Source organism: Mesocricetus auratus, unplaced genomic scaffold (assembly GCF_017639785.1).
Source record: "Mesocricetus auratus isolate SY011 unplaced genomic scaffold, BCM_Maur_2.0 Super-Scaffold_100008, whole genome shotgun sequence".
NCBI classification, from domain to species: domain Eukaryota; kingdom Metazoa; phylum Chordata; class Mammalia; order Rodentia; family Cricetidae; genus Mesocricetus; species Mesocricetus auratus.
Window position 1 is genome coordinate 8,597,976 of NW_024429192.1, and position 72,089 is coordinate 8,670,064.

Consider the following 72,089-nt stretch of genomic DNA (forward strand, 5'->3'; position numbering starts at 1 on the left):
ATCTGTATGTTATATGAGTCTTATTTGAGTCAAATAAGCCCTTATAGTAACATAGCCATTATGAAATAGCATAATTCAGTATATAGCAATTACTTTCAGGACTCCATATTTTCTGAAAATCTATGAAATTTTGTATGAATATTTGTAGGTAAAAGTGATACTGACATTGACAGAAGATACATAAATTAATTAATTCTCAGATTTATACAGTTATTAGATGATAATACCAATTCATTTCTGTGTGATACTGAATTAGATTGTGGGAATAAAAATGTTTGGAGTCATAAGGAATTTTTGTTTACATGCTTTTCTTTGTCTGTTACTTTAATGTTTTATATTTCAGATGTAAATGCTTGAAACTGTAAAATTTTGGATTTTAAGAATATAAGGATGAATTGAGAGCCTCCATATGCCTGTCATGCTACCAAGTATGTCATTAGCTAAGTGTTGACTAATTACTCATTACTCCTAATCCCATAAAACTTATCTTTAGGAAAAAAACCACCCATGTGCATAGGATACACATGAAACCCATGCATGCAAATACACATTAGTGACACATTGATGATACAGACTGAGCTCTTGGTTATATTAGAGATAAGCACATATAAAGAGCATCTAAACATGAATCTGATAAACATTCACCTAAATATGGCTGTACTTATTACTAATGCTACTCAGCAGATGATTCTAAGATTGTAGAAGGGAACTTAGCCACTGTGTACAGAATATCCAGTGATGAGGTCCTGGAAGGGGCTCCTTAATCACATCAGGCACAAATCATCCAAGACTAATGGCCTCTGATTTATTCTGTGATAAATTTATTACATGAGTATAAAATCTCAGAGTGTATATGACTTCATCTTCACGCATTACCCTGCTGGTTAAAGAGACCTGTATTGCTGTAGAGAAGCCAATGTACTATTTCATATTTTCTACTCTCCTGGGAATAGGGAGACTTGATAAGTGTGGCCATGACCATTGAACATTAAAATAGAAGAAAGTGCTGTGATTTAAATTGAATTTTTAGCCAAAGGGAATGGAATTGAGATTCAACAGATAATTTAAATTCCCATTAAAATAGTCACTGGAGCTACTGGACATGACAGTGGGTGAAAAATGCAGAGGGATAGTGGAATCTGACCATTTTCATGCATTTAAAACAAGTTTGTAGAGACATACAAAATTTTGAATAGTCTTCAAAGTACCCAAACCTAAGGAAAGTTTGCATTTACCCTAATATTATTTATGGCCAACCAATACATTCAATACTTTATGGAAACTGAGATCAGATGTAATATTTGAAATAAAAAAACAATACTGTCATTGCCATCATAATAAGCCTTTTCTTTTTAGTCAGAAAGATATTTTTGGTGGTAGTACAAATACCACTGAAACACACACAGTCTGTTGAATTCATGATAAGTACCATTTTGTCCAACCTACTTTATGAAATTCTATGTATTTGCTTTTGCTCAAACTGGAATCCACCATTTTAACTGAACTCGGCCTCCTTACCTATATTCAAAAGTATCACAGGCAAAACATGATCTCAAATGACTGTTTATTCATTTATAGAAATTAATGAAGCAAGCACTCATTTCCTGGATGGACATGTTTTCAAGGGAAACTATTTTATGTTCAGAGGTTGAAAAAAAGGAAAAACACATGAGTCTTTCACCTTATGGCTTTTAGATTCTTTGGATCATAAAAGTTGAACAAATTTTAGTGTCTTTTGTAAACCTCTTGCTTCCTAGAATTTTTTTTGCTAATGTACAAAAAGAATGGGATTACATTTCAGTGCGTTAAGTGTAACTTGATGTTATTCAAAGTAGTTTGCTTCAACTTACAGAGGCAGTTCCAGGAGAGAATGCTAAGACAAATGTTTGTGCATTGGTGGTTACAACTAGAGCGAGTTCATAGCCTTCCAAAGTGTCTGTTTGAGTTGGTATAACTTTACCAAGGACTCTATTAAAATCCAGTCACACTGATTTATAGTTACACTCAATCGATGGCAGGTATGGCAGGGATCATCCAGTTTTATGAGAGGCAGGAGCCAGACTTCCTGGACGTAATAGAGTTCAGATGCTGCCTCAGACAACAAGGAAGATGAATCTTCATACAGAACTACCACTCTCTGAGAATATATAAAGAGGCAAGACCAATGCGTGTCAGAATCACACCGAGCTGCTCACGTCTTCTCTTAGACCTCGATCCCTCTTGAAAGCTCACCATGGCTAGCCGTAACAACTACTCTGCAAACTGCAGCTCGGGATCACGGAGAAATTCCTGCCACGTCCCAGCCCACCCTTCCATTGCCCTCTGTTCTACAAACATGGGCTGTGGAGAGGTTTTCTGCATACCCAGCAACTGTCAAGATCCTACCTGGGTCATGGACAACTGCCCGGAGACCTTTGGAGAACCTTCTGGTGGCCAGCCAGGCAGCCATGAAGCCAGCAGCTATGAGAACTCTTGCTGCTCATCTGCATACTATGTGCCCAGACCCTGCCAGGGCTCTGGGTACATTCCTGCTTCCTCCATCATCTCCGGTGTTTGCCTCCCCGCATCCTGCAGGCCTGTGAGCTGTGTGTCTAGCAGCTACCGGCCAGTGAGCCCTTTCTTCAACAACTGCCATCCTGTGGGCTGTGTGCCTGGTTGCTATCGCCCGCTTCCCTGCGTATCCAACAGCTGCAGACCCCTGGGCATTGTCCCTTATGGATGCAGGCCTTCCGGTTGTACGTCTTACGGCCCTCAAGCCATTCACATTGTGTCAAACAGCTTCAGACCTCTGCAACCGGCCTCTGGAGGTTGCCAACCAGTGACCCGTGTGTTCGGCACTTGTCGTCCATCTTGCTCTGCTCAGTGAGGGCAGTAGCCTCCTTGGGAACCACAATGGTGTGGATCCAGGATTCAAATCTGGACTCTTGTTTCTCTCTGAGTACTAATTGCTTTTTCTTGTTTGCACTGTATCTGAGTTAATGCAAACTTCCTTTGACATTGTGAATTGCTTTTATGTTTCCTTGGTGTAAAATCTCTGCCCACACCGTGGTTAATATTTCTCAAGTGGGAGCACTATGTACCTGATACGATCCATATTATAATAAATGAGACTAATTCAGAATTAAGAATCCAGTGCATTGGTTTATCTTTCATTACATCATGCTAACCCAGAAATGGGCACCCTCAAATGCTTGCCAGGTGATGTTGCTGTACCATGTGTTATTGTCTGACACAGGGCAATGGTTTAGCATTTTAGAAGTATGATGACTTCAGACAAATATGAGGAATGAAGAAACGATGGCCTTTGGGTAAGTCATGGTCTAAAAGGAAACTTAGCGGTATTCTCTTACCTCTGATTTCTAGGGCCCATGTCTCTGGCAGAATGTTCTCCAGTTGCAAACCCAGCAATAAGCTTTTGCTTAAGCCTGTGTGGCTTCCTTTGATCTGATCCCATAAGGCATGGCAAGTGCTTCCTTTGCTGCCTTTGCCTCTCCTGCTTCTCTGTGCTTATCCCCTTCTTCTCAGGACTGCATGCACCGCGCTCTTGCACTCTCATCTAGCATGCGATGACTCATGAATGTATTCTTTTAAAATTATCATCACCATTTTACATATGCCACCGTCAAGAACAGTTTGCCCTTCTCCATTTGCTGGGATTATCTCAAAACACAATCCAAACCCATTAACTAACCTTAGACTTAAGCAACAACTAAAAGCTACTGAACACTCATTGTATGGTGTGTCAGGCAAAAGAAGACAGATATGGGAAAACTAATATTGAATTATCAGAGCTTGCCAGAGTCATACATTACAGCATAAATCTTAGTTAAATACCATTAATTAAATAAAGCTAATGTATACATACGTAAATGTTGGTCTTTGTGGGCTACTGGAAATGACTGTCTTCAAATGCAGAAATAAAAGAGGAAAAGAGAAAAGATCAAAATCAGACTCAAGTGTCAACAATCAAAATGAGTTTTAAAATTACTGTCATGGGTAATTTCACAGCTATGATAAAAAAACAATAGGGCAAAACAGAGACATGGGAATCCAATGAAATGATTATTTATTCATTCATTTATCTATTTTGTACCCTGACACAGTTTCCCCTCCTCCTTTCCTCCCAGACCGCCCCCCTAGCTCCTGTTCACATCCACCACAATCCATTTTTCCTCCACTTCTGTCAGGAAATGGCAGGTCTCCCGTGGATAGCCACAAAACATGGCATATCAAGTTACAGTAAGACTGGGTTTTCAGGATACTAGGAACTACTTGAGAGAGAGCAGGCCAAGGACACCGGCTCATTAAAGGTGCCTTAATTTTGAGGTCACAGAGCACTTCTACATCCCTGTCGTATCTTCCAGAGAAACTTGACCTGATAAATATTGAGGACCAGAAGCTAACTGACTGGGTTTTTTTTTCTTCCAGAAAAGGGATGTGTCTCTGTTTTACAGTTCTTATCCCACCTATAAATTTCTCAGCACTGACACAGAAAGGAAGTACTTCCTACTATGAATTTTATTTATTATTTATTCATATGTATTTATTTTTCAGTGTTGGATGTGCACCTAAAACACCTCTGTATGTGAGGTAAAAGCTCTGCCCCCTACGTTATAGCCCAAGCTCCAGAAGGGCAGAGCAGTTCCTACCATGTTCCTATTGGTGGTGTTGTAAAGTCTGTTCTAAATCAGTAATTTCCTCCACCTGCTGGATTTTTTTGAGTTGGTGGCATCTGCACCTTCAATTTCTGAATACTCTCCAGGCAATTTACTGACACCCGACCTTCACATAGCCCAGTCTGGCTCTATGTCAGACATGCAGCTGTTGTAGATGTGGCTAAAATGCTTGCTTTGACACCATTTCAGAGTGAGATGAATTGGTCTAGAACACATAGTCTATTCTGTGCTAAAGATATTATTGTGAATACCGATCCATGTACTTATCCTACTTGGTTTTGAACTTCAAAATGAAATTGTGAAGTGTTTTCCCAAAACACGCCATGGATTTTTTTTAAACTAAGAATCCTTTGACACTCTTCCAACTTGTTATGTGAACCAACAGTCTGTTTCCTTGACTTTACTTGAGCAAAACATGCTAAACTTATAACTGGCAAGAACATAAACATTGCATTTTCAAGAAATTGCTACAGGCTGAGCATGAGAAGTATGAAGAAAGAAAGCTCATGATACACTGGACATAAGAAAAAGAAACGATAAAGACATAATTAAGAGATGTTGGCTAAGAACTTTCAAATTGAAACAAAAACCACTGAACGTTCATAAAGTGTATGCACATTGATAAATGAAAATAAAAACAAGGATAACAAAACGAACACAAGGTGAGAATACAATTACAAACAGCAGAAATCAGAGTGAAAACCTCTTCGAAGCATATTGGTATGAGCTACCATGAACTTGCTCACAGAAATCACAACTACAAGAAGCAGTCATGGTAACATGACGATTGCTGGTTGTCCCATTCTTTTTGACATAGATGCATCTCATGTTGTCTTATGTGTATTCACGACTCTCTGCATAGGATGCATGCCTGCGAGGCACAGAAGTAAGAAAAGTCCTTGGGTCCCTTGGAACTAGAGTAATGCATGGTTCTGAGCCACCACGTGCTTGTTGAGAATGACTTTCTGATCCTCTGGAAGAGCGTCTTAGCCATTGGGCTGTCGCTCCAGTCCCACAGTTGTCACAGTATTATTTATTTATATTCTTTTTTATTAGTTTTAAATTTAAATTAGAAACAAGTTTGCTTCATATGTCAATTTCAGCTCCCTCTCCATCTCCCTCCCCTCCTCCCCTGCCCACCCCCAACCTCCCCAGCCTCCCCCCAATCCTCACTCTGTTCTCCAGGGAGGGTAAGGCTCTCCATGGGGCATCTCCAGGGTCTCTCATTTCATCCAGGGCAGGCCTAGACCCTCCCATAAGTGTCCAGACTGAGAGAGCATCCCTCATTGTAAGATGGGCGCCCAAAGTCCATTTGTATGCCAGGGATAAATACTGATCTACTACCCAAGGCCCCATAGATTACCTGGGCCTCATTCAGGGGGTCTGGATCAGTTCCAATGCTGGATTCCTAGTCATCAGTCTGTGCTTCAAGAGCTCCCCCTTGTTCAGGTCAGCTGTTTCTGTGGGTTAAACCAGCCCAGTCTTGACCCCTATGCTCATCAGTCCTCCCTCTCTGTCACTGGGTTCCTTGAGTTCAGCTCAGTGTTTAGCTGTGGGAGTCTGCCTCTGCTTGCATCAGCCATTGGTTGAATGTTCTGTTTCCCAGAGTCTCTGGCAGTGGGATTGTAGGCTGGCACTCCCCTGATTCATGTCTAAAACCCATATAAGAGTGAGTACATACCGTGTTTCTCTTTACATTCTTATTTAAATCATCACATTGTTTTACTTTACTGGATTCAGCTCCCTGAATTACCCAAGGAAGTCTATTTAAAGAGATACACTCAGTGTTCAGACTGCAACCATAGGCAGTGTGTCACTGTTTCATCTCATTAATACAGTTGTGTACTTTGAAATCATTTCAACATGCTAAATTGCTACGTAAACAACAGATTCTTGCCTCATGCCAAGTTCTCTCTGGGTACTAGGGATATTCACAGTAAACAGTTCAATCACAGAGAGGGTTAGAAAATAAGTGGTAAATACTGATAAAAACATAATGATATAGGAGTGTACTAAGCAGTACAACGAGGGAATGAGTGCTACTATAACAAAGAGAGGTGATTAATTTTAGAAAAGTCAGAAGTTTTGCGTTGTTAACAACTGACAACTGTGGATTTTCACCTCCTCTAAATCCAGTCCCCTGGTCCTACCCCCAGCTCTGTAGCAGACCATCTGCTGTGGCCTCCCCTTCTTCGCTGCCCCTGGCTCCAGCAAATCAAACAAATCTTCTCCTCCAGACTTCCTATTCCCCGTCTCCAGCAGGCATTCCCTGGGAACATGCCAGTCAAGCCTGCCAGAGAAGCAATTAGGCCACCGAAGCCGCAGGTAGGCAAGCTTCAGATTTTACTCTCCCTGTTCTCCTACAAATTCTGCAGCAGACAACCTGCTGTGTCCTCTCCTCTCTTCCCCCTTTTGCTGAGAACTAAATATATCTTGGTGGAACACTGTTTCCTCCCTCCTGTGGATCCCTTAGCCCCACTAACACATCCTTATTCCTGAGCGTCAGCTCCAGTAGATACTGGTCACACCTGGGAAGACCCAAGAATTCCTTACTAGGAGAAACAGAGTCACCAAAGTCTCCTAAAATCCAGAGATCCCAACAAAGACCAAGGAACAAAACACTAACGTGACAAAAACAAGACCAGGAACCAACACCTAGAATTACAGCTTTCCCAAACCCAGGTGCCTAGATGCCAGTGTAACTGCACAATCAATAATAGCCGGGACAGTACATCTCCACTAGAGACCAGCAACCCTACCCTAAGTATTCCAAGATAGCTGAAGCATAGGAAAAAGACCTTAAAACTTCCTTTATGAATATGATAGAGGTTCTTGAGGAAGAAATGGATAAACCCTTTAAATAAATCTATGAAAACACAAACAGTGGGAGCAAATGAATAAAACCATTCAAAGACCGGGAGTGGAAATAGAAACAATAAAGAAAACCCAAACTCAGGGAAAACCGGAAATGAAAAATTTACGAACTTGGATAGGAACCTCAGAGGCAAGCACCACTGACAGAATACAAGAGATGGAAGAGATAATCTCAGGCATTAAGGACATGATAGAAGAAATGGATACCTCAATCAGAAAAAAAAGTCTAATTCAAAAACCCCAGGAACAAAATATCCAGGAAATCTACGGCAGTGTGAAAATACAAAAATCTAGAAATAATAGGGATAGAAGAATGTCAAAGGCACAGAAAATATTTTCAATAAAAATCCTAGAACATAATTCCCCTAGCCTAAATAAGGAGATGCTTATCAAGGTACAGCAAATCTACAGAACAACAAATACACGGGGTCAGAAAAGAAATTCCTCTTGAAACATAATATTTAAAACACTAATGTATAGAACAACCAAACAAAAAAAACTATTAAAAGTGGCAAGGAAAAAAGAGCACGCTACATATAAAGGCAGACCTATCAGGACTTCTCAATGGAGACCCGAAAAGTCATATGGGACTGGACAAATGGCCTGAAGAATAGAATTACTACTTCTCTCTCTCTCTCTCTCTCTCTCTCTCTCTCTCTCTCTCTCTCTCTCTCTCTCTCTCTCTCTCTCTGTGTGTGTGTGTGCGTGTTTTTCTCTCTCTCTCTGTTTCTCTCTTCCCCACACAATAAATTCTGTCATTTTATTTAGTCTAGTTATATTTAGTGTTCTTGTTAATCATAGGTTTATGATTAAATTTGAAACATATACATAATGTCATATTATGTTAACTTTATATATACATAAAAGTTAAATAACACTAAAATTAAAATGTTAAAAAAATGGTCTCGAGAAATCAGACAATAGATTTAGTCAACCGAGATCACTTTTTGGTGTTCAAATATTTTTGCTATTTAAGGTTATTTTTTTACTGAATCTTTGGGAATTTCATATCCTAATTCTGCTCACCTCCCAGTCCCTCCATAACCTCCCCTTACCCGTGCAGCACCCTAAAGAAAACTAAACAAACAAACAATAACAAAACAAACATTCCTTCGGTCATTCATCTATCCTGCCTCTCTAACACCTCTTCATTTGTCTTGGAGCTACAGTGTGTCCAATCAGATTCATTTGTAAATGTTCATCTAAATGAGTCATTGGTCTGATTCAGGGCCCCTGGTTTCTGTTACATCATCGTCACTGGATCCTCAGTGAAACTTAGAGATTCTGAGGGTATCATTCCACAGGACCAGTGCCTTCATAAGATCCAGCAGGACCTAGGTGGAGTAACTGTTGGGGTAGGCCAACCCTAGGCCTGGCTGTAGGTTCGGGTGGAAGCTGAACAGGTCAGTCAAGGTTGCTGGTGCTGCCTACTTCAGGTGATGGATGGAGTCAGCTCCCCTATGCCCATGCTTAGGTCAACTTTCCCTAAACCATGCTGAGGGGTGAGGCTATTCTTTCCAGAGTGTTAGGGAGGGTAGAGTTCTCCTGTGAGTGTTGGGGCCAGCTCTCTTGCTTCAGTGTCTAGTGGGGGGCAAGACCAGCTATCCCATGGCCAGCAAAGCTCAGATTGGCTCATTATAGCCCTCTGGTTTCATCAAGCATGATTCTTATGGCCCCCTGAGGTGATACAGGCCATTGACATCAACACTGACTACAGCTGCAGCAGGACTGTGGACCCAGACATGGTACTTGGGAAGCAGCAGGATCTGGATGTCCCCATTGCCCCAAGTATCAGTGCAGACCACCCAGACCAGCATTGTCTTGTGGGCAATGTGGTTCCAAAACACCAACATGGCATATCAGTTGAAGGATATAACTTTTGTTTTAAATGCAGTCTATTTATAGGCCACATCAACAAAAACTAAGATAAAAATGATCAGCATTTAAGTTCATAAAAGAAACACTACTACAGCATAAACCACACATTGACCCTTGCACAAAGATATTGGGAGGCATTGATACCTCACTCTCCTCACTTCCACTGATAGACAAGTCATCCAGAAAACATCTCAACAGAAAAATGCTGGAGTTAACTGATGTTATAATTGACTGTGATGGTTTGAAAAAAAATACCCCCCAAAGGGAGGGGCACTATTCAGAGACTGGCCTTATTGGAGAATGTGTGTCACTGTGGGGTAGTCTTTGAGGTCTCTTTTGTTCAAGGTTCCCGCAGTATGACAGTCAGCTGACTTTCTGTTGCCTGCAAGACTCTCAGCCTCAGCATCATAATTGCTTGCCTGCCACCATGATCCCTGCCATAAAGATAATGAACTGAACCTCTGAAACTGTAAGGGAGCCCACCCCAATTAAATACTTTCTTTATAAGAGTTGCCATGGTCATAGTGTCTCTTCACAGCAATAAAAACACAAGCTAAGACATGGACCTAACAGATACTTACAGAACATTTCACTCAAGCATATACTCAGACACAAACTAAGTCTTAACAGATATAGGAAAACGGCAACAGCATCCTGTATCCTCTCTGACCACCATGGATTAAAGCTGCATTTCAACAACAGAAAGCTCACAAACTCATGGGCACTGAACAAGTAACTACTAAAAGAAAAAAATTGGTCAAGGCAGGAATTGAGAAAGATATTAAAGACTCCCTAGAATCGAATGGAAATGAATACACAAGGTAGCCAAACTTATAGAAGATAACGAAAGTGGTTAGAAGAGGCAAGCTTATAGAAACTAGTATGTACCTATATAAAAAAAAACTGGAGAGATGTCGTACTAGCAACTTAACAGCACACCTGAATGCTCTAGAGTAAAAAGAAGAAATCATACCTAAAAAGAGTAAATGGCTAAAGGGCAAGAAATAATCAAACTTGGGGCTGAAAACAATAAAGTAAAAACAAGAACAATAAATATAAAGAATCAAAAAAACAAAAAACACAGAGTTGGTTCTTTGAGAAAATCAACTGATAAATGCTTATCCGAATTAACTAAAAGGTTGAGAGAATGTCCAAATTAACAAAATCGGAGACAGAAAGGGGGGACAGAACAACAGACGTTAAGGAAATCCAGGGAATCATGAGTAAATGCTTTTAAAATCTGTATTCCAGAAAACTGGGAAATCTGAACAAGAAGGCTAATTTCCTCAATACATGCAACTTTACCAAAGCTGAATCAAGACCAGGCAGATAAGCAATGTAAGCAGATCTATAACACTTGTGGAAATGAAGGAGAATTTAAAGGTCTCCCTCCCCATCAAACAAAAGCAAGCAAACAAAACAAAACAAACAAAGAAGAACAACAAAAAGCAGGGCCAAGTGGTTTTAGCCCAGAATTCTACCAGATTTTCAAGATGAATTAATGCCATTACTTCTCAAAGGATTCCACAAAATAGAAACAGAAAGAACACTTCCCAGTTAGTTTTTCTGCAGTAGGTGGGACCAGATATAGAGACTCTCAGATAGATATCAAAGAGAGAAAGACAGTGGCAAATGTGAAAACATGAGAGAGAGAGAGAGAGGGAGAGAGAGAGAGAGAGAGAGAGAGAGAGAGAGAGAGAGAGAGAGAGAGAGAGAGAGAGAGAGACCTTGAAACATTCAGCCCTAAACTGGATGTTTCCATCAAATATCTCCCCTAGGGCTCAGGCAACCTCAAGGGAGAGGAAGCAGAAAAAGTGTTAAGAGTCAGAGGAGAAGTACACCAAGGAAACAAGAACAGGACCAAGGCATATGTGAAGTGTCAGACTGAGATAGCATGCCCAGACCTGCAGGAGTCTGAACCACACTGTGTCCTAGAACTGAAAGGAGAAGTGGATACTTGCCCCCATCCTTAACCCAGAAATTATCTCCAATTGATAAACACTTGCAAACAAACATTTAGTTTTCTTCATCAGACTCTCAGGATTTTTTTCTGTTTAAATTTTATCTTTTTTAGTTTTTAATTTTTATTTATTTTTTAATTTTTATTTTCTGGCTTGTAAACTACAGAACTTTTGTTCACATATGTCTTCTTGCTTTGTGTTTTTGTGGGGTTGTTGACTATGTAAAGCACAATGAGTGGTTATCTGTGCCTGTATCAATTTCTCGTGCCATTTCTTGGACTCTTTTCCTTCTGCTTGTATTTGGTCTTATTCCCATGTGCTCGTTCTGTCCTGTCCTGTCCTGTCCTGTCCTGCTCTGCCCTGCTATTCTCATCATTTAGGATCCTGTTTGTTTTCTAATGAAGACAGAAAGGGTTGGACCCAGATGGGAGCTGAAGTGGAAAGAACTGGGAGGAGTAAAAGAAGGGGAAACTATAATAAGGATATGTTATATGAAAAAATATTTTCAATGAAAGAATATGTGTGTGTGTGTGTGTGCGTGTGTATGTAAACTAACAATTGAATTGGACCTATAGGATGAGAAAAGGATAGCCTGTGATTAATTGAGTGAGGTGTATTTTGGCCACAGAGACCAAGGTCAAGTGCACGCAAGAAAGTGTCACAAACACACACAAAATGCAACTTCTGTTCCTGTGTATAGTTGTATTAATGAGCCCTCCTTCTTCATTTGCAATAGAGAAATGCTTTACACCTTCCTTATGAAATTCTTACTTGTTGAAAATGCAAGGTATTATCAGTTCAGTTTGAACTATGTCTCTAGGGTGGTGATTGCCTTCAAGACGTACCTGTGACACAGACCTACAAGTTGGTTACAGAACTTCCACAACTGCTGGGTGAGCAGACTGCTGTATGTTAAAGCTCACCTGCTGTCTTGTTTCCTATAGAGAAGCCCACTCACCATCACTCTCATGATTAGAATGACACAGGGCTTTGAAGCACAGGCAGCAAGGAAAACCCTTAAAGCATCTTGCTGGAAGAAACTCAGTGTGAAGTTAACAAGGAGCGTCCCATTCTTGCTCAATTTCTTATGGGAAGAACGCAGGAAGCACAAAGCTTTCTAAACAAAACCCATGGACATTTGTATGTTGTAAAAGAAGAAAAGACTGGGAGGTTCAAACAGAAAAATAACAACTTCAAAAAAAATTCCCTCAGTGGTAGAGAGTCAAAGTACCTTGGTAAAACACATGACACTTCTGTTTAAAATTAAATCTGCAAACATATTCATTCTATGTCTTTTGTTCAGAAAGCAGTTTTGAATGTTCATTGAACATTGGATGCTATTCAACAGGCCAACAAACCACATTTACACAGACGTCTATTCTCTGGATCTTTCTGTTTCTGAACAGTTAGTTTGCAAGTACCAGCATGCTTTGGATACAGTAGCAAACACTGACCTTTGCACACCATGTGCTCCTCTGGAACCTCTTCCTGAGATGTGACAGGGAATTCGGTAGGAAGAATCTGTATTTTCTATAAAATAAAATATTTATAGAGTTTCATAAGAAGTGCCGAGGGAAAACAATTTGCATCGTAATACCTTTCTGAATGCAATGCAGTTACATATATCTTGTAATCCGAGAGTTTGGAAACATGAAATGCAAATTTTCCTATGCAGTGTGTTTTAGACTGTGCTTCATAGACACATCATCAATGTAAGTTGGTTTGTTGGCACCAATTAAAGCTGTGTGAGTGTGAGCCACTAACCGATATGCACACGGGTATGTGCCTCCCTGTTTTCCACAACATTTCAAGGCAGTTTTCAAAACACACGTGTCTTAGCAATGAAAAACCCTTCGAAACTATCCCTTGTGAAAATGTTGATTTCCTTTCATTGTTCTTGGATAGATGCCTCTTTTTTTTTTTAATAAAGGAGGTGTTTCAGAAAGGATTTAAAAATTTAAAGTCAAGACACAAAAACTAGGGCAATAGATCTAGCCCGGTGGTTGAGTCTTTACCTAACACATGTGGAGCCTAAGAAATAATCCCTAGTGTTGGAAACCAACTAGGGCAGCAACAATACAAAAACTGAAGCCCTAAACAGTCACAGAACGAAGATCAATGTGTGGGCTCAGCAGGTAAACAAGTCTGCCATGTCAGTGCAGGCACAGAGCCACCAGAGCATGCAAGCAGAGTAAGAAGAAAACTTTTGAGGGTGAGATCTTCCTGTTCATCATGGGATCTGGGGATCGAACTCAAGTTACCATGCTGTGGAGCAAGCAGCTTTGCCCACTGAACCATCAAACAGGCCCTGGGGCATTTTTTCCAGCAGTTTATTAGAGATGTGTGATGGTTTGTATCATCAACTAGACAAGGCATGGAGTCTTCTACGAAAGGAACCTCTTCGCATGCCTGTGAAGAATTATCTAGCCTCAGTTAGTAGCTGGGCATGTCTATGGGGTAGTTTCTCGACTGGGTTGATTGAGATAAGAAAAGTAGGGTATGTGGGTAACACCATTTCTTTGGCACAGCCCTGGATAGAATGGAAGGTTCAATGTTACCAAGCAGCAAGCCCCATGTCTCTCTGCTTTGTAACTGGATATATTACTAACAGCTGCCTTGTGGTCCTGCCAGCAACCCCTATTATGACAGAATGTGTCCTGGAAATGGCAAGTAAATCTCCCTTAAATTGTTTCTATAGGGTACTTTACTATAGCATCTAGAAAGAATCTAGTAAAAACCAGCTCTCACTAAGTCACCCAGGCTGGCTGTGAACTCTGTAGACTAGGCAGGCTCTGGACTTGTCATGTCCTGTCTCAGCCTCCTTCTCAGGCCTGGGATAGCAGGCTCAACTAAGGAACTCCATTTTAAACAATTATGGTCCCAGAACACTATTGTATACAATGCTTATGCTTACATGTTAGTATCTGTAATAATAAAACAGTATTTGACTATGAGGGGGTTGCAGGGTGTTCTCATTGACATCTGGATGTCTAGCAAGGGATACTTCAGGTACACCAAACACTTTAACACAGAAATGAATGTGTGTACAGAATGCCTGGAAGCAGGGAGTTAAACGTGGAAATGCACCCAGAAACCACTAACCACATTTGGTGGAACGTCGTCTAATCTTTGGAAGCTTGGGTTGTTAACCTCTGGTTTTTCAGCCACTCTTGTGGACGTGGCAGCAAGCTCTCTGGGAATTATCGCTAACTCCTTGTTTCTGTGTTGCTCTCTGTACCAAAGATGGGATCTCAGTTTATTCAGTACTTGTTTGTCTTGGTCTTGGATTGCTGCCCAGAGAACTGTGGTGAATCTGCCAGCTGCCAGCTGGGCAGCATGGGGCCAGCAGCATGGAACCTCTTGCTGACCTCTTCCAGATCGTGTCAAGAACTTACTTTGTTCCTCCTTTTCCCCATGCCCCAATTCAGGCTGCCCATCATCATACACCAGATGCCCAAGGTTTCCAATTAATAGCTTCCTTCCCTTTAGTGTCACTTCCGGGTCTTCCAGCCGGTGAATTACATGTCTAATAGTGGCTTCCCTTTGATGTATGTCTCCTAATGTAGCCATTGGCCATGTGAACAGCAGTGGCCAAAGACTAACCTAATGGCCCTGTACCTTTAAAGCTCTGGGTCACACACCTGGGGGCTTTCTAAAGCTTGTATTCTCTTTGGAGCACAAAGCATTTATGTTCTAATAATTTCTGGTTAAGCAGAATCAATAGAGGATTTGGGTTTCATACTAGAATGGCTTGCTATGCATCACATAAACTCTCAGGAACTAAGGGAATACATGGTGGGAGGAGGGGGGCACAAATTGGGAGGGTAGTGAGGTGTGGGGAAGAAATACGATCCTGGTACAGTTTATACTTGTCTTAAGATGGCCTTATGTAATCTAGTATAATAAAATACATTTAAATTTTCACAAGGAAAATATTTCCCTTTTGTGACAGTAGTTGAAAGATTTTGCAGAACAGTCTAGGGTCTACCACAAGTTTTTGTTTGCTTGCTATCCAGCATGTAAAAACCAGTTTTTTCCACCGACTCTTAGTGTGTGTGCATTCTTCAGGATTACATGTATGTCTGTTGATGATTTTCATCTGATGATTCTAGCAAATTCATGATGCTTTCAAAGAACAAGAGGACTGTGCTCACTCAGTGTCTTAGCCTGCTTTTCCGTTGTTGTATAAAAATGCCAGGACAGAAGTAACTCAAGGTAGAAAGGGTTTATGTGGCTCACAGATCCAGGTTACAGTCTGTCACAGTGGAGACATGAAGGCAGCGGGAACTTGAAGCAGCTAGTCACATGCATCCATAGTTAAGACAAAGCATGGGCTGGAGAAATGGCTCAGTGGTTAAGTGAAATTGTTGCTCTTTCAGAGGACCCAGGTTCAATTCTCAGCATTCATATTGTGGCTCATAATCATGTATAACTCCAGTTCAGGGCATTCAACCCCCTTTCTGGCACCAAAGATATGCCGATATACATGTAGACAAAACACCCATACATACTAAACAAAAGAAAATAAGTCTTAAACCTTCCTTAGGAAGACAGAGAATAAGAAATTAAAGCATTCCCACTAGTACACAGCTCACTCCCCTTGACATTCAGTGTAGGATCCAGGCCATGAAGTGTGGCTACCCATAATATGGTTTCTTTTTGTATTTGTTTGGTTTTGTTGTTTTATGTTTGTTTGTTTTTGTTTTTGTGTTTGTTTTTAGAGACAGGGTTTCTCGATAAAACAGATCAGACTGTCCTGGAACTCACTCTGTAGACCAGGCTGGCCTTGAACTCACAGAGATCCACCTGCCTCTGCCTCCTGAGTGCTGGGATTAAAGGTGTGCGCCACCACTGCTCAGATACAGTGTTTTTCCCAATCTCAGTTAACCCAAGAAAATCTCTCAGAAGCATTCCCACTAGCCAATCTAAAATGCACAATTTCTGACTAAGACAGCCTTCCCAGGTGGCTCTATGTTTTGCCGAGTTGACAATTCAAAGACACATTAGATAAGGATGGCAGTCACATTACATAAGGAATGGCAAGTAGAACTTCATTGTTTTGATTAATCGATTTATATTAACATGATTTCTCTTCTCTTTTATTATTGATTTTTATGTATGTGAACACTTTATATATATGCATGTCTATGCACTGTGTGTGCAGTGCCTGGGAAGGTCAGAAGAGGGCAGCAGATTTCCTAGAACTGGAGTTTCATGGTTGAGAGTCTCCATGTAGGTGCTGGGAACCAAACCTTACCTCTATAAGAACAGCCAGTGTTCTTCACCAGTTAGCCATCTCTCTATTGCCTAATTAATACTGATTTTTAAAGTCATGACAGATACTGTAATGTTCTGTTTGGATTCTTGTTGATGTTGGTCATTCTAAGACCACTTTGCTTTTAATAAAATATTCACATGAGATCCTGTCTCAAAACCTTTTCTGTGGCCGTGGTAGGCAGAACTAAATGCGGATTAATCTCAGCCTGTTAGTTCAGGGTCAGTGAAGAGAACGGTCTGTGATGTTACCCCCGTCCTTTCACAGTTCCCAAAGATGGAGGGCAGCTGATCATAACCCTCTAGTCCTGTAGCTGAGAATCCATTTATGCTAAAGTTATATACGAGAGTTAATTAACTGTGCCAGTTGTAAATTGCCTAAATTCTGATTGCAAATATAATCTGATGGCTGTGTTTTAATAATATTCTGCTATTACTGAAAAATCAGTCCAATTAGTGGACACAGAGCAATGCTACAATCCCATTCGGAGGCTATGGTTGTGAATTTGTGTTCTGCAACTTGGATCAATAATTATTATTTTTGTGTGGGAAAGCTGACAAAACACATGAAGACACTGAAAAACAACCATGAATGCTGTGCATTACTCCCATCCATGCCTTGCAAACACAGCTGCACAACTGTCATGTAGTTTCTATTCTTCCCCTGGGTACTTCCTGATGACATTCAGGTAGTAGTAACGAAGTTTCTCATCACAAAATAAACCGAATTCACTTCAATTCCTAGGAAATACAGTCTATGAAATGCTGAGAGAATGGAGTCGTGTGAAGGATAGCACTTAGGAAGGTATATTATCATCACTTTTCATAAACTCCAATGAGAAACAGTGTTGTGCATTTTACCCATTACCATGAGAGAAAGATATTTTAATTTTTAAAAGTATGTGTTCATTTTTGTCTGCATTGGTGTGTGTGTGTGTGTGTGTGTGTGTGTGTGTGCACGCGCGCGCGCGCGAGCACGTGCAGGTGTTTCTGCCAGGATGTACAAATGGAAGGCAGAGGATAGTTCATGGGATTCTGTTCTCTCCTTCCACCTTGTGGCCCTGAGGATGGAAATGAGACTGTCTTGCTTGACCTCAGGAAACCTAACAACTGAGCCATCTCCAGTTGTGACGTGGTTTTCCTTAAGGGAGGCACCAAGGAACACTGGATAAGACGTCAAATAGCTGGGTAGCAGACTCAGCTCTACCTCTTACTGATTCTGTGACTTGGTCTGAGTAGAGTTGAAAATGAAACAAAGGGGGAAAATAGATAAAAAATAAATGACCAAAACAAAATAGAGAAAGAAACAAACAAAACAAACTTGGATTCCTGTCTCAGAAACTTTCCGAGAATAAAATAAAGTTAAATATGGAAACGGGTTTGATGATGTTGAAACAGATTATTACTGAATTGTGGCTTAGCAGATGGGAACAAAAGTTAGTTATCAGTGGATTTTCCTAGCGTAGACATAAACTGGGCATAGCGCTACAACATATGTAATCCCAGTACCTGGGAAATGGAAGCTGGAAGTATCGGTTGATAGTGAATTTCACTCCAGCCTGGGCTATATCAGACCCTGTCTCAAAATAAAGCAAAAGCACAACCCAAAAAATATAGAAAGTTGTAACTTATTTAAGTCCTAGTTGGAGAAACTGATAAAGGATGCTAAATAAACAGATCTTTCTGATTTGTTAATAGTTAAAAAGTTAGTCCATTGTCCTCATCAAATATTTTATAATTGTTTCAGATTTATAGAAAACTTATGAAAGTAATGTGGATTTTTATTGAATCTACATCTTACACTGGCCATATTAGTGAACCAATGTATATTTCCTATGAGTTAGTATTTAAATCCTGCGCTGACTTCGTAAGTTTTTAGCTGAGCTTATTCTCAGAGTCCACTGAAAATAATTAACAATTTGTAGATGAAAAATATATATTCATATATTTGCATAAGAAAAGTTAAAATAATGAGCTTATTGGCTTTAAAGTGGTTTAACATCCTTTAAAAGTGTCCTGATAAACTGTTCTCCACACAAGTATGACTGGAAACAGAGACAAAGTAAAATGAAAATAGAAATAGTAATTATTGGGCACAAACTAGGTCTTTGTTTTAAAAAGAAGTGCTGCTATCAGTATGAGACTTATATTTAATTATCTCCAAAAATAGGAGCAATTGGTTTTCTTTCTCACACATATATTTACCCATATGAAAGTAGAGTTTCAAATTACTTGATTTGGATTTCTTCTAGACAAAATGGAATAGTAGGCAGCATTTGTGTGTTGAAATAATCATAAAACTGGACGAAGTACAGGAGGCATGGATCTTTCGAGCTACCCAGCAAAGGGAAGATGAAGGGTCACTTCCTGCAAAGTTGCAGAGGGACTTGGGGAGAGTTGCAAGGATCTGCAAAGTTCACCAAAGCCTTCCGTACAGCTTAACAATCAATCCATACAGGTGAAGGAGACTTGTGAAGTTGAAGAAAGGCCACCTGATAGAATTATCAAAGAAATTCATAGCTCAAGTGTCTGGAAATCGTTTCGTTTCCCTCCAGATACAGCGGAAAATTGGCAGAGGAATCAAAGGGATGCTTTGCTTAGGCAAAAACAATAAAAGATTAAGTACTGATTGAATTTCATTTATTGTTCCATGGGAGCAACACTCAAAAGGACCAAACTGTTTCCATGTAAATCACCTTTGCCCCAGAACAAAGCTTAGGAGTGTTTACAGGAACACAGACATGTGCACCAGGCAAAATGTTAAATAATGACATCTGGCAACTAAATGATGTTTACAGAGCATGCAAAGAAACATGGGAATAGATTCAGATTCATAGTATTAAAAAGAAAAAAGCACAAGTCAATCAAAACCAGAGCACAGGTGATGCCAATGCTAAAGTTATCTAGGAAAAGCCTTGAAACAGAAAGGTTAACTGAGCTTCTATGCTTACAGAGTTGGAAGAAATATATCCATGGCAAATAGAGATGTGAAAGATAAAAAGAGAAACCCAGGTCAAACTTTCGTAAGTAAAGCTGCAATGGCCTGGCCGAGGTGGGGAATCACAGTGAATCCCATCAGCAGATCAGAGACTGTGGAGGGAAAGTCTAATAAATTAAAGACAGAAAAATTACATCCAGACAGAAAAATAAAGTGTAAAATTCACAGTGTAAAATCCCAGTAGGGCTGCTGTGGGAGGTAGGATTCTTTATTCCTCTCACTTTTGTCTATCACTGACTGATTTCTGCCACCCCGACAGCCTGTTAAAACTATGCTATCTGATATCTTCTGATCCTCTGGGAATTATGACCCTAAGTGCCACCTATCTCTGCTGTAACTTGCTCACTAACCATATACCCAGAGGCTACGTGTAGCATGCCATTGCCCTCCCCCAAAAGAGTCAATGCTGCATGACTGTCAAGGTGGTTAAAACTGTAGCTACTCTGTGTGCCTTCTCACACCAGCCTCTGTATTCCTTCTTCACTGGGCTTCTTTCATTTAATTTGGTTCTAAGACTTTGAAAGTTCTCATTCTAGAGAAAAGTAACTCTAGTCCTTCCAGATCTTCTACACAAGCTTCAACATCGGTCCCAAATCAATGCACACAAAGCAAATTAATCACTGTCTAAGTGGACTGATCCTTAGAAGGCAATGAGAACTAAGAGGGGTTGTGTTTGTTTGTTTACTGTTCTACTTATTATACTGGTTTCAGAGGACAGAAGTAGTAACATTTCTTCTCCTTTGATACTCAGAACAGAGTTTTTCTGTACAATTATTTAAAAATGCAGTCTATCATAGGTAAATTCCAATTATTTACCTCACCAAACATACACTGTGCACTCCATGCATGACAGAAGGGATTAATTTATGGTATTAACAGTAATGTCCAGCTAATTACACCATGGGTCTTCAATGGTGGATGTGAATATGGGTATGGTAATCCAGGATATCCCCTATCTCTTATGACAGCAGAATAACTCCATATTTAATTAATTACTGATAAATTTAGCAAAAAACCCATATCACATATATAAACTCACATCAGAGAACTTAATGTGTGGCTCACATATTAGACAACTTTATTGAACCGGGAAATGTATATTGCTGTGGTGTGGTGACTGTTTTCTAGACTAATCTGATGACTATTGAGAGAAAAAATAAAGAAAATATCTTCCACTTCTAGTTGGGGAGATACTGCCGACCGATGGCTACTATTAGAATGAGAGTCAGTTGTCTTCAGTGATGCATGTCTGGGGGCCCTATCCATGCTCCAGTAGATGGTCCTATATCCACATCTGTACAGGCAGCACTAAACAGAATCAGTAGGTTTCAAAACAAAGCACCTGGAGTTGGGACAATAATGTAGGCAGGAAGATAGAGTACATATTGGAGGAGAGAGATTGTGGACTGGACTTAATTAAAATACACAATACTCATGTATGAAATTCTCAAAGAGTAAACAAGATAAAAAAAACCTCCAAGACCCAATGTAAGATCCAATGTGGAGAAGGGGAGGTGTGCTTCTACTTAGCCATCTCCAGAATTATGACCTGTCTCAATCCATTTGGGGTTTGATGAGGAGTCATAAAATGTGCGTTTATAGTGTTCCCAGTATTAAAGGGATTTAAATAAACTGGACTGTTGAAATACACAACTAGAATACATGTAAAAGCAGTGAGGATGCTTCCTGATGTCACAGATAGAAAAGATGACTCTAGAGTTACTAAATTCTAATGAATAAACCCTGAGACACATTTAGAATTTCTAACAAGAGAAGTTAGCTATGAGTGTTCTCATGGCAAAAGAACATTCTTTCTCAATAAAAGAATATAGTTTTTGCATTCATATTGATGTTTACCATAGCCATTAGTGAGAAAACATTCTGAAAACAAGGCTCAGTGCTGGCCCCGTTGGATTTCTACGCTTAAGGTCAAGCTTATAACCACCATGCTGAGGATTTCCTTGGTAGAGAAAGTCCCAAACTATTCACCCAAGTTTTTTTTTCATTAAATACTGGAAGACACTGGTGTGCTTGTTTGAAATGTGATGGTGTTTTCATATGCAAGAATTTAATAATATAATAATTGAAGAGTAGACAATGTACAAGCTCTGACTGCATTTTTCCCGGCCAAAAATGTTAGCTGTTGTTGCTTTGGGAAGGTAAAACTGAAATATGGGGCTAAGAATACTAGCTAAGGTCTAACATTTTCCCACCTCTACAGGTACCACTAAAAGCATGTTTCCAGAGGCACATGGTGTAAGCAAGCACTCTCCTGAAATGAAGCTCTCAAGAAACCCTGAGAGGCCATTTATCTAAATGGCATGGCCTAGATTGAGTAGTAGACTATGGTGATGTAAGTAAGCTACAAACACAATTTTGACTGGCAGAATAGACTAGGAATTTTCAGTTTCTTTCCAAGTGTAATTGTGACTCGAAATGTCTGACAAGCAAAAGGAACTAGATTGCCTTTCTCTTTTAAACAATATGGAAAGCATGAGTTATTTAAAAACATTTTGTGTAACAGAAGATACTTGCTGGAAAACTTTAAGAAAACTGGCTAAAAATAAAGCAGGGTTCCTATTTCCATTATCATTCTGAACTTACGTAGGTCTGCAGTGAAGGAGATATGGCTTTTAGAACACAGCATCTATAACACCTGCAGTTTCATTCTAATAAAAGAACAGTGACACATACTCTTTGGGTGTGGATCTTCATAAAATTTTGCCAGGATTTATAGCTCACTATTCCTTACTAAGAAAAATACACTGGAAAACAGTATCCAAATAAGGCTTTCCAGTGGTTGCATGGGTTATCAATTTAGTTTAGCTCTCCAAAGAAATATTATGTGTCTGAGATGAATTTTCTCGATTTTATTTATCACTTATCCAATATGTTCTTAATACTTTAAACATTAAGATCTACTCTTTATTTTATTAATAAGTGACTTTGAGCAAATTTTCACCAATTATATAGAAGCACTGGTGGGTTTTGAACAGTAACTTTGAGAAACTGTTAAGACTGTTAAAGGGAAATTGCTTCTAGTTAGAAATCAGATGAAGAGGACCACATTGGGTTTGAAATGTCAGTCATTGGGAAGATGTGACACTGAGCATGTGTCTTTTATGAGTTAGTGGGAGGACTGCTTAGTAGGCAACTGAATAACATTCTAATGAGATGCCCGGAGGATGGACTACAGACAGAACCAACACCCAGAACCCAGGGTATATAAAGATGTCTGCCATGTAGCAAACAGCAACTTGTTCTCTGCAGTTTAATCAAGACCTGGTTGTCTATCTTTCTATTGCTATCATGTCCAGTAACTGCCGCTCAGAAACCTGCAGCTCCTCTTCTCTGAGAAACTCTAGTCATGTTCCTGTAACCTCACCCACTGGCCCTTGCTCCACTGAGATGACATGTAGAGATGCTTCCTGCTCTCCTACCAGCAGCCTGGGCAGCAACACACCATGTGACAACTTCCATGAGCCCTGCAGTGAACACAGGAGCTGCCCATCAGCCAGCTGCAACAGGAACACTGGCAGCCCTTCCGTCGGCTCTCCAGTTACTTCAGGGATGTCTGGATCCCAGGAGGGACATAGTTGTCTTCCTGTCACATCCTGCAATTCCAGCTGTGGTCGTGCAACATCCTGTAGACAACCTTTGAGCTGCTGCCTTCCAAGTTACCAGTCTTATTGTTGTCAACCCCTGGGCTACCTGACCTATGGCCATCAGCCATTGAGAACCCTGAAATATGGGTGCCAGCCTTTCAGTTGCATACCTGACTACCACAGGCCCACAAGCTATACATACGGCAGGTTTCAACCATACTCCTCTTGCTTGAGTGGTTGGCGTTATTCTTACTAAAGAAATTCATGAGTGGCTGAAGCAACCTCAAGCTTCTAACTTCGAGAGAGATCAGCCGGCATCACAAGGAGGTCTCTTGTTTCATGGAGCTATATTGTGTGTGCTCATTCTCTAGTAATTCTCTTCAGGTGAACTTCTTGGTGCTTTAGGGATGTGTATCACTTACTTTAGCCTTTTTTTTTTCAAATATTGATATTGTTCTACTTTGGTAAAATGGTTTTCTTCTGTGTTCATTCTAAATAAATCATGGCTTTGCATTAAGATCATGCTTATCAGATGTCATCATTTACATGTATGCAAATTGGCCCTGGTTTTCTCCTTGGAAGCTATGGACATTGGCTGCTTTAGGTGAAAATGATGGTTGTTTGAGGTCAACTATGGAGAATATTAAATATTTCCAAGAGTTTTTCTTTAAAAGACCCAGGCAAAAGTAATGTTTTAAAACAATTTTTAAAAAAGAGATCTATAACAAACTGGCCTAGTGCATGAATGTGCTTGTTGTGAAAGACTGGTGAACTGAGTTCTAGTTCTGGAGCCTGTGACACAAAGAGGAAGGAAAACATCAACTGCAGGAACCTGTGCCCTGACAGCTTCACACAGGACCTTCACACACGTGGTATGCCTAACAGTCACTTACATCACACAGACATACGGGGAGAAAGCAAGGGGGTGGGGAGAGAAAAGAGGAGAGAGAGGAGGGGAGTCAGGGAGGAGAGAGAGAGTGGAGGAGGAGGAGAGATAAAAGAGAGGAGAGAGATTTCTTTTAAAAATGGAAGAAACTAAATGCATCAATGTAAGGTAGTAACCTGTCAACATATCCATTCGTCTGTGTGCCACTTGGCTGCACTTGGAATCTGATGTTAAGATCCTTCAAGAGTCTTGACGCGGTGGCAGGGCACTCTTAATCACAGTACTTGGAAGGCAAATGGAGGTAGATCTCTGTGAGTTTGAGACCAGCCTGGCCTATAGAATGAGTTCCAGGTCAGCCACTGTTGTTATACAGAGAAAGCCTGTCTCAAAACAAAACAAACAAAAGCAAAACAAAGCAAAGCAAAAAAGTCCTTTGAGAATCAGGGAGATTCATTTTAATAGGATGATACTAATAACAGTGTTGTAAGATATAAGCTCACAAATTTATATTACCCTAAGTCCACAAATAAAAGTATTAGTTTAGATTTTGACAAGTTCATCTTTTGACATCACTGGCAGAATCCATTAGGATCTTCATGAAATTATTTAAAGAGAAATTGGCAGAGATGTCACTATGATGTAGCTACCAAGAGAGACCTACTGGGAACACTCCCTACAACTTAGTCAGCATGGAACCCAACTCCATGGCTTTACCTGTCTATAAGAGATGCTATTACAGAGGATGCAAATCTCCAGAATAATAAGAATATAGAATTTGTAGAATATACCACAATTTTGCATAGGTACTAACCTAAGACTAATTAAGGGAATGAAAGAAAACAGCAAATGTTTTCTCACTAATACTTTAATTAGAGCAGAGTTCCACTGAATGTGAACACTGTAAAAAATTTTAAGGCCCATGCAGTTAATACTCCTGCTTTGGTTTAAAAAAAATCCCACATACATTCAATTTCATTTTCAAGGAGTACAGTAATGGTGGACTGTAGTTCTTTTGTCCAAAACAACCGTTTTTTTTTGTTGTTGTTGTTGCTACTTTATCAGTTGTTACTTTCAAATTGGAAATTCTATATTTCTCTGAAGTGACTATTTACCAAATCAAGGTGATATGTACAACCAGGGCTTATGACTTGCTTTTTTTTGTCATCACTAGCATCACTTTTCTATGAGGATCACAGAGAGTGAACACCGTATGTCAGCCCCTTCTTATGCGTATCTACACCGACAGTTCTCTGTAACACTCTTTCACTAAAAAACAAAAGACATCATAATTTTACAAGCAAGAAGGCCTGCATTTGAAATTTCAAACAAAACATCTGATACAGCTTTCTATGTATTTATCTATGCATCTAACTATCTCTACACCTAGAATATTTATAAATAGGTTAAATATAGATAGATGATAGATCTATAGATAGGATAGATAGAGAGATCACTTCAGGACACATTTGAAAATCATTGTCAGGTCTATTTTGTTTTAATTATTTAATTTTCAAATATTTAAGATGAGCTTTATACTATATTGAAAGAAAAATATAGAAAAGTAATGTGACATTAAAGTTTCTTATTACACATTTCTGGTACGTGGCCATTATTAGATTTTTAATTTTGTTTTTAGTTATGTGTTTATATGTGTGTCTGTGTGTGGAGTTACAGGAGGTTGTAAGTTGCCTGTGATGGGAACTGAACTCTTTACCACTGAGTCATTTGAACAGCTCCCCATGTTTCTGGTGCATAATTCCTAATTTACATTAACCTTGATTTTTAGTATGAATAGAAAAATGATGACTTCTGTATTACTGATGCAGAAATAGGTTCAATGAAATGAATCCTGTTATAAGATTATTAGTGGTTCATGAAATAATCTAATTTTCAATCAAAACAGTTTATTGATATTATAATATGTAGCTGATTTATACCATCACGTTATTAACAAAAGTAGATATATCAGTGAAATTTGATCATTCTTCCAAGAAATGTTTTAAAGGAGTAAATATTAAATACTTGCAAGAATGAGAACAACATAAATGGGTGAGGCCCTGTCTTCATGAACAGAAAACATGTTTTTCCACTAGAATAGATGACTCAAAATTGCTATAATACACTCATGTGAAACACGCGTCACTTACAACAACAAGCTACCAGTTCATTCAGGGAAACACCACTGCTTACTAAACAAAAAAAATGTGGATATTTCCACTGTGAAAAAACTCTATTTGGAAACAAGTGTCTCAGAAAGTTGGAGTCATTGTATATAATATTCAGAAGTCTAGCTCTCTTGACATTTTAGTTATCAAAACAATTATGTCAACTAGTTTAGTTTTAAGTTTCCTACACATACAAAGTGTTGAAGAGATTCCTAATAAGACGTTTCCCCACTGATATGTTGACACATGCATGTGATCCCAGAATTTGTGATGCTGGGCCTGGGAGGTCATAAGATTAGTCCAGCCTGGATGTATAGTGAGATACTGTTCAGGGAGGAAGAGGAAGACATGGAAAATAAGGTGTCCATTATCAATACCGTGTGTAAACAATGCCAACTGAATAACATGTAGTTATCAGGCATTACGAGAGGAAAATTGGAGTTCATTTACAGATAGTGTAAAACTTAGGCAGAGGAGCTACAAATGAGCTGTAACACATCATGGCATCATATCTGAAGTGTCTTCCTGCAAACTGAAGAATGGAAATAAACAAATAGGAAAATTAATGAGAAAATACATGGAAAAAGGGAGGAAACTGCAAGTAATTGGATCACTGATTGAAAACAATCTTATTAATTTTGAAAAACTTGGAAATGATTAGCTGGCTGGAGTGTTGAGGGTCAAGGATAGTGTAAACTAAGGAAGGCTGTAGAGGTAGATTAGGTCTCAGATACCCAAGAGCAATATCAACAAAGAAAAGCATAAAAGAGAGAATTTGATCATCATGCAAGGAACAGATTGGAATGGGAAACAGAGAAATCTTATGGGTAGGCTGTGTAGTTGATACACTGAGGATGAATGGTGGGTTCCGAATCATCCTGTTGGGAAGTAGAAGGTGACTTAGGCATTGCACAGAAGAGTGTTAGCATTTGTTTATTGTTCTTAAGCAGTTAAGAGAAAGGAAAGAACCAATTACTGATGATTAATGATGCTATCCTACTTAGTTATAATGCTCTTGCTCCTATAGTGTTCTAACTACCTGATACATTTCAATAGCCATCGCATAGAGACCAAATTTTTACTGCGGTCTAAAAAGAAAATTTTGATAGTTTGCCTACTTATGTGCAGAAGAAGAGATCTCATAGGTCAGTGTTTGTCCCTTGTTTTCAAACCACAAAAAAAACAATAAAGTGAAAAGAATCTTGAACTGCGACAGAGGCAACACATACATATAACCATCTTCAGAAACAAATTATGAAGGTGAGAACAAAGAATTTTTGGAAGAACATGAGAATTCGAAAAGGGTCTCCTTTTCTAGAGTCCTTGAAGTTCTTACAAGAGATGGGAAATGTCAGAAAGACTTCACAAACTCATCTCAACCCCCAGTGACTTCAATCTCTTGTTTGATTTTCTACAAATAACAGACCACATACCGATGTGAGGTGATCTGAGATAGCAAGGAATGTGTTCTTTAAGAATACTGGCTTCAAAATTTCAGGTATGAAATGTCAAACAATTCTTTGACTGTTTGAAAAAATGGATTAAAATCCAAAGTGGTGGTCCCTCACTTCTCAATGGCACTTTTTTTCTGAAAAAAAAAATATAAACACACGTTAAAATATGCCTTTACTGTGTTTTCCCTTGTTTGCTTCTGTAAATACTTCCATGATATGTGAGATCTTCTCACCTTTCCAGGAAAACATAAGAGCTCCATGAACAAGTTTTGGTTTCTTTCTAAAGGGGAGGGAAGGGGCACCAGACTTCCCAACTCTTCTGTGAAAAATGAAAAAAAAGCAACAGGACTTTTGTACAATAGTAAAACATTCATCGCATGGCTCTTGCATGATTTTCCAAGATGTTGAATATTTGGCTGAAATATTTAATTTACTCTGCTCCTCATCAAACTCATCTTTGGTCAACTGGGAGAGCTTGAAAAGAGGTGTCTTTGATTCTGTACTGTATCTGTCCCCAGAATAGAGACTTCTATAAAATTTACTTGTATGTGCATGGAGAAGATTCTGAAATGAGACTAAAGAAAGTTTTCCTACAGCTTCCCCATAAACACAAATTAAGAGATTTTATTTTCTTTAGTTTTTGCTACATATTTCTATGTGCATGTGTGCATTTATATATATAGTATGTGGGAGAGTTTGGAGGAAGAAAAGTAAAGCAGGAAATGATATAATCATATTAAAATCTCAAAACTTAAGATACTATTGCAAAAAGATATTTCTTCATGTGATATTAAATTATTCTTGATACTAGCTCAGTTTAACTTCATGGAGTCCAAAATCTTCCAGTAAATGGTCTTGGGTGAAAACCTCTATTATTTCTGGAATATTAGTGTATAAGCTGAAGACAACTGGTCTCCTAAAGCTAGTCCTTGAGGAAGATTATATGACATTTCACTAGTAATAGCAATGTGCTATATGTATTACTATTCAGACTCATGCTGGCACTTACTTGAGCCTCTGGAAATCAAACCCAATGTCTAAATATTACAATGCTACTAGGATTCTGTTTTTTAAAATGCACTTAAAGATGATACGTTGTCAAGGTAAATGTGCAGATAACAATATCATATACTCAGATTCTCAGCTCATTATGAAAGAAGAATAAGGCATAGGATTTTGTTTCCAGCAAATCCGATAAATATTGACCTGTGGGCACCATTTTAAGGTGCCAACGTTTCTTCTAAGATTAGTGACATCAGGACTTTTGAAAGACGAGGACCATGACTTGATAAATGTGATGTTCTTATAGGTGATGCATAGGATAAGCAGTCATTCAAATATACTAGCTTGAGCAAGCATGATTATGAGTGGGAACAGAAGCAAAGCAAGCCAGATGCACAGGTGACAGGTGATGAAATCACACCTTCTCAAGCATGATAAGAAAAAAATTAAGATTGTTGATGTAGAGAAGACACAAGGTAGATTTGTTTTACTGATGGGTGGCAAGTCATCACCACAGGCAACACTACACACACACACACACAAAACAATGAGGTGTTATAATGCAAATGGATAGAAAGTAATATAGGAAGAAATCCGCCAAGGCAAAAGCAAAATATGGGCTGGTTCCTTATAGACCTACGCAAGCTGCTCCCTGCCTCTTACCTGAAAGCCTTATTTAACACAATCATGCTTGAAAGTCAAACACAATATCCTGTAAAGTACAGCCCCCATTCTCTTAGGAGTAATGCCATGTTCCTGTCCCAATATGCACTGCTTTCTTCCCTGTTGCTGTGGTGATGCTCCCTACTTGGCCTATCAGTGCTGTGCTTGGCTCATGGACTCTCTCTTGGCCCACTCTCTTGTGTGAAGTCTTCCAGATCCCAAGCATCCAGCTGTGTGCTGTGTCCAAATTTTCTTTGTTTCACTTCTAGTTCTTACTGTGTCTCCAAACCCTACTGTGCAACTTGCTCATCACCTATTACCTGTCGAACCCCCACCAACCATAAAGGCCTGACACATGCCGGGGTTCTTCATTAAGAAGTTTCTATCCCAAATCCACCTGTCATTGCCTCCCAGCTTCCAAGCTTCACCTCCGAGGGCTGCTGATCTTTAAAGTTTGTATCCAGCATTAGTGTCCTTTGAGTTATATTTCCTGTGGTTGGTAGCCTCTCTAGGTAATGTTTCTTAAACAGCTTCACAAGCCTGGATTCTGTGCCTAAGAGTTTCAACCTGTTTCCTACATAGATAACACTTTTCCACAAGCTTGCTTTTCCCTGAGGGTTTGTGAATCTCCATTAATTAGATCACTTCGAAGCCTCGTCCAAGGATCTGGCCGATAGCTTGGTAAATAAAAGTAATCTTTAGGTTGCTGAGTTTCTTCTAGACCTATAAATAAAGATGCTTCTAGTTTGGTGACTGTTCCCTTGATACAGTTCCAAGCACAATTAATTACTTTGTAATTACCAGTTCCTTAAGTAGAATGTCTTTGCTGTTAAGTCTCCTTCATTTCTGTGTCAACAATATGTCCTCACATAGACATAAAAGTTTCCACACAGATCTCTAAACAAACTTGCCTCAAATAGTATAAAAACAACTGTTATGTATTATCTTCAAAGAACTAAAGATACTCTTCTGATAAAAACATAAGGGAAGGAAAAATAAGTATCTGGAAAAGAAAGCAAAGTGCATGATTTCAAGAACCCAGTTTAATATGGGGTTCTATGTGAGTGCTAAAAGCATAGTTGTATTTCTAGCAACTAGTAAGACAATTATGGATGGGCCTGGATCTCCTGACCTAGGGACTGTTGCAGCCACGTCTACTTGCCCATAGAGGACCAAGCAAACAGGAGCCTGCTGAAAGAGGAAGTCTACTCCTGCCCCCACTAAGGACAAAGGGCAGAGGTGAACTCTGCCCCCATCTCCGTACCCACTTCCTTCCACTCGCCCTCTCTGGCATCTCCTGGCCTGGGGACTGCAGCCAGCTGGACTCGCCCCCAGATGACCAAGCAACCAGGAGCCTGCTGAGAGAGCCAGTCTACTCCTGCCCCCACTCTGGGCAGAGGCAGAGGACAGAGCTCCCATCCCCCGAGAGATGGAGTGCCTCAGACCTGTCTGTACCCACTGTGAGACCCATCAGATTAATGGACCTGCATGCAGCCACCAGAAGAGAACCTTAGAACTGTACCCACCAGGAAAGGAAGAGACCCCCACTGGAAGAGGGGATGGGAAGACAACAATATAAAAACACATTCAACAACAGAAAAGCCAATATGACGCCATAAGAGCCTAGGGACTCTACATCAGCAAGATCTGAACATCACAACACAGATGAAGCAGATGAGAACAACCTTAAAAATAACTTCATGATAAAGATAGAGACCCTAAAAGAGGAAATGAAAAAATTCTTTAAAGAAATGGAAGAAAAGACAAACAAAAAATTACAAGAAACAAATAGACAGGTAGAACAATGAAACTAAACTGAAAACCCTGATATTAACCCACATACCTACAAACACTTGATTTTTGACAAAGAACCTAAAATTATACAATGGAAAAAAGAAAGCATATTCAACAAATGGTGTTGGCATAACTGAATATTGACATGTACAAGACTGCAGATAGATCCATGTCTATCACCATGCACAAAACTTAAGTCCAAATGGACCAAAGACCTCAACATAAATCCAGCCACACTGAACCTCTTAGAAGAGAAGGTGGGAGGTACCCTTGAACGAATTGGTACAGGAGACTGCTTTCTGAACATAATACCAGTAGCATAGACACTAAGATAGACAATTAATAAATGGGACCTCCTGAAATGGACCAGAGATACCATAATAGACAGAGCCATTATAGGTTTGAGGAGAAATCTGGGACTACTGAGATTTCCAGAGATCTACAAGGATGACACCAATGGGCAATCTAATCAATATTGGAGAGGCTTCATCAAATGTCCTTCCCTGATAATGAGAATGACGATTACCTTGTATGCCATCCTAGAGCCTTCATCCAGTGGCTGATGGAATGATGGAAGCAGAGGCAGACACCCACAGCTGTACAATGAACTGAACCAGTTGCAGAGAGGGAAGAGTGATGAGCAAAGGGGTGAAGACCAGGCAGATGAAACCCACAGAAACAGCTGACCTGAATGAGGTGGGGGCTCATGGACCCCAGACTTATGGCTGAGAGGCCAGCATGGGACTGATCCAGACCCCCTGAACATGGGTGTCAGTGAGGAGGCCTCGGCATTCTTTGGGGCCTCGGGCACTACATCAATATTTATCCATTGCATCCAAATGGACTTTGGGAGCCTACTCCACATGGAGGTATCTCTCTCAGCCTAGGCCCTCCCCCCAGATGATATGACAGACTTTGGAGATCCCCCATGAAGGGCCTCACCCTCCCTGGAGAGTGGAATGGGGATTGGGTGGGGGGTTGAGAGGAGACTGAGTTGGGATTGACATGTGAAGCAAGCTTGTTTCTAATTTAAATAGAAAAAAGGAAGGAAAAAAAGAGAATTATGAATGTTCTTTAATCAGAATAGACAATATTATGCCACAATGATGAACAATTCCAAAGTTCCATGTGTCTTTACTTGAAATTGTATATCATTTAAAGACACAATCATCTTTTTAGCTTCAAAATCTTTCTCATCCTAGCAACCATGTCTATCCTAACCAATAGTATAAACCATAAAGGAGTGCATGAATTATAGTTCTAGACTATAATAAAATAAACTTCTAATGCCTTCCCCCCCTGATCTTCATGTATCTGGGATGATATATTGTTTATGATTTAATAAGCTTGTCTGGGGATCAGAATGCAAAGATAGACACACTAATCAGGCATAGATGCCACGCAATGATGGTACATACCTTTAATCCCAAGATTCAGGAGGCAGAGGCAGATGGATCTCTGTGAGTCCAAGACCACCCTGGGATACATGAGATTGACTTAGTCTAAAAGAGTAACTGAGCTCACACCTTTTAATTCCAGCACTGGAAAGGTATATAAGATAGGAGCAAAGCATTCAGTATTTGGTATTTTGCCATTCATTTTCCAGCCATGCTCTTCAATATTCATGGAACAGGATCACCACTGAAGTTTTAGGTAGAGGTCAGAGCTAGTGGCTGGCTGCTTTGCTTTTCTGAACTTCTACTTGAACCCAATATCTGTCTGTAGGTTTTTATTATCAGTGCTACATGGATCCTTGTTTAGAGTAGGCCACTATCACCTGAAATCATTTTTTCTCTTAGGTAAATGTATATGAAAGTCACAACTTAATTCAGTTTTCCTATGTGTTCTGCTGGGAACTTGTTCATTTTATCACTTGCTACATCACAGTAATTATAACTGCCATATTTATGTCAAGCAAGAAGCTCTGTAATCAATGATAATAATCTCTTAACACATATGCTTATTATTCTCTTTTTGAGTAAGGAAACTCAAATAGGCAAACAACTTACTTGAAAACTCACATAAGTAAGAGTCCATTTAGTTTCTTTATCATTTGCATTTTATGTAGTTTCTTTCACTCAAGTAATGCCTTATCTGGGAGCCACAATGAGGTTGTGAATGACATGATGATTGTGATGTGATCTTCAACTCAAAAACTGTCACATCCAAATTGCAAATAAAACAAGTTTCCTTCTCCATGAGCCTCAACATGTATTATAGTTTTGTTATCTTTAATTGGGTGTTCTCTTATGAACTCCTTAGGAGTTGTACTTCACTTAGAGACAGAACTTGTCTTCAAAATACTCAATTCCCGAGAGGAGGCTGGAAGTCCAGGGAAGCAGCTGTTCCTCCTGCAGCATCAGGTAAACAGGCCGGCTTCCTGGCCTGTGTTCCAGTACCTGCAGATCGCCTGGGAACTGCACAGAGCTCCCAATCCCGGCGGGAGCCAAGCACCCCAGACTCCAGGTCTAATCTCCCGACAACGAGACTAGGAAACCAGAGGATCCAGGGAGACCAGGGGAATAGCTGTTCTGGATCAGGTACAACAGGACCCAGCATAGTGTCCAGGGGACCAGGTAGGAGGCTAAGCGCCCCAGATTCCTGTTCTTCTTCTCCACCCATGGACCAGCATTTGGACAAGGAATAGAAGAACCACCAGATTATTGGACTTGCTAGCACCCACCAAAAGGGAACTCTGGTACCCAGACCAGTAAGGGGCTCTTTCTGCACCCACTAGAAGAAGAGATGGGAAAGAGACGATACAAAAACACACTCAGCAACAGAAAAACAAATATGACACCACCAGATTCTAGAGACTCCACACCAGCAAGACATCAACATTCCAATGCGAACGAAGCAGAAGAGAACGACCTTAAAAGCACTTTCATGAAAATGTTAGAGGCCCTAAAATAGGATATAGGAAAATCCCTCAAAGAAATGGAAGAAAAAACAAACCAAAAAATGCAAGAATTGGAAGAAAAACAAACCAAAAAAGGCAGGAAATGGAAGAAGAAATGAAGCAAAAAATGCAAGAAATGGAAGAAAGAACAAACCAAAAAATTCATAAAAGGCAACAAATGGACGAAAAGATAAACAGAAAATTGCAAGAAGCAATGCAAACACTGCAAGGGTTGAAAACTGAAATAGAGACACTAAAAAAAAACACAATCTGAAGAAAGGCAGAAAAGAGAAAAGCTGGACAAACAGGCAGGCACTACCGATACAAGCATTACCAACAGAATAGAAAAGATAGAAGAGAGAATCTCAAGTGTTGAAGATACACTAGGAGAAATGGATTTATCAACCAAAGAAAACCTTAAATCCAACAAATCCTTAACACAAAACATCCAGGAAATATGGGACACCATGAAAAGACCAAACCTAAGAATAATAGGTATAGAAGAAGGAGAAGAAATCCAGCTCAAAGGGGCAGAAGGCATATTCAACAAAATCATAGAAGAAAACTTTCCCAAGCTTAAGAAAGACATGCCAATGAAGGTGCAAGAAGCCTACAGAACACCAAATAGAGTGGACCACAAAAAAAAATCCCCTCGTCACATAATAACCAAGACTCCAAACATACAGAATAAAGAAAGAATATTAAGAGCAGCTAAGGAAAAAGGTCAAGTAACATATAAAGGCAGACCTATCAGAATTACACCTGATTTCTCCATGGAAACTCTGAAAGCCAGAAGGTCCTGGATAGATATTCTACCTACACTAAGAGACCATGGATGCCAGCCCAGACTACTATACCCGGCAAAGCTCTCAATCACTATAGACAGAGAAAACAAGATATTCCATGACAAAACTAGATTCAAGCAATATGTGTCCACTAACCCAGCCCTACAGAAAATTTTGGAAGGAAAACTCCAAACCAAGGAAGCTAACTACAACCAGAAAAACATAGGCATTAGAGAATCCCTCTCTACCAACAGCCAAAAGAACAAATGGGTGAAATTCCACACATAATTCCACCAACAACAATCATTGCAAATCGAAGAAGGATGTGTTGGGGAAGTCCTGTTATTTGCCTGTGCATTTGTCAATAAAGTACTGTCTGGCCAATAGAAAACCTAGATAGGAGGGACTAGGAGTCGAGGAGGATTCTGGGAAGGGGAAACACAAGAGAGTCAACATGTGACGCCATGGGGGTAGGACGCCGGGAACTATTCTCCGGTAAGAAACATACTTAGATTAACAATTATGGGGTAATTACTTAAGGCAGAGCTAGCCAGTAAGAGACAAACAAGGCCAACAGCTTCATAATTAATATAGCCTCCTGTGTGTTTATTTGGGACTCATGCGGACCTGAAACCAGGCGGGGGGAAAGGCTGCACTCAAGGAAAGCTTCTCTTAACAGGATGAGCAATCAATGGTCATTAATATCCCTCAATATTAATGGCCTTAACTCACCCATAAAAAGACACAGACTAGCAGAATGGATTCAAAGACAGAACCCTTCCTTCTGCTGCACACAAGAAACACACCTCACCCTCAAAGACAGACATTACCTGAGAGTTAAAGGTTGGGAAAAAATTTTTCAATCAAATGGACCCAAGAAACAAGCAGGGGTAGCAATCCTAATATCTAACAAACTGGACTTTAAAATAAAATCAATCAAAAGAGATGAAGGAGGTCATTACATACTCATCACAGGTGAAACCCACCAAGATGAAGTGTCTATCCTGAACATCTATGCCCCAAATACAAAGGCATCCACATTCGTTAAAGAAGCATTATTAGAACTTAAATCTCATCTAAAGCCCCACACACTTATAGAGGGAGATTTCAACACAGCACTCTCACCACTAGACAGGAATACCAGACAGAAACTCAACAAAGAAGCAAAGGGTCTAATAGAAGTAATGACCCAACTGGGATTAACAGATATCTATAGAACATTTCATCCACATAAAAAAGAATATACCTTCTCACCACCACAAGGAACCTTCTCAAAAATCGACCACATACTTGGCAACATATCAAACCTCAGCAGCTACAAAAAAATTGGAATAACTCCATGCATCTTATCAGACCACCATGCTTTAAAATTAGAATTCAACAACAACACAAATTGCAGAAAACCTACAAACTCATGGAAATTGAATAATGCTCAACTGCACTATCCCTAGGTCAAAGAGGAAATAAAAAAAGAAATTAAAGACTTCCTCAAATTCAATGAGAACGAAGACACAACATACCCAAACCTATGGGACACTTTGAAAACAGTGCTACGGGGGAAGTTCATAGCACTAAGTGCTCACATGAAGAAACAGGAGAACAGTTATACCAGAGAATTAACATCACAGCTGAAAGCTCTAGAACACAAAGAAGCAAACTCCCCCAGGAGGAGTAGATGCCAGGAAATAATCAAATTGAGGGCTGAAATCAATAAAGTAGAAACCAGGAAAACAATACAAAGAATCAATGCAACTAAGAGTTGGTTCTTTGAGAAAATCAACAAGATAGACAAACCTTTGTCCAAACTTACCAAACAGCAGAGAGTGAACACGCAAATTAACAAAATCAGAAATGAAAAGGGGGACATAACAACAGACTCTGAGGAAATCCAGAGAATCATTAGGGCATACTTTGAAAACCTGTACTCCACAAAATTCGAAAATTTAAAGGAAATGGATGACTTCCTGGATAGTTATCACTTGCCAAAACTAAATCAAGAACAGATAAGCAATTTAAATAGACCTATAACCCCTATGGAAATAGAAGCAGTCATCAAAAGTCTCCCAACCAAAAAAAGTCCAGGTCCAGATGGCCTCAGTGCAGAATTCTACCAGAAATTCAAAGAACAGCTTATACCAATTCTTCTCGAAGTGTTCCATACAATAGAAGCAGAAGGGTCTTTGCCAAACTCTTTCTATGAGGCTTCAATATCCTTGATCCCCAAGCCACACAAAGATACAAGAACTTCAGACCAATATCCCTCATGAACACTGATGCAAAAATACTCAATAAAATACTGGCAAATTGTATCTGAGAACACATCAAAACAATCATTCACCACGATCAAGTAGGTTTCATCCCAGGGATGCATGGATGGTTCAACATACGAAAATCCATCAACGTAATCCACTATATAAACAAGCTGAGAAACAAAAATCACATGATCATCTCACTAGATGCTGAAAAAGCATTTGACAAAATCTAACACCCCTTCATGATAAAGGTCTTGGAGAGATCTGGGATAACAGGGACATACTTAAACATAATAAAAGCTATATACAGTAAACCAACAGCCAACATCAAACTAAATGGACAGAAACTCAACGCAATTCCTCTAAAATCAGGAACAAAACAGGGCTGTCCACTCTCTCCATACCTTTTCTACATGGTACTTGAAGTTCTAGCTATTGCCATACGACAACAAAGGGGGATCAAGGGGATACAAACTGGGAAGGAAGAGGTCAAACTTTCACTGTTTGCAGATGATATGATAGTTTACATCAATGACCCAAAGAACTCTACCAGGGAACTCTTACAGCTGATTAACACCTTCAGCAAAGTGGCAGGCTACAAGATCAACTCAAGAAAATCAGTAGCCCTAATATATACAGATAATAAAAGGGCTGAAAAAGAAATCAGAGTAACATCACCCTTTACAATTGCCACAAACAACATAAAATACCTTGGGGTAACGCTAACCAAACAAGTGAAAGACCTGTATCGCAAGAACTTTGAATCTTTAAAGAAAGAAATTAAAGAAGCCCTCAGAAAATGGAAAGATCTCCCATGCTCTTGGATAGGTAGGATCAATGTAGTAAAAATGGCAATCCTGCCAAAAGCAATCTACAGATTCAATGCAATCCCCATTAAAATCCCAGCACAATTCTTCACAGACCTTGAAAGAACAATAATCAATTTTGTATGGAAAAACAAAAGACCCAGGATAGCCAAAACAACCCTGTTCAACAATTCAACGTCCGGAGGCATCACCATCCCTGACCTCAAGCTCTATTATAGAGCTATAGTCCTGAAAACAGCTTGGTATTGGCACAAAAATAGACAGGTAGACCAATGGAATCGAATTGAAAACCCGGGTATTAACCCACACACGTACGAACATCTGATCTTTGACAAAGAAGCTAAAAATATACAATGGAATAAAGAAAGCATCTTCAACAAATGGTGCTGGCATAATTGGAGACTGGCATGTAGAAGAATGCAGATCGATCCATGTCTATCGCCATGCACAAAACTTAAGTCCAAATGGATCAAAGACCTCAACATAAATCCAGCCACACTGAACCTCTTAGAAGAGAAAGTGGGTGGTACCCTTGAACGAATTGGTACAGGAGACAGCTTCCTGAACATAACACCAGTAGCACAGGCAGTAAGATCAACAATTAATAAATGGGACCTACTGAAACTGAGAAGCTTCTGTAAGGCAAAGGACACAGTCAGCAAGACAAAAAGGCAGCCCTCAGAATGGGAAAAAATATTCACTAATCCCACATCTGACAGAGGGCTGATCTCCAAAATTTACAAAGAACTCAAGAAGCAAGTCTCCAAAACACCAAAGGACCCTATTAAAAAGTGGGCTGCAGAACTAAATAGAGAGTTTTCAATAGAGGAGTCTAAAATGGCTGAGAGGCACTTGAGAAAGTGCTCAACATCCTTAGCCATCCGGGAAATGCAAATCAAAACAACTCTCAGATACCATCTCACCCCAGTCAGAATGGCTAAAATCAAAAACACCAATGACAATTTATGCTGGAGAGGATGTGGTGAAAGGGGGACACTCCTCCATTGCTGGTGGGAGTGCCAACTGGTTCAGCCACTTTGGAAATCAGTGTGGAGATTCCTCAGAAAAATGGGAATAAACCTACCACAAGACCCAGCAACTCCAATCTTAGGCATATATCCAAAAGATGCCCATTCATACAACAAAGATGTCTGTTCCACTATGTTCATAGCAGCTTTATTTGTAATAGCCAGAACTTGGAAGCAACCTAGATGTCCCTCACCTGAAAAGTGGATAGAGAAAATGTGGTACATCTACACAATGGAGTACTATTCAGCAGAAAAAAATAATGGAATCATGAGATTCGCAGGCAAATGGATGACACTAGAAGAAACCATCCTGAGTGAGGTAACCCAGTCACAAAAAGAGAAACATGGCATGTACTCTCTCATATATGGATTTTAGACATAGATCTGGGGAGTGCCAGCCTACAATCCTATGGCCAGAATGTCTGGGAAACAGAAACTTCATTTAGTGGCTGATCGAAGAAGAGGCAGACTCCCTTGGTTAAGTACTGAGCTGAACTCAAGAAAGCCAGTAACAGAGAGGGAGGACTGATGATCAAAGGGATTAAGACTGGGCTGGTTTAACCCCAGAAACAGCTGACCAGACAAAGATTAACTCTTGAATCCCAGGCATTAGCCTGGGAATCCAGCATGGGACTGATCAAGACCCCCTGAATCTGGGTGTCAGTGAAGAGGCCTAGGGAATCTATTGAGCCTTGGGCAGCAGATCAGTACCCATCCCAAGTATACACACGGACTTTGGACTCCAATAGAACAATGTGAGGTGCACTCTCACCCTGAACTCTTGGGAAAGGGTCTAGGCCCTGCCCTATATGAAATGACAGACTATGGACACCCCCATGGAGGGCCTCACCCTCCCTGGAGAAATGAGGGGATAACTGGGGGGGGGGGGGAGGGCACGGGAGGAAGGGAGGGAATGGGAGAGGGACCTGGAACTGACTTGTGAAGCAACCTTGATTCTTATCTAAATTTAAACTGGAAAATAAAAGTTAAAAAAAATAAAAAAAAACAAGAAAAAAAAGTGGGCTGCAGAACTAAATAGAGAGTTTTCAATAGAGGAGTCTAAAATGGCTAAAAGGCACTTGAAAAAGTGCTCAACATCCTTAGCCATCTGGGAAATGCAAATCAAAACAACTCTGAGATACCATCTCACTCCTGTCAGAATGGCTAAAATCAAAAACACCAATGACAATTTATGCTGGAGAGGATGTGGTGAAAGGGGGACACTCCTCCATTGCTGGTGGGAGTGCCAACTGGTTCAGCCACTTTGGAAATCAGTGTGGAGATTCCTCAGAAAAATGGGAATAAACCTACCACAAGACCCAGCAACTCCAATCTTAGGCATATATCCAAAAGATGCCCATTCATACAACAAAGATGTCTGTTCCACTATGTTCATAGCAGCTTTATTTGTAATAGCCAGAACTTGGAAGCAACCTAGATGTCCCTCAACCGAAGAGTGGATAGAGAAAATGTGGTACATCTACACAATGGAGTACTATTCAGCAGAAAAAAAATAATGGAATCATGAGATTCGCAGGCAAATGGATGACACTAGAAGAAACCATCCTGAGTGAGGTAACCCAGTCACAAAAAGAGAAACATGGCATGTACTCTCTCATATATGGATTTTAGACATAGATCTGGGGAGTGCCAGCCTACAATCCTATGGCCAGAATGTCTGGGAAACAGAAACTTCATTTAGTGGCTGATCGAAGAAGAGGCAGACTCCCTTGGTTAAGTACTGAGCTGAATTCAAGAAAGCCAGTAACAGAGAGGGAGGACTGATGATCAAATGGATCAAGACTGGGCTGGTTTAACCCCCAGAAACAGCTGACCAGACAAAGATTAACTCTTGAATCCCAGGCATCAGCCTGGGAATCCAGCATGGGACTGATCAAGACCCCCCTGAATCTGGGTGTCAGTGAGGAGGCCTAGGTAATCTATTGAGCCTTGGGCAGCAGATCAGTACCCATCCCAAGTATACACACGGACTTTGGACTCCCATAGAACAATATGAGGTGCACTCTCACCCTGAACTCTTGGGGAAGGGTCTAGGCCCTGCCCTATATGAAATGACAGACTATGGACATCCCCATGGAGGGCCTCACTCTCCCTGGGGGAATGAGGGGATAACGGGGGGGGGGGGGTTGGGGTGAGGACACGGGAGGAGGGGAGGGAAAGGGAGAGGGACCTGGAACTGACTTGTGAAGCAACCTTGTTTCTTATCTAAATTTAAACTGGAAAATAAAATATATATAAAAAAACATACTCAATTCCCAAAACTTGACTCTCAAGGATCAACATAGAGTTTATAGCAATCTTTGTATCTGAAAACCTCTATTGCATCAGTTTTCTCTCTTTATTTCATACCTTTCTCCTCTTTTCTCTGTCATCCCTTTCGTTTGTGTGTGTGTGTATAAGAGAGAGATGTATGAGAGAGATGTATACATATATATCCTCTTATAGAATATAGTGAGTTTAGAGAAAACACAATACTTATAATGAAAATGATACTATTTAACAAGTACATTAACAAACTCTGCAGGCCAATGATAATCATCAACTGTAACACCAAATAAAAATTACATATCGATGATATTTTATTACAACTAATCCTCACAGTCACCCACAAATAAAATACTACAGTTAACTTCACTTTAAATACATAGCTATTACTTTTCAAAGCATTTGGTATTTACCCGTGCAACAGAGATGTAATCCAACAAACCTGAATATTGAAACCTTTCTCAAAGAAATTGCATTTGAAACATTCCAGAATGCCTAATATAGAAGACTATGGATTGCACAGAAGTGATTGGTGACCTGCGGTCAAGCAAGTTATTTTTCTTCACAATCTAAGAAAGTTTTTGTTTTCTCTTTCTCCATTTCACTTTGAAAAATAGATTTTATTGTATATCTGTCTATATCATATAAAAATAATGCCAATAATTTCATTACTTTATTTAATGATTAGAATTCCCTAAATTAGAGTAGAAAAATTAGAAAGAAAAATAATGTTTAGCTAACATATGCCATGCACTCTTCTAATGCATATTATCTATTGTCTGCTGCACACCCATGCAAAGTATAAACTATTAACTTTGGGTTTATTTGGGAAAGAAATTGTCCAAGGTTAACTATTAATATAGCAATGCCACATAATAGTAGAATCCCAGCTCCTTAATGCACAGCCCTGATTTCACATCCCACAATGGTTAGCTCTTAGTAAAGCTAACCATTTTATACCTTCTTGTTTCTCTGAAAGTTAAACATGAGTCAAATTCAGATGCTTGTCTTTCCTTTTGTTTGTTATCTTCCTTTCCATTTTCACTTTTCTCATCTGCCCTTGAACTTTTGAAAATATTAATGATAAGTCAAACCAACAATGTAAAGTCACTAAGGCATTGTCATTCCAAGGCAATGCTGTTAAATGTGAGCATTGTTATACCAGATGTATACAGTTCAGTTTTTATGCAAGTATATGGATTTGGATTTGTGTGTGCTTTGGTTAGTTAAATCATGAGAGGGCTCTTGTATCCAACAGCACATTAGCAAGTGGATTGGAAGATAGTTAAAGAAAGGAAAGATGCAATGTTCCATGACCTGAAGACTAAAAGGCATCCACCATTTTATCCTTTACAGGCTGATTAGCGTGAATTTAGTTTTCTTTGCTCTATGTTTACCCTAAAGCATTTTAACTTTTAGGGGAAAATGGGAACATGTTCCATAACTCCTTTTTAATGAGTTGAAAAGACATCACTGGCTCATTAAAGGAAGTGTTATTTCTGACACTTGGATGATATAATTCTTTTGTTTGATAGCTAAGGAAGTTTACCCCTTATCATTACCCTGAATACAAAGCACCAATTCTACAGACCTGGAAAGACTATTGGTTACATTTATATCTTCTTTTGAGTATTCGTTTTCTTGACTGCTGTAGCAAATTATTCCACACTTCACAGCTTAAAATAACAGACATTTATTCATTTTGGATCTGGAGGTTAAAAGTCAAGAATCAGAAATGCTGCTTCTCTATAATGTGTCCAGCGGAAGATCTGCTGTCTGCCTGCTCCACTGTCTTCTGAAGGTTGTTGGCATTGCTCAGTTTGGGGCCAAGGCATCATCTCTCTCTGTCTCTGTCTCTGTCTCTCTATTTTTCTGTTTGTCTCTGTCTCTCTGTCTGTCTCTCTCTGTCTCTCTGTCTCTCTCTCTCCCTCTCTTTCTCTGTGTTAATCTCTGTCTCTCTCTGTCTGTCTCTGTCTCTCCCTCTGTCCTCTCTCTCTTCTCTCTCTGTGTTTGTCTATGTCTCTCTCTGTCTATCTGTCTCTCTGTCTGTCTGTCTGTCTGTCTGTCTGTCTGTCTCTCTCTCTCTCTCCTATGTGTGTCTTCCCCTCTGCTCTCTTCCTCTGATAAGGAAGACTGTGATCACACCAGGGTTGTTCAAATGAATTTGACTGAATAATTAATTTACACATATCTGTGATATTCCTTTTAATGGATCTGGAGGTAATCTTAGGCTCTCAGGGGTTTAGATGTAGGCATTTTAGAGTGGACAGGTAATGGACAATAATCAGTCCATTTATATAGAGTAAATGGTAAACATAGGGGAATTAATTGAAGGAATGGGAATTTCAGTAAATAAAGTGAAACAGAGTTGTAAGTACAATCTTCCAAAACTTTCAGAGGACAGTGCCATATAAATGGCAATATCCTGTATTTGGGAGGGGGCTGCCCTTTTTGTGACTCTGATATCTGCTCAACATCTTCCAAACATGGAGACTGAAAGAGCAAATAAGTCTTTAAAGGCAGCACACCCAAAAATAGTGAAAGAAATGAGGACAGGGAGCACTGAATGTATAAATATGATGTTCTGAGATGGAGAGAAAATAAAAAAGGTAATGAGAAGTTGAGCAAACACTACTTTGGGAGTATATCACTATTCGTTCTACCTTATCCAAATAAATTTAGACATATTGTCAAATCCCAGGCTTTGATTTCTTATATTGCATAGTGTTCTATGTTATACTTCTGAACTTCCACTTTTATGAATAATATCTAGTTAAAATCCTTTTTTATTCAGTGCCAGCATAGAGATGGAGTATGTTGTAAAGATAGCATATTTGTACACTCATTCTACTCGCTTGAGCCTGTTACAAAGAAGCCGGAAGAGAGACTGATGTTCATTCAAGAAGCACATAGACTAAAATTGGAATGATGCACTGAAGATTAGCATGTCCCCTGCACAAGGACAACACACATATTGTACAAAACACTCAGGGTGTGTGTGTGTGTGTGTACAATTAAAAAAAATAAGAAGGCATGAACTTAAAGCAAGACATGTGTGGGAGGGGTTGGAGGGAGGAAAGGAAAGGGAAAAGTGTGTGATTGTAATTTATACAATAAAAAAGATGATCAAATCCTAAAAATAACATGAACTGCTGAAACTAGTAAAAGAATGATAGAGAAAGAGAAGAAAATAAGGCCCTAGCAACATCTGGACATTGTACCAGGACTCAGCTGCAGAGGGAGGATAAGCACCAACTGCCTAATATATCTAATTCCTCCTGTTTTTCCTGCTCTGGGGCTGAAATTATATGCACAATATCCTAGAGTATCTCATAGCCAAATAACGAGAGTCTTCTTACCTGAAAGAAGTCCTAACAGGGAACACAATGCATTGAAGGAGGGTCGTTCATGCTGTGTTTTATAAAGGACACCAAGAGAGGCACTGATAAATTCTCATAAAAAATGTTTGGAGAATGCCTCTAGGCTTACATTGAAGTGAAATTTTAAAAAACCTAGATGAGAGGCACAAAGTGGTGACAGATACATCTAGGGTACATGAGGGGACACAGATACATCTGGGGTACATGAGGGGACAGTGTCTTCTAACACCTGTCCTGTAGCTTGCCTTCCCTGAAATCAACATTGCTCTCAGACTGAATACAGCATTGTTAACACACATATTGCTCTTCTTAATTTACTGGTATCTGTAAGTCTGAAATATAGTTTCTATTTTTGAGGACAAAAATGTTGATTCTTAAATTTAAATTAGATCTTAAAATTCCTTTAGCCTTATCTTAAAGGAAGGGAAGACACTATTTACTATGTGCAGTGCCTTGTAGCAACCACACAGATTATTCAAATGAAATCTTTTAAAGTGACCAATACATTTTATTGCCACAGACCAAAAATATCTTCAGTCTAGGGATATACTGAAAGCATTGTTCAAAAGAAAACAAGCAAAGGACAAGTAAATCCCATTTGCTGGAAAATGTTCTATACCTGAGAGCAAAAGGTTTTACAGCATGGGCAAAGGGCACATGTTTCATAATTTTAGTCAATTAAGAAACTCCAATATTGACAAACTGGATTTCTTTGATAGTACATGGTGTAGAAACTGTCTAAGAAGGGGATTTTATGGAAGCTTCAGTTGCTTAGCAACCACTGACCCGTGGGGACCAGTTCATTTTTAGTCTGGAATAATAGGTCACCAAATGCCACCAGGATTACTGTGAGCCTCACATAAGGAATTCTCCAAACACATCAGAAGAGAAGTTGTCATCAGGGTCTGGCCTAACACCAGGATGTACATAACACATATTTGGGGGAAAATGATTCATTTAATACAGAGATCTTCTGTTTTTAAGTGACAGTGTTGTGACAGTCAGACCATCCACCTTTGAAGAATGTGTGATCAAATCCTGCAGCATTTTTCAGAGTCAAAGAGTAGAAAAATATAGGTCCTTGCTTTATTGAAACCTTGTTAACCTTTTAATAACCATGCTTTAGAATCCCGTGGACTCTTGTTAATCACCGATTGTCATATGAGAGTTTGCCTATTAACACTGGAATCACTATTCCCTAAAGCTGTGGTCTACAGAAGCTGACCAATGGGTGATAGTCAGAACAGTGATTACGGGTACTTTGAAGATGCAAAACAAACTTATTTTTGTGTGAGCCAGAAGACACTAGCAGCTGAGGCTAAACAATGCAATAATGAGATGTTATGCGTTGTTATGTCAGACGGAGAGAAGGAAGAGACTCTGGAGATGTTCCTTGCAGTCACCAGGGAAGATATAAAGAGTCCTCCAGCTGCAGCCATGCCATACCCACGCAGCTGCCTCTCGCTTGCACTCAGACTCCATGTCTCTTCTGGGCTACCCTGGGCTTTGCAGAGCCACTTCCCATAGAAATCACTGCTACATCCCTGTGACTCCTCCCATCGCCATCTGCTCAGATGATGTAAACCCTGCCTACAGACATTTCTTACCCAGCAGCTATCAAGGCAATCTCTGGCTTCTGGACCATTGTCAAGACTCCTACTGTCAAGCACCTTGCTGTGACTCTCCCAGCCACGAGCTCAAGACTTATACTCCAACTGGTGATCCCACGAACTCCTGTGCGCCTTGCAATTCCCCATCTGCCAGTCGAGTTGTTAGTGCCTGTGAAACTACCAACATCAGAACCAGACCCAGCTGCAGTCCCTGTCCTGGAACCAAAGGGTATGTATCCAATTGCACCACAGCTACTCGATTTGCATCTAAAGCCTGCCAAACTTCTCAAAATGGCTCCCACTTTGTAGGTCAATTTAATTCCTTCCCTAAGAATCTCCAGACCCAACGTCCCTGCGGTCTGGGCAACAGTGGATATAGAAGCTACGGAAATTTTGGATTCTTCACCAATGGCTTCTCCCCATCTTGCTACGTTACCAGTAGCTACCAACCCCAAAGTTACCTAACGAGATATTGCCGGTATTCAAATTATGGGCCTTCAAGCTTTCTACCACGGAGCTACTTATGTAGAAATTTTCAGTCTTTGAGCTATATACCTAGTACATTTCCACCTCTGAGATACTTATGCAGCAGTAACAGACCTCTGAATTGCTACTGATCGACTTACAGCTTGTACAAGAGCTCCGGATGGCCTGGTGGAGCAGATTCTACTCAGTTCCAAGGTCTCTACGAGTCTGCTAAATTGATTTATTCATCTCAGGAAGGCCGCTGCTCTGGCCTCAGGTGTGTTAACTCTAGACCTGATTAACCATTCCATAGTTTGTGCTTCGGTTAGTACTCTCTGTATAAAAAATTCTGATTGTGATAGTAGTGTTAATGGACTCCCTGAAGAAATTCCATATGCAGGACAGTCATCAAGAACTTTTTTTCTCTGGATGTCCCTTGCCTGCCATGGTGGTCTTCTCTCTTGGTTTGAAGGTTGACTTCAACAGTTTGTTCAGATTGTCGTGCTTCTCTCCAATAGCTTTTTCTAAACTTAAACTGCCTGACAAGCATCTTGCCAATGAAGGGAGAAATAAAACTCCCGTAAACATACTACTGTATGGGGCTATTTCTTCCTTCCCTCCTGAGCAAATATCAACAGCAAACATAACTACAAAAGAGAAAGCCTCAGCAACTTAGTCTTTCAACTATGACACAAAGAACACAGTTGATTGACAGTTGGAAGAAATCCTAAGAAGTGACTGAATCCCAGAAACTATGAGATAAAACAAAGAGAAAAAAATGTTACTGTAGATTCTCTATGATTCCTATAATTTGTCTGTGTTCTGAATTCTTCTGTCATTCTAATTCTAGAAATTGACTCGATTCTTGATTAATAAACAATTTTCTATCCGGAAACCATGGCTTCCCTTGTTGTTCATGACATGTTCACTGATATTTTGTCTATAATGAGCAAAGTATGCATACCACTGTTGGTTGTTTGATTTTTCTTTCTTTTTTTAAAAAAAATTGGTTTATAATCTAAGTTAAAATGTGGGAGGAAGGTTGAATATAAAATGTAGGCACTTTGTTTCTTGTTTTAATTTCTTTCTAAAACAATTTATTCATCTTATAATGCTTGTGATTAATTTTCAAATAAAGAAATGTAGGAAGAAATTATATAAATCAATTTAATAAAAGTATATATTCTGTTTATGACAATAAAATATAGATGCTATTTGAGAAGCTTATTAATTAAATATGGAATCTCTTGAAAAGTGATTTTAGGCCTATAAACTTCTCATGCAGAAAATGAAAATAAAACCTTCAATCTAAATGGTAAAAATACTATAATAGATAGCATTTCTGTGAGTGAAGATTGAACTATGTTTATAGGGAAACTATGTTTTATGGAGATGTATGCAACAGTCGACTGGAAGATTTGGAAAGATCAACATTACTGGCAGCTAGTGTTTCCTGGCTGCAGTAAATCTCTAAGGTAGGTTGCTTGCCTGGCCTGAAAGGTTTTGAATTTTACTTTTAGCACTTCAAAAGTAGTCAATGTGCATTTTAGGTCTTCATTGTTGTGAAGAGACACCTTGACCAAGGCAACTTTTCCTTTTTAAATTAGAAACAAGCTTCTTTTACATGTCAATCCCCATTCCACATCCCTTCCCTCCTCCCCTGCAGGCCACCAACCCCTATCCCATCCCTTTCTGCTCCCAAGGGAGGGTGAGGCCTTCCATGAGGGATCTTCAAAGTCTGTCATATCATTTGGAGGAGGGCCTCGACCCTCCCCTGTGTGTCTAGGCTGAGAGAGAATCCCTCTATGTGGACTGGGCTCCCAAAGTCCTTTCATGTAGTAGGAATAAATACTGATCCACTACCAGAGGCCCATATAGATTAACCAGACCTCCAAACTGACATCCTCGTTTAGGGGGTCTGGATCAGTTCTATGCTGGTTTCCTAGCTATCAGTCTGGGGTTCATGAGCTTCCCTTTTTCAGGTCATCTGTTTCTGTGGGTTCTATAGCCTGGTCTTGACACCTTTGCTCATCACTCCTCCCTCTCTGCAACTGGATTCCAGGAGTTCAGCTCAGTGTTTAGCTGTGGGTGTCCGCTTCTGCTTCCATCAGCTACTGGATGAAAGCTCTAGGATGGCATATAAGGTGGTCATCAATCTCGTTATCAGAGAAGGGCATTTAAGGTAGCCTCTCTACTATTGCTTAGATTATTAGTTGGGGTCATCCTTGTAGATCTCTGAACATTTCCCTAGTGCTAGATTTCTCTTTAAGTGTATAATGGCTCCCTCTATTATGGTATCTCTTTTCTTGCTCTCCTCTGTTCTTTCACTGACTGGATCTTCATGCTCTCTCCTGTCCTCCAATCCCCTCCTCTTCTCCCCTTTTCTTTCTTCTAACTCCCTCCCACCCATGCTACCAATTAGCTCAGGAGATCTTGTCCCTCTTCCCTTCTCTGGGAAACCATGTATGTCTGTCTCTCTTAGGGTCCTCCTTGTTTTATAGTTTCTCTGGAGGTATGGATTGTAGGGTGGTACTCCTCTGCCCTTTGTCTAAAATCCATATATGAGTGAGTACATACCATTTTTGTCTTTATGTGACTGGGTTACCTCACTCAGGATGGCTTCTTCTAGTTCCATCCATTTACCTGTGAATTCCAAGATTTCATTTTTTTTTCTGCTGAGTCCTACTCCATTGTGTAAATGTATCACATTTTCTCCATCCATTCTTCAGTTGAGGGGCATCTAGGTTGCTTCCAGATTCTGGCTATTACAAATAATGCTGCTATGAACATGGTTGAACAAATGTCCTTGTTGTATGAATGTGCATCTTTTGGGTATATGCCTAAGAGTGGGATTGCTGTAACTTGTGGTAGACTGATTCCCATTTTCCTGAGGAATCTCTATACTGATCTCCAAAGTGGCTGTACAAGTTTGCACTCCCACCAACAGTGGAGGAGTGTTCCCCTTTCTCCACATCCTTACTAGCATAAACTGTCACTGGTGTTTTCAATTTTAGCCATTCTGACAGGAGTAAGATGGTATCTCAGAGTTGTTTTGATTTGCATTTTCCTGATGGCTAAGAATGTGTCTCTCAGCCAATTTAGATTCCTCTACTGAGAATTCTCTATTTAGTTATGTACCCACTTTTTATTTGAATTGTTTGGTGTTTTGGTGACTAACTTCTTGAGTTCTTTGTATATTTTAGAAATTAGCCCTCTGTCAGATGTGGGATTGGTGAATATCTTTTCCCATTCTGTGGGCTGCCAAGGCAACTTTTATAAAGAAACACATTTAATTGTGGTTGGCTCAAAGTTCAGAGTATTAGTCCACTTTTACCAAAGTGGGAAGCATGGTGGCATGCATGTAGACATGGTGCTGGAGATGTAGCTGAGAATTCCACATCTGGAGCTTCAGGCAGCAGGAAGTAATAATGACCTCAAAGCCCAGCCTCTCACCCTCCAACCCTCCACTGCCCCACCCCTGGTGAGATACTTCTTCCAACATGCCACACCTACTTCAACAAGGCCACACCCTCCTATGGGGTCACTTTTATTCAGACTGCCCCAATGACCAAAATTAAAACATTTGAACTGTACACACCGGGTTAGCATTTTAATAGTCAGCGTATACCTACTGTGTGCAGTGAAGGCTTCAGAAAGCATATTAATGCCTGCATTTGGGTGGATATGTTTGCATATGATCGTATTCCTCATTCATGTGAGTGCCTCCAATTTTCAGAGAAGTCTTACAAAAGTGTTGCAAAAAAGATATTATCCTTAAGAACCAAACATTGGCTATAGGCATAGGTGTTCAAGACCTTGAAAACAGTTTTGTGTGTTCTAGCTGAGTGTTCAGTAGCTCAGACCAAATATATATTCTTTCTCTGCAAATTCTGAAGGTAAGCCTATTCTTTGAGCCATTAAGTGGGATTCTTTGAGGTCATGAAGATTTAGGGAGACTATTCTCAAGAGCTGTTTAGTGGAAACACACAGAATACTCTCTCAACCATTGAACGACAATAGATGACTTTCAAAGGAGGGAGAGATCACCTGTCACTGGAAAAATGATAGAATACTTTCTGGAAGAATTGGCCTGGAGCAGAGTCTGAATGTTTAAGTGACGATGTTCTAGGTGCGCAGGCATGGATGAAGGGTGGTGAAGTGGTAAATTAATGTGAACCCAAATGGTACTGGATCTCATGGGAGGAGGGGTGCAAACATAGTGGAGAGCACACGGAGAAAACAGAGGACACTGGATCAAAGACCATAGGAAATAAAGGTTCCCTTAACTACAAACACGCAAATTATACAAGATTTATAAATACCGTCTTCATAAAATTACATGTGCCTAATAATGGAAGATAAAACTTAAAAATGAAAAATATGGAGATGTAGAGAGAAGCCTCAAAGAGAGGTGATGAAGCATGTGAGAATGTTTTGCTCATCACCTAAGTTTTCTGTCAACATTAAGATAAAATAAATCTCAATTAATGAAGGGAAATAACTGCAAAGATAATGCAAACAAATCCCTGAAGCAGAATTAAGAGAAAAATATATTGTATGTGTTCCACAAATTTCCTTCCCTATCTTTAATAAACAAGCAAATTAGATAATTACTAATAAAAAATATAAATTGCCTGTAAACTACTTAGTCTGTTAGACTTCATTAGTAACTCTTCATTAAGAACACAAGATATTCTTGTTAGTATCTATTTGTCTAACATATATAAGTTTGTAGTTTGTTGACTTATAAATGTCATTTCACAGACTGTAGCAAGGGTGGAGATCAGTAGAGCCTGTGTGGATGGGAGGGACTAGAAGGCACCAACTGAATGTTGATACAGTTCCATGTCCTAAAGTGTCTCCTGGGGAAGCTAACTGCAGAGGACAAACCTAGGCCTACTTCACTTTGATATTCAGCTTTTATGAAGAAGAAAAAGAGGAAAAGCCCATCTATGAGAGACTATCAGTTAAAGTATAATCTAGTCATGTTACATAAACATTGGATAACTAAAAGCATTTTACAACTAAAATACATGGTCTACGCCAGTATAAGTTATTATGGTAAAGGGCAAATTTCAAAATATAAATGATGAACTATAATAATACATGATGTGGCATACTTTACACCACATAAGTAAACATTTCTCTATAATATATATCTCATCTAACTAATATAGCATAATTTAATACATTAATTGAGCCTACTAAAAATGAAATAAAAGTAAAGACATGCAAGCTTTCTGGAAGAATTTTTAGAATAAGAGTTGAAGATTCAATAAGAAAATTTCAGGCCTGATGGTTTATACTTTATGCATGTCATTCAAGTTTATAAATAAAGGAAAATAGTTCTGAGAAATAAAGTTGATTCCTATCTCTGATTAGAGAGAATATATAAACAGCTTTACTCTATGCCATGCTATCAATGACAATATTGAATACCAGACTGAAGCTGGTCCCTCCTCTCTACAATGTAATACCTTCTAGAAAGTCCCAGAGTGCAACAACTCATTCATATCTTCCATGATGAATTTCAGTTAAGCATAGGATACAGTAAAAAAAAAAAACAAAAAACACCGACAGCCTTCAAAACAATACAGAGAAACCCTATCTCGTAAAACAAAACAAAAACAAAAACAACAACAACAAAAAAAACATGTGCTGTGTCTTTTTAGCATGGTAAATACAAACATAATGGCATAGGCCTTGTCTCTGTCCTCAGGAGGATGAGGTAGTTGAGCTGAGGATTCAAAGGCAACCTGGTTACTTAGTGAGACTCTATGTTACATTAATAAATAACAATAAAATGATATTAAATTTTCTTCACTTGAGAAATAAAGATCAAAAATCTATAATTGTTTCTTTGAGGGAAGAGTATATACTTTAAGTATGGAATTCTTCTTGTCAAGGAATAAGTCTGATGCAAATAATATATTTGTCAGAATTGCACGTTTGGGTAGTGGACTATTTCTTGTCTAGAATGTAACCACTGAGGATGGGAGATTATAAATCATGCTAACATAGTCTGTTCTTTCTTATTACTATGTGTCTTTGTTCCCCAGTTTATAAGAGGTTGACATCTTCTTTATTTTAATTGATTTCTCTCATATTGGGTATCAGAGTGGGCCTCTGACCTGTGTTAGAAGAATTGGGTGTAGTATGAATACTGAGTAGCTTCAAGCACTTCTTGTCAACTGAAAGCAGAGGAGAAATATGCAAAGTGCTTCTTTGTTCACAAGGTGCAGAACAAAGGGGTCATAATTGATCTTGAATATTAATTCTACATGAGTACATTTATGCTTACACAAGTCAAGTTGTCATGTAACCCTCTCACGGAATAAGTGGTCTTTATGGACTGAAGGCCGTGTGGCTTATAAACACTGTGAACGGACAGAAAACTCAGCAAAGTCAACAGCTTTGTTTCTATATACAGGGTGGGTATGATGAGAACACTAATTACTCAGCTAGTTGGGAACCCAGAACTGTAATTTCCATTCCTTTTGTTCCAGTCTACTATATTAGCAGGGATCCTTTACTGTTATGCTTCATATGTAATATATTTTCTTAATACTGATGGATTTCCTCAAACCCTGTATTCAGACCAGCTCCACAGAAATGATCTAAATTTTATGACAGATACATGTGAGAATAATTGAGCACCTTATATTCCTCATTGTACAAATTGCCTAAGAGTCAGTCTCAATGCTGTCATTGGGAATATCATTGGAAATCCACGACAAACCTATTGAATTCTATAGTTCAAATTAATTTGCCTTAACAGTCCTACTTCTACAACCTGGCATTTTTCAATAATGAAGACAATAGCAGTATTCTAAACCTGCAATGTCTTTCCATTCCATGGTAAATCTAAATAGTAAGAGAGTTTTTCAGAACCTTACTGACTTGTTTGCTGGTCTAGATCAATAGCTTCTCACTTAAGGGAAGATTCTAAGCACTCAAAATGCCTAGTTCATACAGATAAGTTCTATGAAATACAACCAGAATGTGCTCATTATAAGATGAGTTTGTTGTAGGTAGTAAACCACATAAGAACACAAGGCTCTCACAGTTTTTCCTGCTGTGCTTATCACACATACGAAGTGAATTGAACATGAACTTGTAAAATAGCCATACAATGTAAACATGCCCTTATGTTTTATATGACTCTAATGATATAAGAAGAAATAAATGTTGAAACAAGTATGTGAAGTAACTGAGAATGAAATAATACTTACAATAGTTGTGCCATTTGCTCTTCTGATGAGCTCTTAAAGTAAGAAAATTGAAGGACAGAAACAAAAACCAGTGTTTGCTTCATACAATCTTTTTTCCAGGCAAAGGCATTCTCATAAGGTACCGAACTATATGAATTCACACACTACAGCATATACAGAAAAGATGTGTATATGGATAGGAGAGTCAAATGTGAATAATATTTATTAATGAAAAAACATTTAAAATGTGGATCCCAACTACAGTCAAACTGTATTTAAGATAACCTTGTAGAATTGTAGGATGTAGAAAATGAGTACCTGATCTCGTGTGTACTTGATATCAACAGTCTAAGACAGAAATAAAAATGGATACAAACTGTCAAGGGAAGAACTTGAAATAACAGAGCCCTTAATTTCTACCTTGGAACACAGGGCATATGTTATTACCACCAGTCAGAAGGGTCGTGTGAAAATAATGAGAGGGGGTGAGAAGGGGACAGGAACAGGACATAAGGTTGAGGAGCGAGAACTAATGGAAGTGAAATGATAAGATTAAAGGGGTGGGGGATAAGCACAAAAGTAAGAGATAAGATTGTCTTCCAGAAACACCTTTTGTCCCCATACAAGAACCACTGATTTGAAGACTTACAGCATGGACACTAAAACTAATTAAAATAAACATAAAACTAAAAAGGCCATCAACTGTAAACCAATGAATGATATCTTACCCTGGGACCTCCTTGCTGTGACAGACCACATCTAACACTCAGAATTCCATCTCCTATAAGTTCATTAATATGTCTGATGGAGATTATCTTGGTACCACATACAAGTAACGAGTATGCTAACATTTGGCATAATTGCGTATGTGTCCATGTGTAAATAGACACGTACAGACACACATGCCCGGAGAGGGAAATCCCTTTATATCTTGTAACCATGATTCTTAAGCCTATGTATGTATCTGGGAGGCCTAGTTGTATTGTACAAGAGGGAATGTTTATCTCTTTTTAAGGCATCTGCTGAACACTTGGTTAGAATAACCACAGGTATGTCGTATCTCCATGGACGAAATTCTTGAAAATTAAACAGAACTCAACAGAATATCTGTTCCCTTTCTTGTTTGTGTCTCTTAAGAGCATAACTGCAATTAGCCTGAGATATGGAGCATCTATATATTCCTTGTTACTCTCGGATAAAATACAGATGTGTTATACAATTTTAATAGAAACATAACCTGAAGCTCAACCAAGCTAGTAACCGACATGATAGCTCAATTGGACAGAAATCTATGCATTTTATGGAAACAAATTTCTGCTCACCCGAAAGAAAGGGCTCATAAATAATTCCCCTTTCACCTTAATTTGGAGCCCAGTGTAGGCAGCTTCAGTCAGGTCCTGAAGTGGGAGGACAACTTATGCTGACAGTCACTGAGCAGAGCACTTCGCAGAAGCACACACAGAAACAAATCCTCCTTCTCCAAGCTCAACTCAGAGTTCAATGTTATTCCTTCTTTCCAACGTAGGCTCACATCATCTGCTGATCAAATTGAGTCCTGATGTGGGACGCTCTGTTGCTTTTGGTGGCTGCTGAGCAATGCTTCAGGAGATCAACACCCATTTCCAAGTCTCAAAACTCTGCATGGAAATGTGTCACTAATACCCTGTGCAAGAACTTTCAGGCATACCAGGGCAACCTTTTGTAAAGTGGGTCACTGAAGGAGAGGAGGGTCTTGATAGTCATCAACAAGCCAAGCTGTGAGAATCTCATGTCAAAGACAGTCTCATGCCTTCTGCACCCTGGGAAAGGGATAGAAAAGCTCTTAAGTAAAGTACCTCTGGTGCGTTTGCTCAAACTACAAAATCAGTAAATTGGTTCAAGTGAATACTTTCTGTATAAACAATAAAAAGTTATGTGAGTAGCTGTCTGGTGGCCTGAGAGACAGAGGTGTATGTGGGAAGCAGAGGTTGTGTGGCTGCTCACTGAGCCAAGTTAAACAAAGGGTTGGTGACAAAGAGGGCAATATCTGATATCAGAGTGACTCAACTTGGGGTGAAGAGACCTTCTCCAGCTCCGGTTTTGCATTAAATAGGTTTGTGACCAAGAATGTGACAGTTTTTCTCTGTAAGTCTCAGTTCCCTACCACTAAAACAAGGAAACTGAAATTCAATGGGCATGTAAACCTCCACAATGTGAGAATTAGCTCATTCTGGCCCTGCATTGAAATTATTTATGATGTTTAACTATGCCTTCCTTCTGCGTGTTCCTCTTTTGCCAAAGTGCTTATCAGGATACAGCCAAGCCTAGCCAATGTCTTTTAATATGCGGGCACATTTTAATTTCATGTCACAAATAAACTATTAAATTGTGAGTGACGCATTTAGTTCTGTTACACCTTAATTATTCAACTGCCAGTCGTTAGCAGCGGAAGGGGTGTTCCTAACTTACAGACTTCCTTAAGAGGTTGCACTGGGCTGACATGTTTCAGTGGTAGACAAACGAAGTAAGTGCTGTGAGAAGTGTCATTGTCTGCAGTTCCTCCCAGAGCTAATCTCCTGAAGAAGCTGCAAATTGCAATCATTTCAACTTAGAGACTCCACCCTCCTATAAAGCGCAAGTGCCTAAGTACAGTAGTAAAAACCTGCCTGGGCCCCCAGGCCACATCATTAAAGTGCTTCCCTAGACACAAGCCCCTGTCTGGGGATCTGATTTCACAACCGAAAACACTAAACGCCATAATAAGGTAATAATAAGGTACTCGCTAACAACAGCCATTTAATCTCTGTAACTTATTACACTATTAAAAGAGTAGAATAAAACCGCCTGACGCTGCTTCTCCAGCAGCTTGCTAACTAGATTTGGGTTGTGTTTGGATCCGGACTATTCTCAACGGGGTTTGAGAAAGATTATGAAGTTATATATTCTTTCCTGATAAGATAAAACACAAAGTAAGGACAAGCACACAGCTAGATCATTCTTAGAAACCCGAGGTACGCTGTGAATAGAAAGTTTATGGTAGCCAGGCTCCAGAATGCAAACCAATCAAAGGGGCAGATGGGAAATCATAGAAGGATTGATAGCACTCTGATTTTTAGACACTGCAGTCTTTCATGGACAAAACAGAAACAACATGGGGAACTTTTCTTCAGTTTCACAAATGTACCTGTAAATTCGAGTTGTTAAATAATTCTGCAGAATGGTATTTCCACATAAGGCGAGGGAATGTAGTTTTCTCTTCCACATTTCCTTCTTTCTCTCCTTACACGAAAAGGACAAAAAGTGGATGTCGCTACTGGTCCCTTTTACTCCTCTGCATGTTCCCTTGTTACCTCCGAGGCACCCCATCGATAGATATTCACAGGAAGATACTGGCTGAGAAGAAAGACAGCTTTCGGAGTCTTTTAGAATCTGAGCCAGAACTTGCCAAAGCCTATTCCAGAATCACAGGTTTAAACAAGAAGAAACCATAGCTTCATGTACGCTACACACTTATCATTCATTTTAGACTTTACCTTTGAAATCATAAGCACATGTAATAGTAGTGTACACAGAGATAAGACTTTTTCTTAAAAGAGAAAAAAGTTCTTTGTCATTGCAGTGCTTCAAAGACCCATGCGTGACTCTGTGAAGGGTTTAGCTAGTCTGTCTGTGCCTAGTTCCCTTGACTATATGAACTGGACTGTAGGTTCTTCCAGTGTTCATGCTGGGATTCTGAGTAGGAAGATGATGATGAAAACATAAAAAGTCAAGAGCTGGGGTCAGTCAGGCTGAGAGGGCGGATAAGCCAAACCAGCAAGTTTATTTAGTATTGCAGTTCCTTGGATGCTCCTCAAATGAGGAAGCAGAAAGCAAGTGTCTAAAGGCATCAGACTGATGGACCACCTGCTCAGAGCAGCTCTGGTGCCTGATTTTCAAGGTACATGGTAGTCCAGTAAGCACAGCACTTCACATCACACAGTGTCTGGAACGTTAATCGAAGCTTTACAGACTAGAGCCTTGGGCTCTCAGAATCCTGGCATCAGTCCACTGATGCCTTAGCAAGCATGACCCTCGCCATGCAACAGAAGCCCAGTGTTCTTTGTTCCAGTCGCAGGAACCTGAAGGACCTTTGGCACTACCCAGCCCCCAACAACTGTCAAAACAAATTGAGGGGATGTAAAGCTTCCGTGAGTCAATGGACAGGGCACGTGATAAATGTGTCGTGCGTATGACTAATATTAACACTTCTCTTGGTGTACAGATGACAAATATATGCTTAAATATTTGTCATTGAGGGCAAACAAATAAGAAATATTCTAAGTCAATGTCAGCTATGGAATGTACGCCAGGAACACTACAGAAAATGGATATACCTTATTTCTTCAAAACCATCCACAGTAACATGGTTGGCGAAGGAGAAGTGTAGGAATGACATTGAAAGGTAGGAGAAACACAGGGATGACATTGAAAGGTAGCAACTCTGAGAAACCTCTGGAAATGAGGTGATTTTGTCTGTGTATAGGGTGTATAGGAAAATGCTAAGTTATGAGAAAGGGTTCAGTGCCAGAAATAGAAAAAGAAAAAGTCAGGGGCATTAATTTATTTTTAGACTACTCCTGTTCTTTAACGTCCTGGAAGGATCATCACCTATCCCATGAAAGGAGGATACAGCAGCCCTAGCCCAAAGCCTTCACAAATCAATGGAACATAACAGTCAAACCCAGCCAGAGCATGTCTTGTCATAGGCAGTAACAGTTGATTAAAAGAATAGGTCACATCATGTTCAGGGTTTTACAGATATGACCTTCCATCATTTTTTTCTGTTGGGTTAATTTTAAGTGCCATTATCTGTAAGCTCATCTCAGCAACCAAATATTCTTTGTGTAATAATATTGCACAGCGTTTTACCTTTGCTCTGATTATCTCCATTAAAGAGTCCTTCAGAGTTCTAATGAAGTAATCTGAATTTGGGAGACTGTGGTTAAAAAAATGTTGCTTTAATTTATTTAGGTATACTTATCTCATTTTATCTGCTTGAGTGTTTTGCCTACATGTATGTATGTGAATCATATTTTTGCCTGGTTCCCTCAGTGGTCAGAATAGCTGTGAACCATGTGGATGTGCAGAACTGAAATCGGGGCTTTACTGAGCCATATGTCTAAACCTTAGGAAATGTCAAGATAAAACCAACTGGATTACAATACCAAGAAAACTCAATGTATTATTTTTATCAGCTCTATCATCTTTATTATGTCTTTGCACTTGGAAAATTAAAATATTGGTAGGTTGCATTTATAAACCATGCACTTGACCAAAGAGAGGCTGCCCTATATCAATGATGCTATTTGTTTAGGTTATACTGTCTAAGAAGGGCCACAGGTCCTGCTTGACTTCTTCAGTGGCAGAAGAGTCAAGACCTCTCTAACTCACTTCCAAGTCCTAGGAAAGGGGCCAGAAAGGAGAACTCTGTTCATTTTAAAACATCCAGGAGATGGAGAAACATCCAATCTTGAAGATGCCAATAAGTAACAGAGAGTAGACCTCAGGATCTCTTTAACTCATTCCAAAAGTTCTTCACAGAAGCCATAAGGATTCAATATTTGAAAAAGAAAGACTTGCTAGAAATACTTTCATCCAGATGGGATGTGTTTATGGTGGAGACCATGCATGTCCAGACTGAGGTTGTGTGTTGCATCTTTTTCTAAAGGTGGCAATGATCTAGTGAGTGTAGAAGTAATCAGAATAGCCAAATCAGAATTTAAAGTTGAAACATAAGCACACTGCACAGAGTAATTCAGAGGTCAGGTATTGAGAAAGACTACTGGAAGATCATGTCAGACCTTGTTTCTGTGACTCCAATCCCTTTGGGAAGGAAAGAAAGACACTTTTCATACTATTGCAGAGGGAATCAGACCCCTGTTTTTCTAAATATGTACCCACATTCCAGCTGGGGGCAGTTATGAGTCTGCTTTATTGGTGTAAGGTAAACATTACATGTGCCTCAGTTCTAAGCATCAGACCTGGGACATGAGGGGCAGAGCAATGTTCTGTTTGATCAAGGATAGAATGAAGATTACAGAGAGGGTGAGAGCATTGAAGATTGAAATACCTGGAAATCAAGAGGAAGTTGATTTACGATGCTAAGACTTTGAGGAGCTAGACCTGCTATTTATTTATTTATTTATCTATCTATTTATTTATTTATTAGCTTAGGCATGTAGTGATCTCCTGAAGACAAATGAAAATGCCTACATAATTAGATTAGATTTTCCTCTGATCTTATGCTCTGTACCCATGTCAGAAAAATTAAACAATACCCCTTAATCAGATTTCTGTCAATAAAATATACAAATATAATTGAGCATATTGATCTAATGCATGTATTAAAATGACATGCATTCATAGGTATATTTAATTTTCACAAATTCAACAATTAGACTTTAACACAAAGTTATGAAAAATCGTTATAGGTATCAGTGTATAAAGATGCTGATTGCTAAAACTGATGACAATTTCAATCACAGGACCCACTCTGGAAGGAGAGAAGGGCTTCCCTTGAGATGTCCTTTGACATCCACACATGAGCTGGGAATGCATGTGCCTAAGCACACACAATGAATAAACAAATGAATGATATGTAATTTAGATTTTAAATTACAAAACATTTAACATATGAAACATTTAACATATGAAACATTTAACATATGAATCTACAAGCTTGGAAGGTAGCCCAGTGGTACAAGACTCTAGGTTTAGTCCTCAGCACCGAAAACAAAACCAACCCAAACTGCCACCAATGTTCAAACAAAAAAGCAATCCAAACTAAGAAGCTATTCTATTGTCAAAAAAGCAAAGTATAATCCAGTTAGCCATGCACCATTCGAGTTGAATGACAATGAAAATAAATGACGATGCTGTGAGTTTAGATATTTTCAATTCTGAACTTTAATTTCCTATTGTGGAGTGTATCCTTGCATTTATAAAAAAATAATTTACTGGAACGTGGAAGGCTGTTTAGTTTTGGAAGCAGTTTCACACATCTTTTGATTATGACATCTTTTGTTTACATCAAGAGGTCATGTCAGCTGATTGACATACACAATATGTCTGAGTAAGCATGCTCTGTAGTATCAAATGATAACTTATCTAGCATTCACTTCTCAGGGTGCAGCCCCTAGCATCAAATTATATATGACAATATTCTTTAAGTTCTGCTTCTCTGAAGATTCCCAGGGTATCCCTCATTCTAACAAATTTAGTTTTTATGTGACAGACGATGGAAAGCCAAAAGATTTTAATGCAGGGGGTAATGTATTAAAATGACTTTGAGAAGCATAGCTTTGCTAGCAGGCATAAGAAACACCAAGGAAGGAGACTAAGGGTGTAATGACTCTCACTGGGTTGGTGAATATGAATGTTAGCATAAGTGGACATGGGTATATATATTCTCCATTCCACAAAGTACTGTTTAAAGGTGACTGGCCTAGGGGAGAATTCTAATAAATAACGTAAGTAATAAAGAAGTAAATACTATTTACATATGTAGCGATATATTGGTTAGGAGGGGCACACAGATGTTTCATGGCTAGCTTGGAGAAACCTGGGGACTCCATCCACCCTGTGGCTTCTGTAGATCAAACACTCAGCAGTGAGTACTTTTACCAGCTGAGTCATCTTGCTGGTTCATAACATTATCAATTATTGAATTTTAAATTGGTATCTACATTGTAATTAAAGAATTTTTAATTAACAAATTTGAGTAAACAACTAGTGCTATTAGCTGCCCATACCAGAGAATCAAGTGCCAATTTTTCATTTCATCTTTGTGGTAGGTTGACAGATTTCAGTCTAGTGCAGACCTCTTAGAGTAGTTTTCATGGTCATATTTTGCATGATTTGGGGAAACCAATCCCGAAAGATAGAGTGGGTGCAACTTTCTCAGCATCTTCTATACATTAAAACTTTTAATGGTTGGATTAAGTGTACAAGAGTGGATGTCAGATGGGACACTATTGAAAAGCCAATTAAAATGTGATCCTCATTTCTTCCCAGAGTCAGGGGGAAGCCAAGACTAAGAGTTTCATTAAATCTAATAGGCTCATTTTAGCCATTAGTATCAACTTCCTCCCACTGTCCAATCTTCCGCCAGGGCAGCTTAATTAACTAATCTGATACATCCCACCCTTCTCTTTCCCCGGGTGATAATGAGCAGCCACATGTCTTCTGCATAGGCTGCAGGGGGTGTAGTGATGGATAATCAACCCCATAAAGTGTAGGCAACTTTCTTTTTTTTAATTATTATTTTTAAATTTAAATTTAAATTAGAAACAAGGTTGCTTCACATATCAATTCCAGGTCCCTCTCCCTTTCCCTCCCCTCCTCCCGTACCCCTCCCACCAACTCCTCCTATATCCCCTCATTTCCCCAGGGAGGGTGAGGGCCTCCATGGGAGTGTCCATAGTCTGTCATTTCATCCAGGGCAGGGCCTAGACCCTCCCCCAAGAGTCCAGGGTGAGAGTGCATCTCGCATTGTTGGATGGGCACCCAAAGTCCATTTGTGTGCCCGGGATAAATACTGATCTACTACCTACGGCCCAATAGATTACCTAGGCCTCCTCACTGACACCCACATTCAGGGGGTCTTGATCAGTCCCGTGCTGGATTCCCAGACATCAGTCTGGGATTCAAGAGCTAACCCTTGTCAGGTCAGCTGTTTCTGGGGGTTAAACCAGCCCAGTCATAACCACTTTGCTCATCAGTCTTCCCTCTCTGTCACTGGATTCCTTGAGCTCAGCTCAATGTTTAGCTGTGGGAGTCTGCCTCTGCTTCCATCAGGCATTGAATGAAGGTTCTGTGTCCCAGAGTCTCTGGCCATGAGAATGTAGGCTGGCACTCCCGAGATCTATGTCTAAAATCCATATATGAGGGAGTACATGCCATGTTTCTCTTTTTGTGACTGGGTTACCTCACTCAGGATGGTTTCTTCTAGTGCCATCCATTTGCCTGCAAATTTCAGGATTCCATTGTTTTTTTTCTGCTGAATAGTACTCCATTGTGTAAATGTACCACATTTTCTATATCCACTCTTCAGTTGAGGGGCATCTAGGTTGTTTCCAAGTTCTGGCTATTATAAATAAGGCTGCTATATACATAGTAGAACAGATGTCCTTGTTGTATGAATGTGAATCTTTTGGATATATGTCTAAGAGTGGAGTTGCTGGGTCTTGTGGTAGGCTTATTCCCATTTTTCTTAGGAATCTCCATACTGATTTCCAAAGTGGCTGTAATGAGTTGGCACTCCCACCAGCAGTAAAGGAGTGTTTCCCTTTCACCACAACCTCTCCAGCATAAATTGTCATTGGTGTTTTTGATTTTAGCCATTCTGACAGGAGTAAGATGGTATCACAGAGTTGTTTTGATTTGCATTTTCAGGATGGCTAAGGATGTTGAGCACTTTCTCAAGTGCCTCTCAGCCATTTTAGACTCCTCTATTGAGAATTCTCTATAAATCAGTAGCCCTACTATATTTAGACGATAAAAGGGCTGAGGAAGAAATCAGAGAAACATCACCTTTTACAATTGCCACAAATGCTAACCAAACAAGTGAAAGACCTGTATTGCAAGAACTTTGAGTCTTTAAAGAAAGAAATTAAAGAAGCCCTCAAAATATGGAAAGATTCCCTGTAAAGGGAAGCCTTCCTGCCAGCCTGGTTCCAGAGCTGCATCAGTCCCAAATAAACACACAGGAGGCTGTATTAATTATGAAGCTGTTGGCCTTGCTTGTTTCTTACTGGCTAGCTCTGACTTAAGTATTTATCCCATAATTGTTAATCTAAGTATTTCTCTTACCGGGGAAATTTCCGGGCTTTCTACCCCATGGCAGTTACATCTTGACTTCCTGTGTTTCTCCTTCCCAGAGTCCTCCTGGACTCCTAGTCCCACCTATCTTGCTTCCCTATTGGCCAACAGTGCTTTATTGACATATACATAGGATTTCCCCAACATCTCCTCTTTTCTGTTTAAACAAAAAGAAAGGTCTTAACTTCAACATAGTCAAATTATATATAACAGAACAGTTATCAAGTAAGAACACAGTTACAATAGTTTGTCTATCAACATTCAGCAAGATTTAAAGAAAGTATCATCTATCCCATCCTTGTGAGTCCAAAGTACTATATGTAGCTTATCTTTTATCATAACTAAGGAAATCTATAATTATAACTATCTGCCTTCAACTCTATCAAAGTCCACAGAAGGATAATATATAAATACTAGGATTGACAGAGACATCTTGCTACCTGGACGGTCACCCAAAATTCCTCTGTAATGTTGGGGCATCCATATTCAGCCCATAGGCCACAGTGTGTCTAGAAGATTTATCAGCAAAGCAGGAAATTTCAGACTGTCCATCTGCATTGGCAGTCTGTCAGTCATTTTTCTGTGTCCTCAGAAAGTCTCATAGACTCTTCCATGAAGCAGGAACCCTGAAAGATTGAGTTCAGCAGTCACTTTCCTGTGGGTCCTGCATATCCAGTTTATACAGCAACAGTCAAGCAGTCTAGGCAAGAATCTCCCATGCTCTTGGATAGGTAGGATCAATGTAATAAAAATGGCAATCCTGCCAAAAGCAATGTACAGATTCAATGCAATCCCCCATTAAAATACCAGCACAATTCTTCATAGACCTTGAAAGAACAATAATCAATTTTTATGGAAAAACAAAAGACCCAGGATAGCTAAAACAACCTTACTCAACAAAGCAACATCTGAGGCATTACCATCCCTGACCTCAAGCTCTATTATAGAGCTGTAGTCCTGAAAACAGCTTGGTATTGGCACAAAAATAGACAGGTAGACCAATGGAATCAAATTGAACACACTGATATTAACACACACATGTATCAACACCTGATCTCTGATGAAGAATCTAAAAATATACAATGGAAAAAAGAAAGCATCTTCAACAAATGGTGCTGGCATAACTGGATGCTGGCATTTAAAAGAATGTGGATAGATCCATGTCTATTTCCATGCACAAAACTTAGAGTCCAAATGGATCAAACATCTCAACAGAAATCCAGCCACACTGAACCTCTTAGAAAAAAAAGTGGGTGGTACCCTTGAACGAATTGGTACAGGAGACAGCTTCCTGAATATAACACCAGTAGCAAAGACATTGAGGTCAACAATTAATACATAGGACCTCCTGAAACTGAGAAGCTTCTGTAAGGCAAAGGTCACAGTCAGCCAGACAAAAAGGCAGCCAACAGAATGGGAAAAAATATTCACCAACCCCACATCTGATAGAGGGCTGATCTCCAAAATTTACAAAGAACTCAAGAAGCAAGTCTCTAAACCACCAAAGGATCCAATTAAAGAGTAGGCAACTTTCATTGGTTTCTGTCCCATAGACTGATAAAAATGCAGAAAGAGCTTCTGGTGACAAAACACCAGCAATGAATTCATCAAATGCAGGAAGGCAATGTCACCCCAGGAGTTTCCATCTTGGAAAGTTTCTCCAATCTTACTTTAGTCTACAATCTTACTTTAGTCTCTCTTTGCATCCAGGGAATGCCTATCTCTGTAATCCTACCCAGCCCTTATCTTTGTTTCATCCAAACATCTTCCTGCATAGCTAACTTCACAAGCTCATGTCTTTGCAGGGGTTTACATTGCAACTGTGTTATTTTAGTTGGTTTCTTTTCTCTTTGGGGCCTGCCACCCAGCTCCCAAATAAATACGTGGAGATTTATTCTTACATATGAATGACTGACCTTAGTTTGTCTTGTTCCTAGCCAGCTTTTCTAACTTACATTACTACCTTCATCTGTACATTTTTGCCTCTGGGCTTTTTATCTTTGTTTATTCTATATATCTTTCTTTACTACTCACTCTGTGGCTGACTGGGTGGCTGAATGACTGACTGGCCCTGACATCCTCTTCTCCTCCTTTCTTTCCCCTCCTTTTTCTCAAGTCTAAATTTCTGCTCCTATTCATCCCATCTGCCTGGCAACTCCTCTGCCCCCCCTATCCCTCTCCTACTTAGCTATTGGATGTTCAACTTTTTATTAGACCAATCAGGTAATTAGACAGGGAAAGTAATACACCTTTACAGAGCTAAACAGATGCAACATAAAACAATGCAACATATCTTTGCATCATTAAACAAACCTTCCACAGCATAAGCTAATATATCACATCTCAAATTATTACATAGCAGTTATTGACCTTTTTGCCAAAGAGGGGAGTACAGTATTCACCACATTATGACTTTAGCCAATTTTTAGTACCCTTTTTTTTTTACCTAAGTGCTACAGAAAAGAGTGAAAATTCCTGAAATTGTAGATAGTGGATTATCAAAAAGTAATTAAAGTAGTGTACCCAGCTGTTGCTTGAAAATAAGAGCTCACCAGCTTCCTGGAAAGATCCCCTGGGTATCTTTCTCTGATGGGCAGATAATATTGGTATTTTTGTAAAAAAAATTACAAGTTGTCTTCTCCCTATTTCTAAAGTTTGATTTGCATGAATTTAATCACTCACACTGAGTTTTTAATTTCAATATGCTTTCTTTTTTCCTGATTTGGATTTAATATTAGTGCTTATTGTGATTCACCTAAGAAATTTCCACTTAAATCAAAGGTCAGGAAGGTACTTGTTTGTTTTGTAGTTTGTAAATTTTAGTGTGTCCTTCCTTTGCAACCACGTTTCTACAGTAAGCTTTCTTCCTGTCTTGTTGTGTAGGAACATGCCCTCCACTTTTCATCTGTCTTTGAACATGGGATCGTGTTCTTTCTCCACTCTCTGCAGTGAAATCCTTCTTAAAGTTAATGTCCCATGTCTTAGTTATGGTTTCTATTACGGAGAAGAGACACTATGACCACTGCAACTCTTATAAAGGAAAACATTTAACTGGGGCTGGCTTATAGTTTCTGAGGTTTAGTTTATTACCTTCATGGTGGCATAAAGGCAGCCATAGTGCTGGAGAAGGAGCTGAAAGTTCTGCATCTTGATCTGCAAGCATCAGAAGCAACTGTGTCCCACACTGGGCATAGCTTGAGCATATGAGACCTTAAAGCCTGCCTCCACGGAAACACACTTCTGCCTATAAGACAACACCTCCCAATATTGTCACTCCCTATGAACCAAGTATTCAAACACATTAGTCTATGCAAGCCATATCTAATAAAAAAACCACATTCCACTCCCTGGCCCGTGCATAGGCTTAGCCATGAAATAATTCAAAACACACTTAGTCCAACTTCAAAAGTCTCCATAGTCTACAACATTCTCAACCCTGTTTAAAAGTCCAAAGTTAAAATCTCTTTTGATACTCAGGGCAATCTCTTAACTGTAATTCCCTGTAAAACCAAAATAAAACAGCAGATCATCTGGTCAAGCTGTTTTGGAGGAGAGGATTGCTTTTCTGAAACCCTATCCACCACAATCAAATAAAAATTAATAACTAATGTTTTAAGATTCTTCTTGTTACTTGATTATCTCTTCCTTACCTCTACACTAGTTTTTATATTTGTAAGACTACAGTAAGCTTTGAAAAATCAGACATTTCTCTTAACCCTGAATTAAAAAATTCAATGATTTGAAAGCCCTGCTAGACTCTTGAAATACTAATCTGTACCAATAATAACTCTTCCTCTAATGTCTTGAAAGTGGAAGTCAGTTTTTCTGAAGACATCTTTATAAGCTCAACCCAACTTCAAACTCTCTGTACCTTACACACGCACACACACGCACACACACACACGCACACACACACACACAGTAACTCACGAGAGAGAGAGACAAAAAGACAGAGAGAGAGAGAGAGAGAGAGAGAGAGGAGAGAGAGAAAGACAGACACAGAGAGAGAGACTACCATGCACACTAAAGAACAGAAACTAACAACATTTGAATGTAAGCTTTTAAACACTAAGATATGAAATTATCCCTATAGGGCTTAGATTAATATGTGCTCTTTAACCATATATCAGTTATTAACCTTGACCAATTTCCAGTCAAGTGAATTTGCTCGGGAAAGCATCTGTTCCGAGGCCATAATGGCTTAGTCATTTTGAATCACCTTAAACTGTTAACCTGTTTCCAGGAAAGTTTGATTGATTCAATGTACCAAAAATCACAATCTAGCCCAGAAACATTTGTTTGCCAGTAATTGGACTTCAGGATAAAATCTGTCAACAGGATTCCTTACTTATAGACTCTTAATTAAGCTGTACAGCCAAGGATAACTCCCTGTAGCTATGTTGTTTTGATGTGAATTGACAAAGACAAACAATTACAAGGACAAAATTAAGTAATTGACTTAGGAAAGAGGAAAGAGAGACTCCCATGGGTAATCTACCCTTGACAAGTAGGAAAAAAATATCTTTTCTGGTAATGTTCTGAGGATACAGCCATTGTCCCTTTAGTGTGGAAGGTTTTGACTACAGGAAAACTCATTTTCTTAAGTGAAGAAGAATTAATAGGAAAGTGAAATGGCCATAGGTTGTAATTCAGCATAATTTTAAGAACACATTGTATTATTTTAAACGATATTTCTCTGTGCATGCTTGTGTGCGTGCGTGCGTGCGTGCGTGCGTGCGTGCGTGTGTGTGTGTGTGTGTGTGTCTGTGTGCTTGAATGCTGGTGCCACTGGAGGCTAGAGGCATTTGTCTTTAGAAAAGGAGCTTCAGGTGGCAGGTAATTGTGAACCACCTGGCATAGTTCAAGGGAGTCAAATTGGGGCCCTATACTCTTAACCACTGAGCTATCTCTTCAACTCCTAGAATAACATTTAACATTTTTCTGCTTTATATTTTTCTGTTTCATACATGACTTCAGACTATGAATTACCATTAGTTCTGAAAATACCATTTAACATAGTGGGCTCTGGAAACAATATTTTAGAAGCATAACTTGGCTAATTTCATCTTTTAATATTACTTAAAACTAGACTAGTGTTTGTACTTTCTTCTTTGTTTGGTTTAAATATGTTTAGATACATCAAATTAAGTGTGGCTAGATGCCCTAAATGAAAGAACACATTGTTCCTTTAGGAGATTGCATTTGTCTTGACAGGTGAGTTCTACCTCTTGGTAGAAAATATGAAGATCTGTTAACTGAAAAATCAGTCTTTATTTCTAGCAGGCGAGAATTGCAACTCTCCATGTTCATTAAACTTAGTATCTCCTGCAATGCAAAGCAGATAAAATAAGACTTGATTAAGGATAACAGCCACACATATTAATGATGAAAACTATGTTACTGATTTATGTAATGTTTTTAGTAATTCTCTAGATCAAAATGATTGGTATGATAGCAAGAGAAAACAAGGGCAACTACATGTCTTCATCTATAAAAACAGTATAGTAAATACATCATTTTGAGGAATTGGTACAAGTATTAGAAGCAACGGTTTTGTGGCACAGACTAACAGTCCCTGCTACCCAGTGAGGATGGAATTCACATCCACAGGAGTTATAAAAACACTAGAGTTAGTGATGTATGGTGATGGTATTGCTGAGTACTGCAGGGTAGCATTAGACTAACAAGAAGAATCTACAGCTCTTAAAGCACTCATGCTCTTGTAGAGCTTATGACTACCTATGGATTTAGATGAAAAATCTGACACCCTCTTCTGGCTCCTGCATGCAACTACTCTCAAGTTCGAGTACCCAGCCAGGCACACAGGTACAAGCAGACATAATTTTTAATCTTAAAAACATAAAGACAAATGTATTTCCACTAAATGCAATTTAGTCTTCTTGTGAGGGCGAACTACAAAACTGCTATGTGTCCCTTAGTAAGTCCTGTAGTTGGCAACTCCCTGCCTACTCTAGTGATGGAACACAGATTTTAAACCACAAACCAGCCACTCCATAGAATTCAAGGCAAATCTAATAGTGTGGACTTCTGTGATTGTAACTCGAGTACGAATGTACCAGATTTCCGTGTATTTTACAGCCCAAATCTCTGGGAGAAATTACTGGCAAAACATTTGAGGCAACTGAAGAAAGCTCAGTGTTGAGCTTATAGAGATGTGTTGTTCAATGTCTTCTTGGCATACGTAGTAGCAGTGACACAAAAGTATAATGAAGCTGAAAATTCCCATTTCTCACTGATATCAGAACCAGTCATGTATCATACTACAGGCCCATTCATGAGTGTGACAGTTGGTGTTAACTGCCAGCAGAACAAGATCTAGAATCTCTTAGGAGATGGAGGTCTGAGCATGACCACAGAGGATTATCCTCTTTGTGGTGATTGATAGGAGGACCTATTTAATTGTGGATGCATCATTTCTCTCTGAAAGGGATTCAGGGATATTAATTAGGAAGGAAAGCTGAGAAGCACGAGGATGATTTTTGCAGTCTTCTGACTTGCAATGTAATCTCCCGATGCCTTGAACTCCGCACAGTAATGATCCTCTTAGAATTGCAATCCAAAACAAACCCTTCCTCCACGAAGTTGCTTTTGCCAGGGTGTTTTATCACAGAAACAGAAAAAGAGGCTAAGACAATACGGTGATACTTGCGTGAATCACATCATTGCTTTGCTAGCTTATAGGAATATAGCACAAGTAATTATGCATGATACACAATGCATGATGTAAATGATGTTTTTGGTTTATGTGTTTATTGTACTGTACTTTTGTCATTTTTTTAAAATATCATTAAGTGCCACTTATCAAACATAGTTTGTTGTGGAATTGTACATCATGATGTCAGCAGCTTCTTACGTCTTGTCTTTCCCAAGTGTTCTGATTGCAATAGTGGATCACTTCAAAGTAAATGATCTCAGCCATCTATCTGGTATTCTATTAGTACACTCCATGATTATTACTCAACAATGAAATTGCCAAATCTTGCAATCTGGCAAATCACATCTTTGTGATTAAGTGGCACATGACTATATAGTATTTTTCAGTGGGCTGGCAAACAACAAATTTTGTAACAGCTCCTATATGCAGCATAATTATATCAGTTATTGCCCTTCATCATAACTGAAAGGTCAGAGATTAAAGTGCATTATGATTTTATTGAATGCAATAAACCACTTTGGGAAGAGAGTTATCAAAGTGAAAATAATCATTTCAAATTATTTACATAAAGTAATAAGAATGGAAAGAGCTTTGCATGCTACAGATGAAATACAAAGTTCTTTCCAATCTTCAAATTAGCAAGTATGTGCTGATGACCTGATGACTGACTTTCATTTCTTTCATAGGACACTTGTTCATCGATGTTACTATCAATTTGTCTGCTTGGCTGGTAGCAGTTTTTTAAAAATCAATGAATTAAATCTTTTTTATTTTTTTAATTTCATTTTACATTCCAACCACAGTTATCCCTCCCACCCCTCCTCACCAGCCAAGCCCGCATCCACTCTTCCCAAAGGATAAGGCCTCCCATGGGGAGTCAGCAAACCATGGCACATTAAATTGAGATGGAACCAATCCCCTTTCCCCTCCATTAAGGATGAGAATGTCATCTCATCACAGGTAATGGGCCCCCAAAAGCTACCTCATGGATCAAGGATAGATCCTGGTTCGACTGCAAAGGTCCCCTCAGATAGACCAAGTTATACAACTTTCTCCCACAGCTCCAGAGAAGCTAGGTAACAAGGAGGACCCTAAGAGGGACACATGGATTGCCCCGGGAAGAGGAATTAGATGGGATCTGGATAAACTGGGGCAAGTGGGGACAGTACAGGGGAAGGGATATTGGATGAGAACATGAGGAAACAGGATGATCGATTTGGGGGAAGGACAGACTGGGAGAGCAATGAATAAGACATCTTGATAGAGGGAGTCACTATAGGGTTAGGGAGAAACCTGGTGTTGGGGAAATTCCTAAGAATCCACAAGGATAACCCCAGCTAAGGATAATCCTAGCAGTAGTGGAGAGGATGCCTGAACTGGCCTTTCCCTGTAATCATATTTGTGCATACCCCAACTATCATCATGGAGCCTTCATCCAGTGATTGATGGAACCCAGATGCAGAGATACACAACCAAGAACCAGGCTGAGTTTTGGGTAAATAGTCTAAGGGAGGGAGGAGGGAATATATTGGCAAGGGAGGTCAAGATCATGGCAAGGGAAATCTACAGAGACAACTGAACCAAGCTCATGGGAACCCATGGA

The 72,089-nt window shown here is 39.4% G+C and overlaps 3 protein-coding genes and 1 non-coding gene across 4 annotated transcripts; all 4 read left to right on the top strand.

The window, feature by feature from the left end:
• The first annotated feature begins 2,223 nt into the window (after positions 1-2,223).
• Positions 2,224-3,062, top strand: LOC101835948 (keratin-associated protein 26-1). The gene has a single exon (XM_013116172.2). It carries the CDS (start codon positions 2,234-2,236, stop codon positions 2,864-2,866), a length of 633 nt encoding a protein of 210 aa, XP_012971626.1. The 5' UTR covers positions 2,224-2,233; the 3' UTR covers positions 2,867-3,062.
• Positions 3,063-22,970: 19,908 nt separating this feature from the next.
• Positions 22,971-23,522, top strand: LOC101834725 (keratin-associated protein 26-1). Its single transcript, XM_005073913.1, has one exon. The coding sequence runs from the start codon at positions 22,971-22,973 to the stop codon at positions 23,520-23,522; it is 552 nt and encodes a 183-aa protein (XP_005073970.1).
• A 20,675-nt stretch (positions 23,523-44,197) lies between these two features.
• LOC121142117 lies at positions 44,198-44,305 on the top strand. Its single transcript, XR_005879124.1, has one exon. It is a non-coding gene; the product is annotated as a U6 spliceosomal RNA (small nuclear RNA).
• A 1,853-nt stretch (positions 44,306-46,158) lies between these two features.
• On the top strand, positions 46,159-46,914 carry LOC101827032 (keratin-associated protein 24-1). Its single transcript, XM_005087971.2, has one exon. The coding sequence runs from the start codon at positions 46,168-46,170 to the stop codon at positions 46,912-46,914; it is 747 nt and encodes a 248-aa protein (XP_005088028.1). The 5' UTR covers positions 46,159-46,167.
• The last annotated feature ends 25,175 nt before the right edge of the window (positions 46,915-72,089 follow it).

Bases quoted from the DNA above. Each gene is read 5' to 3' on its own strand.
- LOC101835948 (XM_013116172.2), top strand. From the start codon at position 2,234: ATGGCTAGCCGTAACAACTACTCTGCAAACTGCAGCTCGGGATCACGG.
- LOC101834725 (XM_005073913.1), top strand. From the start codon at position 22,971: ATGTCCAGTAACTGCCGCTCAGAAACCTGCAGCTCCTCTTCTCTGAGA.
- LOC101827032 (XM_005087971.2), top strand. From the start codon at position 46,168: ATGTCTCTTCTGGGCTACCCTGGGCTTTGCAGAGCCACTTCCCATAGA.